Source organism: Cibotium barometz, chromosome 23 (genome assembly GCF_041138505.1).
Source record: "Cibotium barometz isolate CiBa-2024 chromosome 23, ASM4113850v1, whole genome shotgun sequence".
Taxonomy (NCBI): Eukaryota; Viridiplantae; Streptophyta; class Polypodiopsida; order Cyatheales; family Cibotiaceae; genus Cibotium; species Cibotium barometz.
In genome coordinates, this window is record NC_141068.1 from 16,146,224 (window position 1) to 16,214,700 (window position 68,477).

Below are 68,477 nucleotides of genomic sequence, written 5' to 3' on the forward strand. Positions count from 1 at the left end.
ATGACCTGCCCTTCCCTGTTTTTAAGAGGGACTTTATCCTTTAGAGGTTTGGCCGTGTCAACCTCTATGAGCATCTGATAAGCCCATTGAGGGTTAACCACCTGAAAGGGCTTTTGCCCTAGCACTTTACCAACTCAACATCCAATCCTTTTGGCCCAGAGAGAGAACTTAGCCGGCATGTCTGTTAACTCAACCCAAACTGGGATTTTAGTTGGTTTAGGGCCCTTAGGGTCAAAGCTTTCAAACCATCTGAAGAAAGACAAAGGTGTATTCCTAATAATCCATTGACCACTATTGATTACAGTGGTGGCACTTTCAGGATCCTTAAAATGAAACATGTAATATGTATTAGGTAGATGTTGGACTGAAGCAACTCTTATACCCCTGTGTTCCCAGTTATTCTTGATCCAGTACTTAAGAGCGTCCAACAGGGGGTCTAGCCCCATGACAGAGGGCGATCAGCGAGTGAGAGGACAAGTGATCCTGCCATGCAGCAAGTTCATCATCATCACAGATGACAGCACCTTCATCATCAACATCGCCAACACCGACCCTTTCTTCAAAGGCAGGGTTTTGAGAGAGATTAACCATTGGGTTAACATCTAACCTGAGGGGGGCTGAAGAGGGAACATGACCTGATATAGTGTGACCAGCTTTCGGATGACGAACAGCCTCCGCGAAGGAAATAGGTTAACCAAGCTGAACCGGACCGGGTTGAGCATGAGTAAATCTGCCTTGATGTGGCTCCTGAGCAGGACCATCTTCAACTTCTCGGAATTCCACTCGGAGCTTCTGATGTCGAAGCAGAGGAGAGGGCAAATGACCAGTTTCTTGTGAAGAATGGAAACCTCCATGACCCAGTAGGGGCTTGATGCAGAACCAAAGATGAGGGGCCTGCTCCCTCTCTGAGGGCAAGGGGTGCAGGGTTAGAGCCGAGCAGCACGATGTCTTGAAGCGACATCTTAGGGTAGAGCTCCCCCCTCACGGGGGGAGGGCCTTACCAGGCGGCGAGCTCCAGCGAGCAGAGCAAGATGGGGGAGACGATGAGAGAAAGGGGCGGGCGGTGCATGCAGACAGGCAGACGTGCATGGACGACACCTGGGCATGTAGACTCTTAGTCTAGCGGAGCACAACCTACCCTTTTCTACTCATCAACTTAAGAGCGGCATTCTAGTGTATTTGTGTTGGCCAGAATTAAGAAAATTGGCATTCTAGTGTATTTGTGCCACCCAAAATTAAGAAAACCGGCCTTCTAGTGTATTCGTACCTGCCAAAATTCAAAAGATCGAGTCAGATTTTACCGGATAGATTTAAGAGTTGTCCTTAATTTAATTGATTGAAAAATGTGCTATTTTCGAGCCAATAAATACCAATTTAATTGATTGAAAAATGTGCTATTTTCGAGCCAATAAATACCCTTATCACTATATACACATTTAAATTTAAAAAACCATCGTACACGTGTGACGTGCAACCTCGCACTCACGTATGCTTAAAGATTCCGTGTACACTTGGCGTGCATTTTCATGACGCCGCCATCCCCAGCTTCACGGATGACGGACGCTTGCCTGTAAATTTCGTAAACCGCTGAGCGAACGCCAGGTGTGAGTTTCACGTGAGCGCCCCATCACTCTCCTGAGTAGTCTCCTCTGCTGAACTGACACGGTTCTTTGTTGCTTTGCGTTTTTTAAGAGATTAGGGCTGATTGAATTGAACGTTGCTCCCCCATTGAAACCCTCGTCTTTCCCGCTCTCTTACCGCCGAACAGCAATGTAACACTCCAATGGCGGCACCGCATGGTGCTTGGTGGCGACGCGAGGCCCAGCTCCAGGAGCCGCATTCGATTTGATTTATAGGTCGACCCATCACTAGCATTGAACATTTGCTTTTGTCTGATAAATGCAAATGTTTGCAGGATGTATGGAACAACTATTTTCTGTATCTTGATCGATGTTTGTTGTTTTGTTTTGACAGGGCAAAAGGGGCGAGCCATAGCCATGTGATGGGGGGGGGGGGGCACGATGGGGAGAGCTCTCTTCTTTCCAACTGTGGGGGGCTGGCGATGGAAAGTGGCTGCCGACTCCCGCATCCTCCCGCTATCATCAGCTGCTACTCCTCTCTTGGACTGAAGGGAGCTCTGCCACTCCCAGGTCCTTCCCAGTTCCCTCCCCTCTTGCACCACCGCTGCTGTCCGTTCTTGTATCAAAATTAAGCGATCCTTCTGCTCGGCGCCAGTATTCATGCGTTGCGGGTACGTCTATCTCAGTGCACATTGGTATTCCTGTCTGTTTTCCTTGATGCGAGTTTGCATAATTAGTTTGCTAATTAATTGTGTAAAATAATAAAAGTATGGCGGAATGTTTTTTTATAGTACATGACGAATGACCATTATACGATGTGGTCAGGTTAACATACACGTACACCGCTTTCCCCTAAATAGCTCTCCTCCAAGTTCCGTGGTTACTATGCGTGTTTACAGTAGGAGACTCGGCGATTCGAAGCCTTCGATTTCATGTCCATACGAGTAACTTCTATTTTCATAAAGAACCCTCTCTTCTTCAAATCAAGTTTGCAAGAGCTTCACCCTCATTCTTGAGATCCTGGGTTCAAATCCCCTTGAGTACACTTAAGGACACCTTTCTCGATGTTCTTGCGGTGACAGTTGTGTGCAATGCCAACCCATCAAGCTCAAGCTATGGATCAGGGACAGTGGCTGTTGGAGTCAACCCACTACATGTGGTGCCCAATTTTGTCTGTATATGGTGTTCCTCCTTTCGGCCGATCTACTTACTTGTCGGGTTCATCTTGAGGCTTATTCACTGTCTTAAAATGTGCCCAATATTTGGGAGAATAGTATCTCCGTGTGGTACTCCGGTGTGTGTATGGTTAGTACTAGTGTGAGTATGAAATGAGGTGTCACACTAGGGATGTGTGTGTAGCTAGGTGATATTCCCATGTGTGACTAGGTAAGGGAGTGGATGAAGGAAGCACTCATCTACAAATGGAAAAAAAAACACCTTTGAGAGTCAAAAAGCTAAAAAATAAGGGAGGGAGTAAAAAAGATTAGCAAACAAGAGCCTTGAGACCACAAGAATTGGTAATAATCTTGTTGGACCATATTAATTGAATCCTGGAACAGATGAAGAACCTTTGGTGGTCATAGTAAACAAACTTCTACTTAAAGGATGTGAGAAGAAAATTGAAAAATTATTTTGAGAATACAAGGAAATCTTTTAAGACATTGAAAGAGGGTAGGTCCGAAAGTGTGTCAACATGTAATGAAATGTATCCATGATGTGCAATACATGTGCATGCTCATTCCCAAGGCTGATCCTTGAAGGGCAATAGATAAAGAATAGTTTTAGGAACTTGTGTAGCGAGCATGGGCATGGAAGAGTTGGTGGTGGAACCAATTCCTATTGCTAGCATATCAAAAGCTTATCAAAAAGCATCAGCAGTTTGGAAATATTTTTGTGGCTTAGGATCTGGTCAGCACTAGGTCGGCCAGTCCATAAATGTTTCCAAGTGCTATTTATATCAATCACATGGCTCCTTGTTGGGTATTCCATCCCTAGTGGATCGAGTCATTAGACTCGGTGCATAGATTAGGCGTTTTCCCCCTTTTGAGGGGGGGCAGCTAAAGGCTTGCCAAGACATGTACACCTTGTTTGTACTATATGAATATTTTGAAACTCACCTATCTCTTCTTACGTTTTGCATATCAGGTTGTTTTAGGATGGTGTTTAGGGCTGAAAGAAGACTCCCTGAGCTTTCTCTTGTAACATTGGTGTTAAAGCATTAGGCGCAAGGATAAACACTACTTCATTCCCAGATGAAGGTGCATAGTCCAAGGACAATAACACAAGACATTGAAGAAGTTCCTAGGAGGTTGGTTGGTGGTGTTACATAAGACCTACGGGGAATGGCAGTCCTATGTGTTGGATGTCACTTAAGGCATACGAGAAAAAGCTTTCAAGCAATGTTTCAAGGGAGGATGATCGAGTGAGAGTACCAGACTTAATACTCGTGAAAAGAAGACCAAAAAAAAATGTTTAGGGAAAGGGCGTAAAGGGCTAGGAGACAAGATGAAACAAACGCATAGATCTTCATTAGATTTAAAGTGAATTAGAAGATCGGATAGAGTTTTGAATGAGAAGGTTGCCAAGAAGGGAAGGATGACAGGTTTGGGATTCCATGAAGAGACAATGGGATAGTGATAGTCATCCAAGAATAGAAGTTTGAATCTCTTCATCAAGTTTAGAAGAGGGGGATGTCACGTGTAAGACATGTGTATGCTCATTCCCAAGGATGATCGTTGAAGAGAAAACAATAAAGAACATTTTTAGAAGTAGATTCAAGAGCTTGTCCCAGCTAGCATGCGCATGGAAGACTTCATGGTGAGACCATTATCTGCTGGTCAGCATATGAGAAGCTTATCACAAAGCGTCGATAGTTTGGGAATATATTTTGTGGATCTAGTCGACAGTAAGTTGGTCAGTTCGCAAATGTTTCCAAGTGTTATTTATAGCAATCACATTGCTCTTTTTTGGACATTCTTTTCCTAGTGGATTGAGTCATTAGATTAGGTGTTTCTCACCTTTTTAGGGGTAGCCAAAGGCTTATGTTTTTTACCTTTTGAGGGGTAGCCAAAGGCTTGCCAAGACATGTATACCTTTTTGTATTATATGAATATATTGAAACTTACCTATCTCTCTTCATCTCTCTTGCTTGTGTTTTGCATCAAGTTGTTTTAGGATTGTGTTTAAAAGAATAGAGCTAAGTTTCACATGAATATTGAAACTTTTGTATTATATGAATATATTGAAACTTAGCTATCTCTCTCTATCTCTCTTCCACATGTGAGAAAAAATGAAACATTGCTTAAGAACACAAGGAAATCTTTTAATAGACTTAAAGGGGGTAGGTCCAAAAGTGTGTCAACATGAAATGAAATGCTAGACCCATAAGAATGCAAAGATATATGATGAAAGATACAGGAAATATTTCATTATACTTAAATAGGATAGGTCCAAAAGTGTATCAACATGAAATGAAATGGTGGATCCATAAGAATGTAGAGAAATAGGATGAATTCCTAACTACACCAAAAATATGTCAACATAGAATATCTCTAAAACAAAATGTTAGACCCATAAGAATGTAGAGACTTAAATACACTTCAAGGAGGTAGGTTCAAAAGTGTGTCAACACGAAATGAAATGTTACTGAAGAATGCAGAGATATAGGATGAAAGATACAAGAAATATTCAATATACTTAAAGAGAATAGGTCCAAAAGTGTGTCAACAAGAAATTAAATGGTAGATCCATAAGAATGTAGAGATATAGGATGAATTCGTAACTACACCAAAAATATGTCAACATAGAATACTTCTTAAAAAAAATGTTGGACCCATAAGAATGAAGAGACTTAAATAGACTTAAAGGAGGTAGGTCCAAAAGTGTGTCAACATGAAATGAAATGCTAGACCCATAAGAATGTAGAGATAGAGGATGAAAGATACAAGAAATATTTCAATATACTTAAGAATGATAGGTCCAAAAGTGTTTCAATATGAAATGAAATAGTAGATCCATAAGAACGTAGAGATATAGGATGAATTTCTAACTACACCAAAAATATGTTAACATAGAATACTCCTAAAACAAAATGTTAGACCCATAAGAATGCAAAGCTATAGGATGAAACCCTAACTTTACCAAAGATGAGAGTGATAATCTATTGAAAGTAGGGTTCATTTTAAAAGTGGCATTGGCTATTCTCTTCATAGTGATCATACAAAAGAAAAAGTGAGAGTTTGTGTTGAATATAGGAAGATCAATGTCGTGATCATCAATGTTTATTTCCCTGTATATTCTATAGATACCATGATAAAAGAGGTAGTGGGGCAAAAAATGTATAGCTTTATAGATGGGCATAGGTTTGAGAGGAACTCAGTACGAAGGGCAGTCTGACTAGCATGACTACATTGTATTATTGTGTTTTGAAGTCAGATAATGGTGTGAGGTTCATATTGGTTGTACATTAAGGAACTAAAGCACGAAAGAACTACGTCACATGTGGTGCAAAAATTATAGACATAACTGTCATGATAGTATCATCTTGATGGAGAAACACTTCTAGACATCGCTAATAATGTTTTGTTAGGAGAAGATGCATTGACTCATTTGTCTCTATCGTCTAAATCTTTGAAGAAACATTATAAAGATAAAGGATCATTGAATGAAACATTTGAGAAATGTAATATCCTTGAGTTTAATTTAAAGTGACTCAAGATTTTATAGTATGTGTTATTCTTTTTAATGTGATTCATAATCCAATACTTTAGGATACATTAATGAGTTTAGCGAAAGTTATTTTTATAGAGTTAGGAAAAAGTTATTTTTTAAGAGCTTGATTATAATATAATATGCACTCATTATTTGAAAAAACTAAAAAATTCAACAAAAGCTACCTTGAAATGCATTTTCTTTTATTTTGTGTCTATCATTGTAATCGATGGATGGGAAAAAAAGTCATTAATAAATATAATATGTAGCTATCGTAGAGTTTCTACCTTTCTTAAAGTAGGATGCGTGGATCAAAGAATTTGACATCAATAGTTAGATATAATACATCAAATTATAAGGATGCAGATCTTGCTATACAATTTGCATATTTGAAAATTACATGGGTTCCTTATGTTGCACATACTTTAAACTTTTTATTAAAAGACATTGAAAGATGTGTTTTGTACAACCGATGTTGATAGATACAAATAATATTGTGAATTTCATTAGAGAGCATCAATTCACACATACTTTATTTCATACATTCTTAGAGAAATGCTTGAAAATAATCAATGCGACAAGATTTGTCATGGTATATTATGTATTAGAGAGATTGGTAATTGTTTGAACTACCTTATAAGAGGAATCGGTACTATGAGTGGACATAAGAATATGAAATCAATAGCTAGATATAATGTATCAAATTATAAGAGTGTAGGTTTTACTATACAGTCTAAATATCTAGAAATTACATGGGTTTCCTAGCTTGTGTTGTACATACTTTCCTTCTCCACATGCAAGGAAAAGAAATGAACGTTATTGTACCTTTTTTCTTTTTCTTTTTTTTTAAAATTCTCTTGGTCAAGTGAAAACAAGAAAAGTTTCTTTTTAATGATATTTTTTTTAAAAGAAAAGCGTAGCAAAAAAAAAAGTAAAATCCGTCTCCCTACAACGCAGCTTAGATGCTCTTTTTTTTTATTTTTTTCTTTTTCTCCTTTAATCAAGTGAAAGTGGGAAACGCTCCTTTTTAATGGTGCCTTTTTTTTTGGTAAAGAAAAGTTTAAATAAAAAAAATATGTGATATGAAGATTTTTTTTCCTGCAACGTTGCTGGTATCCCTGCGATGCAGTCAGGATAGATTATTTCTCTCTTTTTTTTTTTTGTATGAGGGAGCGTGTGGCTTCTCTTCCTTCTCCTTCACAACCTCAGCTTTTGAACTGTAGCTGCGATTAGCGATGCTTCGTTTCTTTCTGCTCGCAGCACAAAGGTCGCCACTCGAAATGGTCTCATCTCCTCTCTTTAAGTGTGTGTGAGGGTAGCAAAGTTTCGTTGCAGGTATGCGTTGCATGGCGATTCGATTCTATGTTGCATGGGCAGCGTTTTGTTTCCAAGCTACGTGGCGATTTTCAGCCATTAAGGTTTCAAATCTTTAGATGGTAAATGGACCAAGCTCGGTGTCCCACGCCATGGCCGCTCGTGAAAGCTTGCATTGCGTGCACAATTCACCTCCCATGTCAAGACCAAGTGAGTGTCGAGCGGGATGCATGAATGACGGAAACACTATGTGCTAAAAAAAATGCAAGAGAAAGTCTTTGGATGCATTACATATGTGCATGTGTCAGATGAGCTCAGAACTAAGCTGGATTCAAAAGTTAAAAAATGTGTTTATTGGGTATTCCCTTGAGCAAAAGGGATACAGGTGTTATAATCCTGCTACACGTGAGTTGAGGATAAGTAGGGATGTTTTTGATGAGATGAGTAGCTGATATGTTGCTGAAAAAGAAGCTATTAGGGTTGATGTGAGTAGAAATGTGATTGCACAGAATACAAGTCAGCAATCACAGTCTTTGAGTGGACCAACAAAGTTCTCATTCAGTGATTCAATTGATAGACCATGGAGTGACAAGGTGCGTCATAATACCAGTCGTGCAAATGTGATTAGTATATCATATAAAGGCAAAGAGAAAGTGGTTGAGTTCCTTAGTATGTCTGATATTTTTATAGGGTATTCTCATGTTGATGGAGAGTCTAGTGGCTCAGAGATGAGCCTTGATGAGGATCTTGGGATACGAGCTATAAGAATACCTGGTGTAAAGAAGGCTATGGAATCCATTGCAAAGCTACAAAGATCTGGAAAAGTGAAGAATCTTGTGCAGAAGTTTACCTATGATGGTTATATGGCACATCACTATGCATACATGGCAAAAGATGTACAGATTGTAGAGCCCACATGCATTGATGAGGTTGTTGGAAATGTGTGTTGGGAGAAAGCTATGGATGAGGAGATGGATGTACTAAATAGAAATGAGACTTGAGATTTAGTGCAATTTTTTGAAGGCAAGAAAGCCATTGGATGCACGTGGGTGTACAAAGTAAAACATAGCAGTGATGGAAGCATAAGCAAGAACAAGGGTAGATTGGTAGCCAAAGGATATGCGCAAACATATGACATTGATTATGAGGAAACTTTTAACCCAATTGCCAAGATGATAAAGTGAGACTTGTGATAGCAGTGGTTGTATCAAAGCAATGGTCTTTACATCAGATGGATATAAAGAATGCATTCTTGTATGGGAATTTGCAGGAAGAGAGGTGTATATGTTGCAGTCACTTGGTTATGAGGATGTGAGTCACCCTGATCATGTTTGTAGGTTGAAGAAAGCCTTGTATGGCTTAAAACAAGTACCAAGAGCATGGTCGGACAAGATTTTTGAATAGCTTGTCACTATTGACTTTCATGTAGTCAATGCAAATTTCTCGTTGTATGTGAGACACGGTGATGGAGGGGTTGTGCTTGTTGTCATCTATGTAGATGACCTGATCATTACGGGAGACCATGATGCAGATATCTTTGATGTAAAGATCTTGCTTAGATAAAAATTTGAGATGAAGGATCTGGGGGAGTTAAGATATTTCTTGGGCATTGAGGTGTTTAGGTCACCACATGGTATTGGATTATTGCAGAGACAGTATGGCTTGGACATGTTGTCCAAGTATGGTATGATAGGCTGTAAGCCTATCTCAGTGTCATTGGATCATAATGGCAAGTTGAGTGCAGATTCAGGAGAGATTTTGGAGGATCTTACTATGTATATGCGCATAGTAGGAAGCTTGATCTACATGACGATTACCAGGCTAGATTTGAGCAATGCTCTTGGGTTGATGAGTCAGTTTATGTAGGTTCCTCGGAGGTCGCATTTGGATGCATTGAGATGCATTTGCATTGTGGACTATTTTATGAAATTGGAACAGAGATATGTGTACATGGGTACACATATGCTGATTGGGTTGGTAGTATCTCAGATAGAAGATCTACTAGTGGCTTGATGTTTTCTTTGGGGAGTGTTACTGTGACTTGGAGCAGCAAGAAGCAGCCTATGGTTGCTCTGTCCAGTACTACAGAGGTCGAGTACAGAGGTGCTGCTATGGCAGTATTTGAGATAGCTTGGTTGAGAAAGCTACTTGCAGATTTGGGTCTATCAGTGGATAGACAAGTTGTCATTTTCTGTGACAACATTAGCAGTAGACAGTTGACCATGAATCCAGTTTTTCATGCTTGCATGAAGCATATAGAGGTCCACTATCATTTTGTCAGAGAGAAGGTTTTGGCAGGACACGTTGACCTTGTTTATGTCAGCACACAGGATCAGGTCGCTAACATCTTCACCAAAGCATTGGGTACAAAGAAGCTTCGCAGATTCAGGGCTTCGCTTGGTGTACATGAGATGGAGTTGAGCTCGAGGTGGAGTGTTGAGATATCGAGCTCATGGCGGTGGACATTGATGACCCGCTTGGGGGATAGGCCCTACACTTACACCACTGGCATGGTTGGTGAGATCATGGATGATATGCGGCTAGTGGGATGACAGGTTTTGTGATAGCCATTCTAGAGACTGGCATAGTTATAGCACCAGCTCATTTAGGTGGGTTCACACTATAGAGAACCCTAGTATATATTTGGTTGAGTACCTTTTTGTATTGTGTGTACTCTTATCTTTGTATATGGTGTGTTGAGTGTTATGTGAAGAAGAAGATTTTCAACCTCTCATCTTGTGTGTTCTCTTTTAGAATTGTGTGATTGTGTGTGTGCTTGTAAGAGCTTAAGCTCTCTTTTCCTCTGCATCTTTTCATAATCGAGATGTCACCATGAAGTTGCATCCTTGATTGACTTTTTTGATTGATACACAATGTACTAAAAAAGATAGAGGCAGTGTAGATAAGGATAAGTGGGAAGTAACATCAAATTCATATGAGATGAAAGAAGTTGATAACTTGGTGTCCATGCTAGTTGAAGAAAAATTTATACCATGATGTACTCAATTTTTATATTTATATTTTTATTGAGTAATTGTTATTGACCACTTCATTGGTTAACATGGTTTTGTCTACCCATCTTCTTATTGTATGCTGCTTTGTCATCTTATTTGCTCTAACGAGCACCTATCTTTGTAAGACGACACTGGACTTTACAAAGCAGCCTTACTTACTATGAGCTTAATGCCAAATAGAGTAGTCACTAACTTTTTGTAATTATCTTCTTTTTACTAGAGCTAGTGGCTTGAGACTATTTTTAAGTTTTGTCCTACCTAGTGTGGAAGCTAGTTAAGAGCTATGGAGGGTGGTACTCTAGGTTAATGAGAGAGAGAGAGAGAGAGAGAGAGAGAGAGAGATGCGAGCGGTAAAAAGAAAGATATATTAATATCTTCAAAAGGCCAAATTGACATATGAGAAGCGAGCTGTAGAAAGAAAGAAATATATATTTTAACATCTTCAAAAGGCCAAACTGACTTATGAGACCAAAAAAACTACATCAAGTCTATGTGATACAATGTATGAGTTACATGAAAAATGGAAATGTTGGGAACTAAAAATGAAAAGCTAAATTTGGTACTAGAATTGAGAGTGTATATCTCTCTACCCTCGGGCCTCATCTTAATATATCTCTCATCGAGAGCTATTGCATGGTGCTTAGGGTGGTAGAATTGACTTGGCGAGAGAAGGTCCAGATGTGCTTGAAGTATTAGGGTCACGGGTGAGGGCATCGTGATTTGCAAATCCTAATGGATTTGTCTAATTTCACTCCTCGATTAGGCTTGAATTGCTTTTACGTGAAGTTAGGGTGATAGTGTGGGGGCTATTATAAAAGTCTCTATATGGGATCTAGATGGAAGGGGGATGGCTCTAAAAGTTTTAGCTTGGAAGAAGTTTGTGAGTTTTCTTTTTCTCGATCCCCTCATTGTTTGTTGCTTGCTTATGGTAGAGAGAGAGAGAGAGAGAATGTAACAATACTTTGATAAATTACACAACTCATAATGATGTTATTGTATTACTTTAAATTAGGTGCATGCTTTTATAGGTTTAGAACCTTATCTTTTGACTCACATATAAGCACATGACACGTGCCATACACTTATCTTATCCACTTATAAGGATGTTCATACCTAAGCAGGTGTTCACACACACATACACAAATAAGGTTACATAGTAGCCCTACAATCACATAATGCAACTGAGGTAGAAAGGCCATCACTTTAGTCACTCCCTAACTCCTAAGTGGGACAATGGAAATACGAAGCCTTTTATAAAACAAGGAACACAGAACGAACATTTATTATCGATCTTTTTTGGAGAACATGCTCAACACAGAGGACCCATAAATGCACACATATAAACATAAATATTTAGGGAAAAAAGATAAATCTCCTAAGATGGGAGATGCTTCTCACATAACGGTTGCAACGTGTGCTCTTGAGTCTTCTATCGATGTTGGTGAATCCTTTGGCAAGAATACTCCAAAAAGTAATGTCGATATAGTCCATGGGAACAATTGCTTCGGGCATTTAGTCCATGACTGTAGGTTTCGAGTCCTCAATTTTGATTTAAAAGTATAAATTGGAAAATTTGTGGGTTACAAAAAGCTTCGAATTCTCAGGAAAAATTATGGATTATATAAAAGTCTCAATTTTAACAAGAAATTCAGGAGTTAACTTGATGTTTATTATTGAATTTTTTAAGAAGCCCTAAAATTGAAGGGTGTTTGCAACTTTCTTTTTGCAAAATGCGTAAATTTTAGAGTACAAGCAGCTTGAAATAGCCAAATTTGGAAGAAACAAAAACTTCGAAATCAATTTTTGTAGGATTGTTTATTTGAAGATTTTCACCTTCTTGAAGAAAAGCCCCAAATCAATTTTTTTAAAGAACAATGTTGGTACTACTTTGTTGCATTAGCAACTGATAGACTAAGCTGTTGATGTTGCTTATGTTTTGTACTTAGTTGTTGGCAACGAGACTAGGTTGTAGAGGTGGTGATACTTTAGGTAGCGTAGTAGGTGGATGGTGGAGAAAACGGGAAGGCAAGTCGATGATGTAGCCTTAGTAAGCTAAGGTATATATAAAAAAAAGAGGGGAAAATCTAGTGCCTCCATGTTGCCAATAGGTAAAATTCGTTAGGCACAACTCTATAGGCTGTAGATGACGATGCAAAAAAGGCGCGAGCAAACAGCGGGACTATAGGACATTGATGCCCATTAGTAGGTGTACTGAATATGAAAAAACGTAGTTCTAATACCAATTAAGAGCTATGGAGGGTGGTACTCCATCACGACTTGAGAGAGAGAGAGAGAGAGAGAGAGAGAGAGAGAGAGAGAGAGAGAAACAATATTCTAGGGAGATGATATTGCATAACTGAAAATGATATTATTATATTACTTCAAATCAAGTACATGCTTTTGTAGGTTATGACTTTATCTTTTGGCTTTCACATATATCACACACATATAAGCGCATCGCACATGGCATACACTTATCTAAGTATAAGGGGTGTTTTCACCTAAGCAAGTTCACACGCACTTATACATGAATAAGGTACAAAGGGTGGACATACTAGCCCTATTTTGGGGCAGTACACACATAGACACAATGGGTACATAGGTGGATACATATACATAGGTATATATACGTGAAGGATATACGCACACAAGGCTTCCAATACCGAACACTAGTCACTTGTATATGAGTTATTTTTAGCATTGGGTAATACACATTCATTGCCTTATAATAGAATACTTGTGATCTCTTCTCTTCCATTTACTCTTGCTTATATGTATTCTACTATATCTTACTTCCTTTATGGATGCGTTTTACATAGTTTTTGATTGTAGGTTTCCCTCTTCCAGTAGCTTCTTCCTTATCCACCTTTTTGTGAGAGAGAACCAATACAAAGAGGGCCATCTCTGTCTTGTGCCATCAAGGGAGGGTAATCCTTACCTTCACTCCCTAAGAAAACAAATATTTTGTTGTGACATCAGAGCGAGGATATGATGAACGAGCTAGTGCGCCCATATCTAAGAGTTGCATTGTGGCTCAAAGGGCAAGATCGAATGATGCATGATTTGACGAGAGGTAAGCACTCAACTTGAACATATTTGGCACCATTTCTGGCAAGGACTAGTCTAGGGCTTATAGATCCTTCTTCGATCGATTCCTTGATATTGAGGGATCACCCAATATTGGCCAGTGTTTATTAGGAGGTCACACGTTGAAAGGCATATGAGAGACGTGAGTCTAGAATCCCAAGAAAAAAGACAAGTCAACACACGTGATCTTGGAGGTGTGAGTTGGCCTAGAGTCATGAGCCATGAGACTATATGCATGAGCTATAAGTGCGGAGGCATGAATCAAATATGCGAGTCAGCACGCGACGTGAGTCAACACAAGCGAGCTTGAAGTCATGAGTGGAGAAATGGCTCGTGAGCCTAGAAACATGAGACATGATATTGGAGGCATGAGTCGTGAGTTTAGAGGCATGAGTTGTCAATAGATGTTGGACGTAGTGCGAATTTTCAATTAGCAAGGTGTAGCATCACGACCATAGCATGACACGATTTTAAGGAAGACGAGGAACGATAAAACATAGCAGATGCTTAGACCAATCTTTGTAGAGGTGGTGATGTACGAGCACAGAGAGGAAGGTTAAGTGCAAGCACTCATAGGTAACCCCATATATATATATATATATATATATATATATATATATATATATATATATATATATATATATATATATATATATATATATATATATATATGTATGTTTTATTTGTCAAACCTCAAACGTAAGGGGACGTTCATATTGAGAGCAAGGAAAAAATGAGCATAAGTGCATCAACAATGATCTTTCTTTTTTTTTTTTTCATTTAGATGAGTGATTCATTCCCTCACTCCCTTATGTAGTTACAAACGGGCATTTCACTCGGCTAGACAAACACCCCTTAGTGCAACACCTCATTTAGCCTCACACTAATACTAACCACGCACACATCCAAGTACCACAAGGGAGTACCACCCTTCCAATTATTAGCCACAGTTAAGACAGGGACAAGCATCAGGATGAACATAATAAGTTTATAGCTCAGTTGAAAGGAGGGAACACCATGCACAGTCAAAACTGAGCACACCACGCATCGTGGGTTGAGATGACTGAATAGCAATAGTCCTTTATTCAAAGCTTGAGCTTGATGGGATTTCATCGCACACCACTATCGTCATAGGAACATTGAGAAGAATTGGTGGAAAAATACAAGAACGCTTGAGCATATACATTGGGGTGTTTGGAGAGCGAGACCAACCTACCCACTTGCCTCTGAACACACCCCAAGATTAAGGTGTCTTCAAATTCACTCAATGGGATTTGAGTCTAGGATCTCATGAATGAGATTCCTAAAGCTCAAACCACTTGAGCCACATCTCTTGGAAAACAATGATTCTCTTCAACATCAACATTCGTATAAAAGCCTTGAAACAAACATGTGATCAAGGGGAGAGTTAGTCCAAACTGCTTTTTGTAAAAATCATTGTAAAAGCGGCCATCATGAGCATGTAAAATATCTTAAATGTATGACAAGTGAAAATGGGCACATTATCAAAACACATCATCATCGACAAGTTCTTCTGTAATGAGGAGACTCTCATTTAACAATAAAAACACTATCAACAAGACTCTTCACAAAAGCATTAACCATAAGTGGAAACAATGATGAGGTCCTCATCAACAACAATATCAAGAAGAGAAAGCCAAACTATGGACACTCCAATGAGCTAGGACGTCATCGACAAGAAGAACAAGTAAGTGGAGTACAAGTAATAGCAACCAAAGAGGGTACCACGATATTGATATCGACATCAAAGAAATGAAGAGCAAGTCACAAAGACAACAAGGTCTTTTACAACAAGCATGTGCAAGTAGCAAGGCACCACACAACTATCCTAACCTACCAACAAAAATCTATGTTGTAAAGGCTACCAAATGAGTAGGATATGTCTAAATCCAAATGAAAATTTAAATGTAAAAAAAAAAAGCCAAAGCATGTTGTAAACAGTTGACCACTTGATAGTACCCAAAAAGGCATCGAGGGAGAGTGAAATCCTAAACCAAACCTTACCACCTGAGAGTAACAAATCAACCAAAGCATGTTGTAAACACTTGACCACTTGAGTAGGTAGAAAGGCACCTAGGGGAGTGAAATCCAAAACCAAACCCTACCACTTGAGAGTAGAAAATCAAGCACCCAAAGGGGGTATTGGAGTTTTAAACCTCGCATCTAACCACCTTGTAGTAGTCCAAGAATATGACACCGAGGGGGGTTGTTTAGATTATTGGTACCATTGAGTACAAAGGAAGGTAGGGAAGAGTGAGTAGAAAAGACATCCACCTAGCATGCTACCACATGGAAAGCAAGAATGAATCCCACATGAGAAAGCAAAGCCAAGTGGTACTCATCTTATATAAAAGGGAGTCATTTTAAGTAATGAATCAATGAAGCACATCTGAAGTTTCTTTATGAGTATAAGTCTCAATCTTTTAACCTAATTAATTTAATCTCATTTTAAATTAGTACACACACACACACACACACATACACACTTTGATGAGTTTTTTCATTTTTGCCCATCTTAGATTAGTCACGTTAAAATAGTTAAAGTTAGTGTTATCACATTAAATTAGTTTAGATCATTCATCTTGTTAGTAGGAGAGCTCAATTTGTGTTTTTAACAAATCATCTAAACAATAATAATAAAAATGAGTGTAAATCTTAGTTTCTCATTTGATGTGTGAAGCAATGTAAGATAGTAGCTTCTTGGTTGATGCTATCCTTGTTGCTATAAGTTTGTGAGTCAGAGAGGAGCATTCCCATGGATCCACTTGCAAAGTTTCATCTCCATCCAACACGAGATGGGTGAAATGTCCTATCCAAACCTACTCTTTTTTGCACAAGGGATCCCTTGGGTACTATGCAAATAAGAACTGATGGCAACACATTGTCACATCCATTGGGTTCATTGGGGATGAAACTTTATGAGTGGGGGGAGGGAGGACAATCCCATGAATCACTTGCAAAGTTTGACTCTCATCGGATATTGTATGGATGTGATGTCCTATCCAAACCCACTCTTTTTTGTATAGGAGATCACTATGCAAAAAGAGCATATGGGAACACACTGTCACATCCATCCAGCGTCTCATGGGGGGTACAACTTTGCGAGTGGGGGAGAGTAGTTCCATGGACTCACTTGCAAAGTTTCATCTCGTCGGACATTGGATGGGTATTAATTTATACTCAAACTTGCTCTTTTTTTCATAGGGGATCCATTGGGTACTATGCGAAAAAGAGCATATAGCAACACACTGTCACACCCATCCGGCTTCCAATGGGGGTGACTTTTCAAGTGGAGTAAAACTTTGAGAGTGGAGGGAGAGTAGTCCCATGGATCCACTTGCAAAGTTTTATCTCCACCATTGGACATTGGATAGGTGTGATGTTCTACCCAAAATCACTCTTTTTTTTACATAGGGGATTCCTTGAACGCTATGCAAAATGGCAACACACTTACATCCATCTAGACAGTGTTTGATGGAGATGAAACTTTTCTAGAGGAGGGACCCACTTGGAAAAGTTTCTCTCATCGGATTCCGGATGGGTGTGATGTCCTATCGAGACTTGCTCTTTTTTGCATAAGGGATCATGTAGCAACACACTGTCATGTCTATCTGACTTTCAATGGGGGTGAAATTTTACAAGTGGCAAGGGAAAAATCCCATGAATCCACTTGCACAGTTTCACTCCCATTGGACGTCGAATGGGTGTGACAATGTATTGTCACTAGCTCTTTCTTGCATAGAGTCAAGGGGTCTCCTATGCAAAAAGAATGGGTTTGGGTAAGATGTCATACCCATCCACCGTGAGATGGGGGTGAAACTTTGCAAGTGGGTCCATGGGGTTAATGTTCCCCACTCAAAGTTTCATTTCCATCTGACGTTGGATGGGTGTGATGGTATGTTGCCACCCACTCTTTTTTGCATAGTGTCCAAGAGATCTCTTATGTAGAAAAAGCGGGTTTGTGTAGGACATCACATCTATTCGGGATTTGATGGGGGTGAAACTTTGCAAGTGGGTCATCGGGATATCTCCCACTCACAAAGTTTCATCCCCATCAGATGTCGGATGGGTGTGATTGTGTGTTTCCATCCACTCTTTTTTGCATATGTGAAAAAGAGTGGGTTTGGGTACAACATCACATCCATTTGGACTTCGATGGGAGGGGGGGTGTAACTTTGCAAGTGGGTGCATGGGGCTTCACTCTTCCCACTAGCAAAGTTTCATGTCCATCCGATGCTGGATGGTTGTGAGGTGTGTTGCCATTGCATAGTGCCCAAGGAGTCCCTTATGTAAAAGAGAGTAGGCTTGGATAGAACATCACATCCATCTAGCATCCATTGATAGGGATGAAACTTTACAAGTGGATCCATAGAGTTTCTCTCCTTCCACTTGCAAAGTTTCATCCCCATCGAATGCTAGATGGGTGTGATGGTGTGTTGTCACCTGTTCTTTTTTGTCTAATGTCCAAGGGTTCCTTATGTAAAAAAGAGCCAGTTTAAAGACAAAAACCATGGCACCTTACATATACAAAATTTTATAAAGTGCAAAATGAAAAAATGATAGTCCAATATATAAAACCAAATGTTAGATACAACTAGTGGATGTTATATATAAAAACATGGGTTCACAGATACGACTCGCATATACAATTGGTTGATACCAAAACATGATGGTATATACATCTATATGATGGGATATTCTCCTTGGTGCTTGTATAACCTTCTCTACAATATCCTTTGAGTGAGATGCTCCTCTGCAATAGCTGAGAAATCACCACATATAGTAGTAGCCGCATCGCTAAGCCTATGGTCCATCGTAGTGTCTCTATGTTTATGCATTACCTTCCATAAGTAGAGGTCAGCATACACCCATGAAACAAAACGACCATGTGTAGTTTGCGTCACTGATCTCAGATGCATCTCGAGTCCCCGTTCGACCAAGCTCTCTACTCTTATTAGGGTGCATAAAGCTAGCTATCTAGCTTGCAAAATAACACTACAACAGAATGAGGGTTTAGCAGCAAAAATAGTAGTGCTTTTATAACTATAAGGGTATAAAGATGTCGGGTCCATTTCGCTACTAAAAATGTTGCTATTTTTGCTGCAATGGTGGGTTCATTGCTCAGCAAAACGAAAATAGTAGTGTTTTTTTGTTGGGCAGCGATATAGCACTGTACAACAACAATATATCGTCGCTATATTTGCTATTGAGCAGTGAATGCACTGCATAGTAAAAAAAGATAGGGCAGATTGGGGAGTCTTCAAAGGACATCCGAGATAGTCCGAGGTCTTTTCTTTCTAATATGTAGACATAATAAAAGTAACACAACTTCGTGTTCTACTTATTGCCATGGACAAGTGTAATGTAAAACTTAACAAATACAAAAAAAGAAAAATTGTAATTCATGGTTTTAGGAATGTCGAAATTCAATTACAATACTTGGTGAAGTTACATAAATGTATGATTCCAAAAAACTCATATACAAGATAAAGCGTATTGAAAATCTATGGAGCTAGGGGCTACATTGAGGGAGTCTACATCTCATGCATTGCCATTATTATTGTTCCTTGTAGCTTCATCTCCTTTGCTTCTCACATTTTCATTGCTTCTTGATTGGACATTTGCACCATCGTTTCTAGTTACATGATCCTAAAACACAATAAAACTAACATAAGTGAAAATCAGTTTTGCAAAAATAAAGAGGTTTAGGGTTTATGAATGTAAGTACTTGCCATGTTTGCCAAGTATGTCTTCCAGTAATAATAATATATCCTTCGTCTTGTACCCTTTCAAATAGAGGTTCTAAACCTCGTTGTAATATATCCTTCGTCTTGTATATACTTAAAAATATTGTTAGCATATCAACTTCTCCTTTACGTGTAACATTGCGCTAATATATACTTACGAATATTGTTGGGATATCGACTTCTCCTTCACGTGTAACATTGCACCGCAAGTTAATAAGGCTACGTCATGCTTAGGTTGTTACCGACATGCATTGGAAGCTACTGGCATGGCCTTGGAATCTACCGACATGCATATGAAGCTACTAGCATGCCTTGGTAGCTACCGGCATGCATAGTATGTAGGAAACTATTGGCATGCATTGGAAGGTACCGGTATGCCTTAGTACCTAGTGGCATGCATTGGAAGCTACCGACATGCCTTGGAAGCTATCGACATATCTGGGTTGCTATCGCATGCATTCGAAGCTACCGGTATGCATTGGTAGCTACCTCGGTGTAGATGAGGTCATTTCTGCAAGTTCGGTAATTAGTATATCTCCATCAGCAGCTGGTCGGTGGGAGCAAGAAGTGTGGGATATGTTTGTGGTTTACAGGCATGCATTGGAAGTTATCGACATGCATTGGATGCTACCAGCATAAAGCTTATGCATATGACCTAATGCATAAGTCTCATGCATGAGATTAAGGCATATGGCCATCTCTTGAGAGAAGCATAGCTCTCTAAAAGCTTTCCATAGAGTATGGAAAAAATAACAAACTCTAATCTTAAAATCCTAAACTTACAAACTCTATAACATGTAAAAGCATAAGAGAAAAAAGATACAAGAAAAAGATCTCTTATCTTGTGAGGCTTGCATGTGTTGAGAACTTGTAAAATCAAACCAAAATAAGAAAAAAAAGTATTAATAACAAATCCTAAAACTTACAAATCCTATAAACATGTAAAAGCATGAAAGAAGAAACATACAAGAAAGAGATGTTTTGTGAGGCTTGTATGTGTTGGAAAGCTACAAAATTAAACCAAGTCAAGAAAAAAATAGTATATAATAAAGTTTGGTCTACTTTCTCATGTATTTCTCCGTTGCGTGTAAAATTTTTGCTCGGGTTGTATATTAATTAAGCCTCTACTTCAATCCCTTGTAATCATTCTATGTTTTTGATGAATACAAGAAAATATTATTTTTTCTTGTTTTGTTTAGTGAAATAAAAATTTCTAGAGAGATAAATCAATATTGAGATATTTTGGATAAATAAATTCTATAGATATCAAAAAAATGTTTCTCTGAAACAAAAAATCAAAATAGATTTTTCAAGGTACAATTGGGATTAATTAAAAATGGTTTAGAAGATCTTATCTTAAGGGTCAAGATTTTTTTAAAATTTTGGATTAAGGTTCTTATGGATCAATAAGATTAATTCAAGTGTTGGGACAAAATAAATTCAAAGAATAAAAAAAATCCAAAAATGAGTAAATATCCACATAAGATGAAGAGTTGACTAAGTACTAGGTTTATTAGTTAAAAATTATGAAGTATTAATAAAAACATGAAATATTTTGGAGTAATCATTCATTTTTGACACATGGGTAAGGAAAAGGGGTCCTTTCAAAGAAGCGCTTATTTTACATGTGTGGATGAGTTTTAAACTAAAAAACAATAGGATATTTTTATCTCTCCTCTCTCTTAGATCAAACCAAATAAAAAAGGAAGTCAAACTCGTCCAAAACTTGTTCAAATTTAGTCAAACTGAAGCTGAAAAATTCTAGAACTCAGTTGGACTCAGTTAATGGTCTCTCTCACCTATAAATAGACTCTCATTCCTTTGTATTCTCATTTGTGAACTAAACTATGTCTGTATTACTCTAAGTTAAGCTTATTTTCTATTATCCTCTAAAAATCCTCTACAAATTGAAGTGATTGGAGCTTCTCTCTCTTTTCAATCTTCCTTGGAGACTTCAACAACATACCAAACCAATTGATTGGGTGGGAGCCTCTACTGTGATCAAAGAATCAAGTAATTTAGGAGGTAAAGTGTGAATTATTGTCTTCTTTTTCTTAAAGCTCTAAATGTTTTTCTTCTCAACTCTTCTCAAGCTTGAGAAGCATTAATTTGAATGGCTTTTTAATACTATTGAAGTTCTTTAATGTATTGTAATGAAGAAACACATAGATTTTTATTTATGCTTAATTTATAATGGTTTTTAAGCATTTATGACCTATTCTCAATTCGAATGAAGCTTCTCATGAAGCATTTCTCTAATCTAAAAGTAATTTCTATGCTTGTCTAATAGGAGGTTAAAAAAATAATGATCTTTTAATATTTTTATGCTATTTAATTTATGATAAAATTAAGAATCAATCTATAATTGGATAATGATCCAATTAGTGGTTATTCTAATTACATGAATAATACTAAAATTTATTCTTTTAAATTTATTGAGAATTATCTGTGATAGCAACGGAGCTATGGTAAAATTTTTGAAAAATAAACACATAAATCATTTTCATTTATATTATGAAAAGAGGACTTCTTACCATATTCTAAGATTAATCATCATAGATTAATTGAATGATTCTCATTATAATCGTAAAAATTTATTTTTTATGTTTATGCATAAATAGTTAATTACGAAAAAGAGAAATTTCTAGTAATCCATTTTTATGTTAAAAGAGTAATCTCCATGACAATGGAAATCCATGTATTCCAATGAAGTAAGAGAAAAATTGTGATGCTAAAATAATGCATATTTGATTTAAAAATTAAAGAAAGATTTTAGTTAAATTTATCTGTTTTCATAGATAAATTTTAATTGATGAAAGAGGAATTCTCACTATATTTAAATTCAAATATTTAAATGAGAAAAGTGTAATTCTTAGTGTAAAAGAATTAATGAAGTTTTTTATCTAAATCTTAAGAGAAAATTTAGTTAAATTTATCTTTTTGTATAGATAAGTTTAAATGATGAAAGAGAAATTTTCACCATATTGGAATTTAAGTTTTTAAATGAGAAAAGTGAAATTTTTAGCTTAATGAAATTAATGGATATTTTTATGTAATTTTTAAGAAAGATTTTAAGCAGATTTAATTTATGATAAAAGAGCAATTCTTATGATTATTGGATTGCACTCATTGAAATGAGAAAAAAAAGATTTCAAGTTTATTTAAAAAAAAAGGTATTGATATTTTAGTTAAAAGAAGAATTTTTATGATATTTAAGAAAAGATAGATTTGGATTAAATTTTAGCATCAAAAATGATTTCTCACCATAATTTTATCTAATAAATTAAGGCTGAGAAATTATGTGGCATAAAGAATATCTTTGGATATTTTAATTGATAAAATCACCAAATGTATATTTATCCAAAACTAGATGTTTATCTGAAGGGAATCCTTGTAGTCTGTAGAACTAAACCGAATGAATTTGGTTAGACTACGAGAGGGACGGACAATAAACCTACTTGTCCATCTCTTGATCTGAATCAAGTAAAGACTTCGTCACCAATTTCAGTTCTAATCACACAAAGAATAGACTATCAAAACTAATCAAGTTTTTTCCTGTGACCAAACTCACCAAGAATCTAGTTGGACAAATGGACAAAATGATGGGTAGATTATCCTCATGAGAGATCAAGGATCCTCATTATGAAACTGGGAATTATGGAAAAAGGATTTTCGGAACCGATCTCAAATTGGAATTTTACTTGCATTGGAATCTCTATTTTTTCATTCAAAGGATTGTTTTACGTCAGAATGTTGGAGGAAGCATTTGGCTTATGTTCTTCTAAGATGAGGTTCGTTGGAACAGCTGGCGGGGGGGTCGTCAAGGGACTTTGCTCGTGGCAAAGCTTGCTGAGGTCTTGACCAGTCTCGGTACGGTTAAAATGGTGCGCTTCCGGTACGATGGGCGAGGACCGACGAAGCGGTCCTTGAGTGAAGTACTAGGACACCTAAGGAGGATCCTAGAGGATTCTAACCAGGCGATACAGAGGCTCGCGGTTGCTGGGACACCCATGCGTACCTTGAGGAAGATTTTGGATAGACAAAAAGGAAAGATTTTTTAGAATCAAATTTTGATATTGGATCTCGTTGGTTAGCCAGCTCGTCTTCAACGGAGAGTTTAGAGGATACATTTTTGTAATACAATGGACTCGAAATTTTAGAAAATGATGATCAGAAATATTATGATTTCTATTGAAGGATTGTTTTTAAAGCCAGTCGAATCTGTTATAAATGGCAATTTCATATTGGGTGTGTACGTGGTATGCCTACCTTGATTTCTGCATGAATCACTGGCTAGGGGGCTTGGGAACTCTTTTGCTTGGTACCTGGGTAAAAACCCAACGAAATCTTTATAAAGGAATCCCACCAATTCAGTGGTCGAGTGGTTAGCTAATCCATTGGAGGATTCTTGAGAAACAACTAGATACGATTAGTTACGTTATTTAGTTATAAATCCTGAGAAGACCTTGTTCTGCGGGAAGGGATCATCGGCTGTGCCTCATAAATGAGAAAAAAAGCGGTGATTTCATGGACCAAGTGCAAGTCTCTTTTTGATCTGACCATGTGACTTCAGGTTTGGTCAGATTAGTTTATCTAGTTAAGACTTGACTTGTTAGAGTAATTTTTCCGTTAGAAGATTTTTCCCAATTGGCGGAATCGCCCATGCTTTTCGGGTGAGGGGAGTCTTCTAGGCCTGGTCTCAGAGGGGCCGCCTGGGCTAGCCTCTCGTTCGGGACATCTGCGGCGGCGGGCGAGGCCTCGAGTGTGTGGACCCCGCCCCGCGCGGGAGGTCGACGCCGCTTCCTCTGTCAGCAAGAGCCCCGAAGCAGGCAGGGGAACTCACAGTGCGGTCGTAGGAGATCTGTCTGTCCAGATCAACCTCACTAACCAACACTCTTTGGCTCTCTAGCTTCTAGTGATCTTCTTGTATCTCCAAAGTGAGCTGAGACAACTGTCAAAATAGTTTCATCTAGCTTTGCATCCTGAAAACACAAAGTGATAAATATTAAGAGAATTATAAGAAATATTACTTGAACAAGGGAAATTAATTAAAAAAATGCACTTAAATGGCTAGAGGGTGCAGGGGAAGGCGATATTATCTCAAGTCTCTCCATGGTCTCACCTGAAGTAGAAGCCTGCAAGTAACGATGTAGCGTCCTACACAAACAAGATAAAATATTGGTGGAAACCCCTCCAACATAGAAATACACATCATAATTGAATTACTTTAGAAGGGTTTGGGAGAATATCATTATAGTGGTTGGCTTCGAGAAGGGAGCCACTACGTGTTGAATGGAATCTGTGGTGGCAGGATGAAACTGGTGACCTATTTGTACACCAAGCTCATGCACTGTGGTGAAAGGGATCATCTCCAAACCATGTGGTGTGCGAAGTGCAAGGGGGAGATGCCTAGCCTACTCCTTGGGTCTCTTGTGTTGATCCTGATGCTGGCCTACATCATGGCCAATGATCATGGTAGTCTACCTCGAGTTCCAAGTTCCAAGGAAAAACATAGGAGCTAATCTTTGCCAATTGGCTATTTTTTGGGGGTTTTTTGCAAAAACATTCGCTCGGTATCTTTAAATGTTCGTCCAAATTTTGGTTGTTTTGAAGGGTTTTAGAAAATATTCATGCAATTTTGGATATTTTTTGAAAACATTTATCCCATTTTCTATGATTTTAGATTTATATATGAGGAATAATCGCCAATCCACTTACACTTATATATTCATGGAGGCATCTTATTTTTTACCCTAGGACTCTCAACATGAACTCAATGTATATATTTTGTGCAAAGTAGATAGGAATCTCAGGATGATGGGACATGGCACCATAGTATGCCACATATCACGGTAGAATGGGGATTGCCATAGCTTCATGGGTGCACCAAGTTGCCTTAAGCGGCCCTGTAATTGCGACTTGCCCATCCTCACGAATGAATAGTTGTAACGTCGTCTCTTTGATAGCAAGTAGGCTGGAAACCTCTCGATGAGATAATCTGCGACGTACATGTCCATTGCGACATACGCGTCCATTGTGTTGTATCTCTAATCATGATGTCAAAGACTATATTATTGAAGGAACGCATGTCTCAAGCATGCTCTCCAATGATGCAACAAGATACATGGTCGAGGGATGGGGATCTCTCTATCCGTGAAGCTGACTGCAAGAAGCCTCTAAGAGTACGATCATCTCAGGGATAGTCTCTAGCATGATAAACCTGCGGAGTGCCACGTATCTGAAAGGTCATCTCTCTCTCTTTATCTCTCTTAATCTCTCTCTCTCTCTCTCTCTCTCAAATTTTTTGTATCATTCTCTCTCCATCATTCATTCTCTCTCCTCTCTCTCTCTCTCTTAATCTCTCTTGCGCACATTATCTATCCGACTCCCTCTTCCACTCTCTCTTCTTCCTCATTTATTCTCCTCTCTCTCTCTCTCTCTCTCTCTCTCTCTCTCTCTCTCTATAATTCTCTATCTGACTTATTTTCTCTATCATTATCTCTCTCTCCACGTGATGTAGCTGGGGGAGACCTCTCTGTCATACTCATTATCCCTATGCTTTATATTTTGGAGAGTGATATAATATATATTGGGGATTGATTCTCTTCTCATGTTGCATGTTTCCTGGTATTCCATGGAAAATTTCGTATCACTCAAGCGAGATAGCTTTGTTTTGTTTCTATTTTCTCCTTCATTCACCTGATGAGATATACCATGGACATTATTGTATCACTTTGGTCTCATAGGCTCATTGGGTCTTTATTACACGCTTAATATTTTCTTATTCTCTCTCCTCTCCCATTCTCTTTCTCTCTCTCTCTCTCTCTCTCTCTCTCTCTCTCTCCTCTTTGCTCCTCTCATTTTTCATGTTTCTTTGTATTCCATGATGGGATTTCATGGGCAATTTTGTATCACCCAAGTGAGATAGATGTGTCTTTCTTCTATTTTATTTTTTGTTTGATGACGAGATATGCCATGGACATTATGGTATCACTTTGGTCTCATAGGCCCATTGAGTCTTTAGTACACAATTAATATTCTTTATCTCTCAATCTCTGTCTCTCTCTCTCCTCTCTCCTCTCATGTTTCATGCTTTTTGGTATTCCATGATGTGATTCCATGGATAGTTTTATATCACCCAAGTGAGATAGCTTAATATTCTTTCTCTCTCTCTCTCTCTCTCTCTCTCTCTCTCTCATGTTCCATGCTTCTTGGTTTCCATGATGTGATTCCATGGACAGTTTTATATCACCCAAGTGAGAGAGCTTTTTTTTTTGTTTCTATTTTTTTCCCATTTAACGATGAGATATGCCATGGAAATTATTGCATCACTTTGGTCTCATAAGCTCATTGGGTCTTTAGTACATGCTTAATATTCTTTCTTTATTTCTCTCTTTCTTTCTCTCTTTCTTTTTACTTCTTTCTCTCTCTGAATATCTCCGGTCTTTAGTACACGCTATCTCTTTATTTTTTTCTCTCATTCTCTCTCTCTCTCTCTCTCTCTCTCTCTCTCTCTCTCTCATTCCCTCTGTCTCTCTCTCAATATTTCTCATACACACTCTCTGTTTGTGATCTTTAAGTGATCAAAGGCAAGAGGGGAACTTGGGCAACGGTAGTGCTTGATTGCTCGGGGCGAGAGTAGCTATCTAGCTCAAGGCCATGGTTGCTTGATAGCTGAGGAGAGATCAGTGTGATCGAGATAGGGAAGGAAAGTGCAGAGAAAAAATGTGAGGAAGAAGAAAACAATTGGGGTTTTTAGGACCCAATTATCTTGGGCAAGAAACATGGTGACCAAAAACATCATCTTTATTTTAGTATCTCATTCGACATAATATTAGAATATATTTTTCTCTTGAGATATGTTTCTATTTAATTATTTGTATAGTGTTTTTTTGTTTTTCATTTTTTGAGATTTTTTAATAAAATGCCGTATCTTGTTTGAGATATATTAAATTCATTTTTAGTATCTCGCTCGAGATAAATAAAATTTATTTTTGTATCTTGTCCAAGATGTATTATATTCATTTTTTGTACCTCGCCCGAGATATATTATATTCATTTTTCATATCTCGCATGAGATGTATTATTTCATTTAATTATCTTGGCCAGGATAGATTTATTCTTATTGCCTTGGCATGGCATCATGATCGGGCATACTGGTTAGCATCTCCACATCTCACCCAAGATATGGTGAGATGCTAACTAGATTGATCAATCATAGTGCCATGTATCTCATCCGCGATATGTCATGGAAATTCTTACCCAACGTACGTGGTTGATATGTAGGCGTACAAATGTGGCAATGTGTGATTGGTTGTGTGTAACTAGCTCAAGATATGCCATCACATGGATTTCGAAAGGTTGAAAATGTGTCACTTTTGTCCAAGCTACTTTAAAATAGCTACCTTATCATGCTATCAGCCTAGGAGTGGTTTTATCTTTGTCAAAGTAATACTTGATCCTGATGGTTGGTGTCCACAGAGTTTCAGAGACATATTCAAGAGTGGCCATCAAGGTTGGAGATTTGAAATTACAAGCCTATTCCTTAGATGGAGGGGATGGATTTAAAGGAATAGAGGCTCTATTTAGAGAGTGTTGTTTGATGGAGAAGGCACACCTTTATCAAGAGAGACTTGTGGTATAGAAGAAGCTAGTAACGTTTTTTGCACAACATTGAAAAGATAATTAAGTGTCGGATCCTCTTTATCACAAAAAATATTTTACTATCATCTCCATGTTGTGGACTTTCGAGGTGATTTTATTACTAGTAAATCATCGTCTAGCTTGGGCAGTAACAATCCTATATTTACATTTGAGAATAAAATATGCTTCCAACAAAGTATACTCAAGAACAAAGAACTTTCAATTCTTGGGGTAATTTATATTTATACCCCAAATATGGTATACTCATGTCCTTTTGTGAAGGAAATCCACTCACGATATAAACTTGTAGTATAACTTGTCCTAACAAATCCCACATATCAAAGGTCATGAGGTTGTGTTTATGTCATAGGTATAGGTGATCTTGAACTATTGTGGTTTTTTTGAGCAATTCAAATCCCAACATTTAGTCTTGGAAGATTTAGGTTGGATCCATATAGTGGGTGTTTCAACTTTTGTGAGATCTTCTTGTGAAAAATAATTGAAAAAATGTCTTTAAGAGTTTATATGATGGATTGATTAATTCCATAATATGCATCAATCATCGAGATTCCACCAAGGATGATTTCATCCAAGTGTTTCTAGAGTAGTCATATAGAACCATAGTTCCACTCACTCTAAGTATGGTTTGTTGGAGATGGCCCAAGAATTCAATAGGTTCCTCTCTTGCATCTAGCACAACATAGTATCTTCAAATGATTATTTGTTGGCCAAAAAAGTTTACCAAGACATGATATTGTGACCCCAATGTCAAGGACAGCTAACACTCATTTTCTTATAACATTTTGGAACGTTTAGCCATTTCTTTTGAGGTATTTTAGGAGGGGAGAGAGATTATTGGAGTTTCATGTCCATTTTCAAGGATTTGGTCCATTGTCTTAAGTTCTTTTTCATGGCTCTAAACATTATCAAAATTTCCTAATGTGTGTACAATGGTACTATAGTTCCATTGACCTTCCATATTGAGATCCCTTACTTGGAGGCTTGTGAATGGTAATTAACCTTGGGCATTAGAACGACCTTCTATATATAGTATTTAACCTTGGGAATTAGAATGACCTTCTATATATAGTATTTTAGGTCTTGGTATATTTTAAGATCAGAATGTAGGTGTGTAAAGAAGAAAGCTACATCATCATCTTCACAAGATAAGATTACTTCTCCCAATGTGGATTTGTAATGATGTGTAGCAACACCTTTAGTAATAGATTTTCTATACCTTGCAATGATATGTGGCAATGACATAGTCTTGGACCCATAGAAATCTTTTTTCTCAATCTCAAATGATGACCAGCTTGTTGTATCATCCGTAAATTTTTCCTCTTTCTCATATTTCAAAGGATTAGTTATGGTTCTCATGTTTTAAAGGATTAAATATGGTTTCTCATGTTTCAAAGGATTTGGTATGGTTTCTCACGTTTCAAAGGATTAGTTACGATTTCTCATGTTTCAAAGGATTAGTTACAGTAGATAGTAACTTTGCCTCTTGAAAGGGAAATATTTCCTCTTTGATGACTGGCTTGTTATATCATTTGTAGATTCTGTGTCTATCTCCTTCTCACAATTCAAAGGATTAGTTAGGTTAGTGTTGAAAGGGAAATCGATTTTCTTCTTCTTTTTATGTTTGGGTTGTTTTTATGGATTCAACAATATGTGGTTCAATTTCAACAAGTGACATTATGTTTTTCAATTTCAACAAGTGATCTAGTCAAAAGTTAAACAATCGTAACCATGCTCTCGTAATCTCTCTTGAGCTACCTTATCATGTTCCAGCTCGTGTGTTGTTACAACAAGAATGTGGTTCTCAAGTTCAACCAATTTTAACAAGTGATCTAGTCAAAAGTTTAACAATTCAAACCATGCTCTTCCGAGCTCTCTTGAGCTAGCATATTGTGTTCCTCATGTGTTGTTATCTTGTAAGAATGTGGTTCTCAACCTACACTGATGGATTGGGGTTAAGTTTTTTGATTAATTAATTTTTATGGACAGTAAGGGAGGTGTTGCTTCCATTGGTTTTAGATGAATCTTTCTTTCACAATTATGCTCCATCATATTATCATTTAAATGGATTGATTCTTTCCAACATTGATAAAAAGAATCTACTATGATACCATGTTGCACAAAGCATTTCTCTTTGGTCCCATGAGGAAACATCGTTTGTCATTGAGTCCTTGCATCACAAGTTCATGGTTTTCATGTGCAAGATGTAATGCCTTACAATTTGTTGAGGTTTTCACTCTATCATGTAGAGTTTGGTTTTGTTACATTCCACCTAGGGCCTTTCCTGGAGAATTTAGGGGTGAAGGTTATCTTAAGAGTTTTAAAATTTACCTTAATTATAAGTGTCAAAGTGATGAACCATTGACGCACCTTTTCCACTAAGCATAGATTTAATGTATGGAGGCAATTCGAATTTTGTTGAATTTTCTAAAGCTTCATATCACTGCAACAATTGCATGAAGAATTGAAGAGGATCGATGGATCTACCATCATATTTTTCCATGAGTTAGATCTCTCAATTGCCATGGTTCCAGATGACTCACTTGGATCATGTGTAGCTCCACTTGAGTTTGGAGCATCGTTCTTTGCTTGCCCAAGCCCCTTCACTAGAAAATTCAATATTACTAAAGTTTGGATAGCTAAGGGTTGCAAGTATTGTTAAGTGTTGAGTTCTATTATCTGTAGGAGATTATGACTTGTTGCGGTTGGAAAAGGACTAGTCACTCATCACTCTCGGGGGAATAGGAGTCACCATGGGTATGAACCTTGGTGGCAAAATTGGAGACATGCGATAAGTGAAATGCATGATAGATCTGATTGGGAGTTATGCTTAAATCATGGACTTCATGGTGATTGGTTTTTTTGGGTCAAGATCATTGTGCCCAATAGTTGTGTTCACCCCAATCCCAAAATTGAAAATTAATCATCGTGTGTTTAGGACCTTAGAGAATAAGGATTGTTGCATGGCCACCTGCAACAAGTGAACTGATGTTATCAGTTGTGAAGTGAAGGTGGAACTATTGCATGGATAGCTAGAGTCGGGGGTAGTTGACGAAATCGAGGAGAAGATGCATGGAATTGTGTTGTGATAGTTGGGTAAGAGAGAGCACATTGTTGCGAACAGCATAGGGAAGTAAATTGAGAAGAAGAGCGATAGGAGCATTGGGTACTAGCATAGTTGTGAAAGTGCTTCAGAGAGCCAAGGGGTTTTTGTGTCGGAGCTTTGTGGAAGCTGTTGGTGTATGGTGATTTTGAGAAGACGACACGGGACTTGATTGGGAAAGCTTGGGTCTAGCTAGAGAAGAGGAGGCGATAGAAGATCTTGTAGGAGGTTGGTACCCTGGGATCTTTGTGAGTAGCATCTATGTTAGAACTTAGACCCTAGCCCAAGGCTTTGCTCAATTTATATTTTATGTGTTTGAGAGAGAAGGTTTGCTAGAGTAGGTGCATATTTTTTTTGTTGCTGGTTCTTGTGGAATTCGAAGAAGAAATTTGAAGAGCTTCGTTGGAATCATCTTGTGGAGGATTCCGTTGTTTACTTGTTGGTTTCTCTCTTTTTTGTTGATACCCCACGTCTCAGGGTTGTTGAGACAGGCTCTTTATCATCTATATCCAAGAGGGTTTTTTATGTTTTTTTTATTGATATTGGGTATGCATACCCAATGCAAGAACATGTAAATGCTAAAATCCCATGACTCAATCAAAATGTCATCCATCACATCATCTATATAGCTTGGGGGTTTTGCTAGCAAGATATCCCTACAATCACTAGCATAAGGATTAGCCACCCTAGCAGGTAGTGAAATATCCTTCCTAGCTTGATGCTGCAAGAACTTCTTGTGTATTCTTCTTTGTGAGAATCTTATTCATCATGTGTAGTCTCATTTTCAACAGTGTATATGTCTAATGTCTCTTGTTGTAGTTGGTTGTACAAAAACAACATTCTGATCCATGATGTGCAAATGTCCTCCCCGACTCAAAAGACCAAGTACACAATCACTTGTGTTATCCATAGGAACACCCTTATTTCCTTGCAATCTTACCAAACGCACATAATTGTCATCACCTACAAGGCTATGCATTACCACCATGCAAAGCTTCTAAGTTTTCCCAAATACTAGTATAGACCTCCAAATCAACATAAAATTGTGTGAAGTCATGTTACTAGTGCATAACATGGCCAAATCATCCAACATCTCGTCCACCTCAACTAACCCAGAGTCTTGAAAGTCAACTCCATAAGAGCATATTGTTGTTGCATAGACTCCTATTTGCTTTTTCTATCCACATAAGATCCTTGCTTGTCCTATTCACATATTGTTTTGCATAGAATCCTCTTTTCTTGTCTTATCCACATAAGATCCTTGTAAAACTTTGTCTTGAGCACATAAAATAGTCAAAAACATCACCCAAAACATCAATAAAAACTCTTGATTTTTTAAAATTTTTACTAATCCACTATTTTTTTAATTAATAGAGTCGAGAGATAAAAAAGTAAGTGGGGATAAACTCTCAAGGCACCCCCTCAAAGTGGGCATGGGAAGAGGAGGTAAAACGTTTCTATCAAAAGAGTAGAGGGACATGGGAAGAGAAGGGAATAAATTTTTTGTAAAAAGAGTAGATGTGCTTGTATTTAGATGTTAAACAAAGTAAGGAAAAAAGTCTTGCACAAAGTATTCACAAGAGGTGACCATTTTTAGAAACTCCAAGCTTGTTCGAGAACACAAATGGGATGGGTGACTTCTCGAGAGAGATAGTTTCGAACATTTTGTGTATACATATAGTTTTTTGGAGTAGCATTGCTATTTTTTTGATGCTATTTTCACTGCTCAGCGGCACTGCCAAAAAACATTAGCATCGCTATTTGCGTCGCTCAGCGGCACTGATAAAAACATCAGCGTCACTATTTTTGCTACTCATCAGCAGCGGTGACAAAAAAATCAGTGTCGCTATTTTTGCAAACGTTGGTAAAAAAATATTCAAGACGCTATTTTTGGCACTCAACGACGGTGGGCAGATTGGGGCAGATTGGGCCATTAAATTTAATTAAATATATTTAGGATAGTTCTAATTTGTACAAACAGACACATCGACATATGAAAATACATTTGAATCAAAATTTGGGACAGATTCGGGCATTAAATTTAATTAAATATATTGAGGATAGTTCTAATTTGTACAAACAGACACATCGATATATGAAAATACATTTGAAACATAGTAACTCCTGAAATCTTAATTATATTAAATCCCAAATGTCATAAAAGGTGAGCTACATCCAAAATGCTATAAGAGGCAAGCTACATTTATTTTATTTTTAAACAAAACCTTCATATAAATCCATTCTAAGGTCTCATTTTTTATATTTAGACCTTCAAGCCAAAATTTTTACTTCAAGACTCTAATACACCAACACCGCATACACAATGGTTTAAATCCATGGCTTGTCATGCCCATCAACCTGGCATACTATGATAGAATTTTCAACTAGACATGCATACTTGAAATAAAACATCAAGCAATAGCTAGGCTGGTTGTTGTTCACCATAAAATAAATGTAGGTATACCATGTGAATTCAAATGAAGGGTTTTTAAATTTAAAATTTTAAGGTAAATTTACATATATACATTTACAGAAGGGGTGTTTTTAATCAATTTTTTTAAAAATCCACAAGTCCATAAAGAAAAAAGAGACATTTTATTCATGAAAAATTTGCAAGTAAGAGGTTTTTTTAATACCCCTTGAATGCATGTGATACATAGGGTTTCTAAGTAGTGCACCCCCCGAGTTGTTGTTACCATCACATTGATACATACATACACACATAGGCTCCCACAATTAACAAAGACTTCGTCTACTATTCCTTGAATCACAACATCCCATATGACCTCATTACCAATAACTCATATTGACCCTCATATTTACTCACTATATCCATCGAGCATAATCATTAAACATATCAATTCAAAGTTCCTAAATTAGTCCTAAAAGAAAGCATTCCTATAAGGTTGAGCTCATAGATTTCCCTGAATAACCATGAAGACAAAGAAACCTCAAGGTTGGCTACACAGAATATCACACATGCACAAGACTCTACCTTGTGGCCTTTCCTGAGCTATGGTTGCATCCATGTTATACAATGCTACCTCTCCCGACTATGTGGAGTAGGACCTTCTCCCAAATTAAAAACTCTACCACCACTTTGTGATGCATGTATATAAGCCTAGTTGGGTGTTGTGAGGCTTATATACACTATGGTCATGCTCCCAAGGGTGTTGTAATATATATAGAGAGAGACATGCACCATAAATCAACTAAATAAAAAGTAATATAGATAAAAAATATCTATATAAAAATAGATAAGTCCATTGCGGGGAACAATTTAACTAGGATCATCCCATATACGAGAGAAACCTATCTCTATTCTCTATTAACTCATCCCCCCTATTACGAGAAGATGTCTTTCCTTTTCCTTTATCGAATCCCTCTTCCTCATGGACACCCCACTTTTATGCATATGTGACTCTTCTTCCCTCTCATGAAAGGGTTGGCTCAACTAGTCTGCATGTGTTAATTACCATCAATTTACAATCATCTTACATCTCTACCTACCATGCATCACTTATATTCAGTCTCATAAGCCTTACAAACATTTAATTGTATCTCTACCGTAGACCTCGAGAGAGGTGGTTCTTATGCAACCCTCTCCAACTCTTGTCGTAGCTCTACTATATTCACTTCGATTCATGAGCTATCGAACGCATCACATGCATGCAAATATGGGGCTCTTAGGAAATGATGATGCGTAGGCAAGCAAGATATTTATATGGAAATATTCTCTCAAGTGAAGTGCAAATGTCTAGCCAATCTAATGTAGGTCGTATAGGGAGATGCCCAGAAAGCAAGCACACGTGCTTACGAATGCACACGATTTGAATAGTTTGAGATGAACTATCTCTCACTCTTTATTCTACATATGTATACATGAAAACACGAAACTTGGGTACTCTTGCATGCATGCGTTTTGGTGTTCCTAAGTAAGGCCTAGGTGTGGCCAAGTATTCTAGTTTTGTTTCTCCACTATGCCCTGACACTTTTACAAATACTTTTGTAAAATCCATGCTATAACTGCCTCTAACCCCTCTTTTTGTTATAGTGTGTATTGCTAATTATACTTCAAAATGATTTTTTACTAGAAAAGGCCACTATCTCTCAATGCATTTCCTAGTAGAATGTGTATCGAAAGCATATTATGTATTGAAACTAAGCATTGACGGGGTAATCTTTGGTAAGTATGATTCATGTATACTTTTATGGAATCATAACCTCATTCAATGCTTGAAAATTTTCTCAAAAAGTTGTGGCATTTTTCCCAACCTCCATAGGCAAAAGTTCTTATCATAAATGTGTCTTTAACTTCATCCAAATGGCATAGAAAGAGTGTATTCATACCATCTCCATACCAACTTGTTTGGTTGTAGTAAAACTTGTCCTAAAAATCACCTCCATGTGTATGTTCTTACGAAGCTTGTTTGAAAAGTAAGTTTCACCTTTGAAGATGTTGTCTCCTTGCAAACTTGTCCCGACATTGAACACAATGTGTAGCCTTTTTGTGCTCTCAGGTGTTTGCACGTTGATGGAAGATGCAGAGGAGGCTTGAGCCCCAAACTCTTGGCTTTCACACAAGCTCTCGGGGGATGAGGGATGAAGAGAGAGACAAAGTTGCAGAAAACCTACACTACCTAGCACCCTCATGACTGAAATGAACTAAGGAATAAGAAACCACAAAAAATCTTAATCCAAGCATTATATACATCCCTTGACATAAGTTCCCTCTCTCCAACACCATAAACAATCCGAAGGATAAGGTTAAGGGCTCACTCACACATAAAGTTCTCTCACCATTCCACACACAAGGAACCCAAGAAAGTACGGTTACACTCTCCCCATATTCCTCCAAGTGAGATGCAAACCCTCAAGGGCACAATCATCCCTCTTGGAAAACAACCTTACCTTTTCACTAGCTACATGGTAAGAATAAGAGACAAGAGATCTTTCACCCTTGGAACACACACTCTCTCTCACACAAGAACTAACAAGAGGGCAATGGGAACAAGAGGAGACTTTTCACAAGAGCAAGCTCACACTCTCATTCAAGGACAAGACACAAGAGTGGATTCCAACTCTAGGGTAGAGGGGAATGAGCTCTTCCTCACCTATGCTCTTATTATATAGCAAAAACAAGGCTATCCATATGCTACATGGAAAGCATAGGAGAATCACACAAAACAACCAATGAGGTGTGGACAAGCCCATCATCCCCATTACCTAAAGAAAATACCTTAGGCTATGTGCAGCCAGTAAATAATATAATGTGTTCAATGTGGAGCACACTAAATAAATCATACAATGTGTACAATGTGCATGTACACCTAGAGTGGTTAGCCTAGGTGTTAACCACCCCAATGTGTAGTGCTAAATAAATCATACATTGTGTACAATGTGCATTTACACCTAGAGTGGTCAATGAGACTCAATGTCATCCTAGGTGTTAACCACCCTAGGGGTTAACAACCATAAAGAGAAAATGAATGAAATAATATTTGAATATCTGTAATATGTTGTGACAATCATGTGTCTTGGGGCTAAATAATTTCACCTCTCCTTTCTTTTTGGTCTTTGTGAAGGCACCGTCTTCCAATGAATGCATTACTCTCATTGGTGTACCAAAAGAGGCAATCACGCTTGGTTAATGTCCATGGTGGCTTTGGTATGACCATGTTGTCACCCTCATCTATAATTGGCCATGTAGTTTGAAGGTGAACAACCTTATATAAGTCATCCCTTGCACCCTTGATATCTCTTTTACCAATTAAATGGTTCCAAATATTTATCCACATAAAGATGTGTATGGGCTCTAAAAAGACATGATTGATCTTCAACACACCAATATGGAAGTCCAAAGAAGATTGTATGTCTTGATATCCCATCCGGTGGTGGATTTAGGCTACTTCTCCATGCCTCAAACCAATCTCTACTTCTCATCACTCACAAATGGTGGAACATCATGTGGTACACGTTGCAGGGATGTGAAGCGTGAAGAAATTGATAATGTTTGTCATACACCACCCTCTTTAGTGTAGAGGGTCTTTGTCAAACAAGTGATGGTTCACAAATCAGACATTGATGATATCCATCGATTGTAAAACCTATTATAAAATTAACATGATTGAGAGATAGGGTAAGACTCTCATATGTCTATTTATTAGGGTAAGTTTAAAGTTAGAAAGTTCACGTTTGTACCTAACCACTCTGAGAACCCCAGATAGTCATGCATCAACCAAAGAAAAAAAGGGAACCTCCTTGATGGCCTATTGATAGGGTGACTCTCATATGTCTATTTATTAGGTAAGTTTAAAGTTAGAAAGTTCATGTTTGTACCTAACCACTCTGAGAACCCCAGATAGTCATGCATCAACCAAAGAAAAAAAGGGAACCTCCTTGATGGCCTACTGATATGCCTCTCCCTCATTATATCAATAGTAGCTTCTATTTGTTCTCAATCATTGCATTTTGGATTGTGGCCATTGCATCCCTTAATTTTTCCCCATTAAATTGATAATCTTGTATGATCTTGAGAGGATAACTAACAAGAACTCTCATTGTGGATCCATGTGAAGAGAGGGTAGAGAAGAGAGAGGTGAGGCAGGTGCTAGAAGGTGAGAAAGAGACGAGCTCATCTGCATAGAGTGGTGAAGGAGTTGGATATTAAACTCCCTAGTCCCCACTCCCCACAAAAAGATTTGGGGGAAATGGAGCTCGCATCTGATGTTAGGACTTACTTTAGCTAGCTTAGTGACATTTAATGTCACTCTAAACATTACTTATAAGTGATGTTAAATGTAAACAATTATTTTCCCTGCTAAAATTAGCTCATGCTTTCTTAAACTTGGCTTGGAGCTCCCAAGTGACGTTTATAATGTTGTGAGGTTTATCCCTCGCTTTGCTTGCAATTTATTTTCTATGGATGATGAAAGATTTAGCTATGCTTTTATAAGGAAGGAGAGGAATTGATGTATGCTTCTAAATGTGCATTCATATAATGTGCATTCATATCCACCAGAAATTGCACTATCCTTAGCTACATCATGGGGAATGTGATAGCTGCCGGTGTTGCTCACATATTACATTCATGTGTGCTTTGAGAGAACCCTACCAACTCTTTTTGGCCCTCCTCCCCCATACCTCTATCCTCTTCTTTAAGGCTTATTTTTCATTTTCTATATAGAATATATATATATATACATATACTCCCTTTGAAAAGCCATATTTTTGGTGAGCATTGCATCCATAGGTCCCTTATCCATCACTTTTAGAGGCAATCATCATATGTAACAAGATTGGGATCTTAGCCAAAATTCCTAAGAATATCCATATAATTTCTTTTATTGTTGTTTTTGTAAACTTAGCCAAAAAGAAAGGTGATATGCATGACCTACCATTTTCTACTTATCAACTTTAAAGCTGATTGAAAAATATGCTTTTTTCGAGCACATAGCCACATACAAGTACCGTCAATAAATACCCTTATCACTATATACACATAAATTAAATTTTAATAACCATCCTACATGTGTGACGAAACTCATGTATGCTTAAAGATTCCGTGTACACTTGCCGTGACCAGTGTCAGAAATAAAACCGATTATAATTTTGCCTAGCTTTGAATTTAAAGAATCAAAATTTTAAAGTTTTAGTTATAAAACCGATTAATCTATGCATTTTTTCAATAAAAACCGATTGGCCTTTAAGGTCATCCTTTTTTTCACTGGTTAGAAAAAAAGTTTATTTCTGACACTAGCCGCGAGCATTCCATTTTCACGACGCCGCCAGTCCCAGCTTCACGGATGCCCATAAATTTCGTAAACCGCAAAGCGAACGCCAGGTGTGAGTTTCACGTGAGCGGGGCGCCCCCTTGCGGGACCCGGGTCTTTGGACTCCTTGCTTCTGAGTCGCAACCATGGTCCATCATCTCTTCTGCTGAACTGACACGGTTATTTGTTGCTTTGCGTTTTATAAGAGATTAGGGCTGATTGAGTTGAACGTTGGCCCCCATCGAAACCCTTGTCTTCGCCGCTCTATTACCGCCGAACAGCAATGTCTTTCTCGAGTTTATCACTCCAATGGCGGCACCTCATCGTGCTTGGTGGCGACGCGAGCCTCAGCTCTAGGAGCCGCATTCGATTTGATTTATAGGTCGACCTATCACTAGCATTGAACATTTGCATTTGTTTGATAAATGCAAATGTTTGCAGGATGTATGGAACAACTATTTTCTGTATTTGATCGATGTTTGTTGTTTTGTTTTGACAGGACAAAAGGGGCGAGCCATAGCCATGTGAGGGGGGGCACGGCACGATGGGGAGAGCTCTCTTCTTTCCAACTCTGGGGGGCTGGCGATGGAAAGTGGCTGCCGTCTCCCGCATCCTCCTAGGAGCACGGAAAGCGATGACGGCGAATATAGAGCTTGTCACATGCTTTGTTCAGGCCGGCGCTATTATCAGCTGCTACTCCTCTCTGAGACTGAAGGGAGCTCTGCCTCTCCCAGGTCCTTCCCTCTTCCCTCCCCTCTTGCACCGCCGATGCTGTCCGTTCTTGTATCAAAAGTAAGCGATCCTTCTGCTCGGCGCCAGTATTCATGCGTTGGGGGTACTACTATCTCAGTGCACATTGGTATTCCTGTCTGTTGTCCTTGATGCGAATTTGCATAATTAGTTTGCTAATTAATTGTGTAAGATAATAAAAGTATGGCGGAATGTTTTTTTTATTTTTAGTATATGACGAATGACCATTATACGATGTAGTCAGGTTAACATACACGTACACCGCTTTCCTCTAAATAGCTGTCCTGTTTACAGTAGGAGACTCGGCGATTCGAAGCCTTCGATTTCATGTCCATCCGAGTAGCTTCTATTTTAAATTTAAATAGAGAACCCTCTCTTCTTCAAAACAACTTTTTTAGTTAAAACAGCGGAATATATTAAAAAAAGGTAAGGTTACAAGTTCCCATGAGGAAGGTCCATGGGTAGACACCGCAAACTTTTAAACCTTGCAGGTAAAGGGAATAACTCTAAACCTTCTATGACGTTTGAAACAGAACTGAAACAGTAGACCAAAACAGAAATTGATGAGTTGATTGGAGAAACAAGACTTTATGAACATCCTGATGAACTCGGCTGCGGCCAACAAGGCCCAGATGAAGTTAGACTGGCTTTTATTCAGTGAGGGGGGCTGATCAAACATCATGAACAGTCGACTGAGCCCGGGAGGGATTAAGGAACCCCTAGGAAGCTTTCCGATGCCTGGATGTAGAAATCAAAGTGTTGAAGCCTTCTTTGACATTCATGGGCCAGACCTTGAAGCATGCTTTCCTTTCTTTTGCAATGCGTGGATCCGTGAAACTTCCTCCATTTTCTCCATGGTAGGTCCTGCCAACGATCAACCTCCATAGGAACACCTCTAGGCTGCAGCTGATGTATTAGCTTGAGTGTACTATCCAGAAAGAGATAAAAGTGATGATTAGTTTTAATTTCTAAAAGAGCTTCATTCCGTTGATTCCAAACATGCCATAAAAGAAGAATTCTGACGGACTGCCACGTAAAGGGGTCAAGAGTGTGACATTCTCCAAGGAGGACTTCTTTCCAACTGAGAGGGGTGTTCCTAATTTTCATAAAAGCTTTGTTCAGAACACTTAAGAATTGACTCGTGTCTGGGCAGGAGAAGAAAAGATGGGGGACAATTTCAAGCTTGGATTTGCAGCGGGCACAAAGACCATTTCCATGATCTATCTTCATAGCCTTGTCAAGGGTCCAGGTTGCTTTATCAATGACCAGCCAGGCCAAAATGGCATGTTTCCTTTCTTGAGCAAAGGCCCAGATTAACTTGAAGCGGAAGGCCCATTGATGCTTGTTCCAGGACAAGGACCATCTATTGTTAAGTTTGAGAACAAGGTTGCCTGCATGAAAACCATTAGGCAGCTTGCCAAGGTTGCTAGAACACCCCCACAAAATAGCTTTAGAAAAGTTTTTGCAGTCACAAATCAGCCCCGAGGGAATGGAAACCTTGAGAGAATTACACCTCTGCATTACAAGCTCAATTCCACCCTGAGGCAAGATGAATTTGTTACTGATTTGTTCCCTGTTTAACATTTCGGATGAGTCACATAAGTCACCCCCATTTATCTAAGCAACAAACCTTAAAAGCAACTTTGCTGATCCTCTTCCTGTCAAGGGACCCCCCCATAGATAATTACCCATGATAGAGTTAAGGGATTGGAGTTGGGTCTCTGAGGGCCTCTTACAGGCCAGGAAGTAAACGACGGAGGGGATGATGAAGTGATTGAGGACAAAGGCTCGGGAGGCAACCCCGGTGTTAATGTGGCTCCATTTCTTGACGTGAATCTTTAGTTTATTAAGCACATAGTCCCACCTTTGTTTAGCAGAGATGTTAAAGCCCATGGGGATACCAAGCAACCTGAAAACAACACCCTCGGGGATAATCTTACAGCCAGCGTCAAGGATCGAAGGAGGGGGCACTCCTTCGAACACTCTGAAGCTGGTCTTGGAGTGGTTTATTTGAGAGCCACTGGCCAGGCAGAAGGTTTCAAGGCAGGACATGAAGTGGGCTGCAGTCTGCACTTCATTCCGAAGAAGCACATTAGTGTCATCAGCAAAAAGTTGAAGGCATAAAGGGTCAGACCTGTTGGGAACCTCAATACCCTTGATATTGTTGCTGGCTAGTTCCTTGTTAACCAACCAACCCAGGGCATCCGCAACAATAGCAAAAAGGAGGGGGGAGAGGGGATAGCCTTGCTTGATAGATTTCCTAAGAGGAAAGGCTTCAAGTTTGGACATACTTAATGAACTTCCTGTTGAGGCCAATATCTTGAAGGGATTGGAAGAGGAAGGACCAATCAATTCTATCATAGGCTTTATCAAAGTCTATTTTGAGAAAGATGTAGTTCTGCCCAGAGTTTTCAGCATGCTCCATGCCCTCCCAAAGGCTAATGATAGCATCAAGAATATACCTACCCCTAATGAATCCCTTTTGTTCTTTGAGGATCCATTCATCCATATAGGGGTTGATTCTACTAGTGAGGATATGAGCAAAAACTTTGTAGAGGGAAGATAGACATGTTATGGGTCTCCAGTTTCCAAGATCTTCTTTCTCATCTTTTTTGTGGATCAGTTTGATGACCCCCATATTGGTCCTTTCAGCCAAACCTCCTTTCTTCATGGCTTCCCTTCAGATGTTTAGGATGTGAGGGGTCAGCTCATCTTTAAAAGCAAGAAAGAATTCATTAAGTATCCCATCTTCACCTGGAGATTTCCTCTTTTTGAGATGAGAGATAGCCTCCTTGACCTCTTTTTCAGAGAAGGGGGCGTCAAGCTTGAGAGCTAAAGCGGGGCTTACAACCTTTTTCCTAATGAGAGCAATCTTGGCCCCAGCAGCAGTAACTTCCTGAGAGGGAGGCTGGGCTGTGGAGAACAAGTTAGAAAAGTGATCCTTGATGACCTGCAAGTTTTTCCACATCATCGGCAGCTGAATAACCATTGGGCTTCTTGACCATAGGAATAAGATCCCTAACTTTTTTCCTTTTGAGAGGAGAGCAAACATCTTAGGGTGAGGTGTGTCAATTTTCCCAGCCCACACCTCTCTGTACCACAATCTTGTGGCCTTAGCTGCCAACAACTCTTCAAGTCTGAGTTGATTCTTAAGCTCGATCAAAGATTGATCTAAAATCCCTTTTTTAGAAAGATATATGTCCTGGATCTGGTTCCTGATCTGGACTCTTCGATTCAGCCGAATCGTAAAAACTTTAAGCTTATGCTCCTTGCAGATAGAATGAACCTTATTGACAAGACATTCCCATCCCTTGGAGGGGGAGGAGAAATGACTGAAAGCCTCAGTGATTTATGGAGACTTTAATCATTTGTTGGATACACGGGAGACGGAAGAGGGAGGGGTCAAGATGAGGCCAACCAGCCCTACCTTTGGCCTGGCCTAAAGAGCTTACAAATCAGAGGGAGGTGATCAGAGATGGTCAGGGAGGAATCAGTGGTACAATTGATCTTTAAGCACATATCAATCAGACTACCCGAGGCATAAAGTCTGTCCAATCTAGTAGCTCTGTGATAGGAACCTTTTTGATTATTAGACCAGGAGAATCCAGTTTTCATAGAAAGGTCCGAGAGATCCTTATCGACCTTAAGCAAATCCCATTGAACCTTTTCATGACCACTGATGGTTCTACCCAGAAACCTATTTCTGTCCCCCTGGGATTCAACCATGTTAAAATCACCAACAAGCAAAATGGGACCCACAATCTTAATGATAGACTGCCAGGTAGACGCTCTCAAGTTGGCCAAGCACGGGGCATAAACAGAAACCAAAGTGAAGTTGAAAGGGTTGCCCAGTCTCACCGCAGTCCAACAGTGATTAACATCAGACCAAGCATCTAAAATAGCATGATCCCACTTCATGTGAATGCCAATAGCTACCCCACCTCTCCCAGAGTGGTGGTTGGTAAAAAACCACCGAGCATTTTTGGAGATTCTTTGGAGGTTCATATGCAGCTGAGGATCCCCGATTTTTAGCTCTTGTAAACTAAGAAGGTCAAAATCAAAGGCTAAGTCCTTTAACCAACTATTGATGGCTACAGTCCTTTCCGGGTTCGTGAGCCCCTTACAGTTGAAGGAGAGCAATTTACTAGACATCATTTTTTAATGGTTTTGGCAGGTTTACCCGCGGACACGGAGGTTCTTAGGGCTTCTTGATTTTTATCCTTTTTCCTCTTCATTTTTGAACCCAAGAGAAGGGGAGAGAAGTCACCCTCCTCGTTATGTTTCATAGGTGAGAGGGACGTCCTCTTCATCATGGCAGCATCTTCTTCATCAAGTTGGGCTTTGAAAGCTTCATCCATACATTGAGTTTTGTCAATGAAATCCTCATCTGATTCCATAGGGGAATCAAGATCTTGGCTGAAAATCACTCGGTCCTTGTTAGGGACCCTTCTCGGGGAGGGTTGATCAGCACCTATAAGGGCTGAGGTCGGGGCCTCTTTGACCTGAAACTGAATGTTTAGACCATCTTGCACCTCTGCTAGGAGGGGGGCAAATCTGTTGGCTGGGATATGCCAATTAGCTTTGTTGTTTTTAAACTTGGACACATGTTTTTTTTGGGGCAGAACAAAGGTCTCATCTTTGGCCAGGGTTTTATCACTAACGACAAGATGTTGGAGCTCAGGGCAGTCCCTGATCAAATGCCCTTGCTTATTACAGTTAAAACAAGCGTTCGGAAGGTTCTTATAGGTCAGGGTTTGCTCATAAATAAATAATATGGCTCTCTCTATTTTTCAAGGGAACTTTCTCTTTAAGGGATTTGGCGGTGTCTACTTCAATTAGCATTTGATGCACCCATTGGGGATTGACGACTTGAAAAGGTTTTTGACCTAGAACTTTTCCTACAGAACCCCCAATCCTCTTGGCCCATATGGAATACTTAGTGGGCATATCAGTCAATTCCACCTAGACAGGGATTTTGGTGGGTTTGGGGCCTTTGGGATCAAAGGAGTCATACCATCTGAAAAAAACGATAGGGGGTGTTTCTAATTATCCACTGGCCGCTGTTGATAACAGAAGAAGCACTTACAGGATCCTCAAAGTGGAACATATAGTAAGAATTTGGAAGATGCTGAACAGAAGCTACCTTAATCCCTTTCTGTTCCCAGTTAGATTTAATCCAGAATTTCAAAGTATCAACCGGGGGTCTCGTCCCATGACAAAGACCTATCAAAGCATGGGAAGACAGGTGGTCCTGCCATGCCGCCAACTCCTCATCATCACATATTACAGCACCATCTGAATCAACATCAAACTCACGAGTTTTTTCTTCAAATGTCGGGTTCTGCGACAGATTAATCAGAGGATTAAACCTGGGGGGGGACGATGATTGACCATGACCTGAGAGCGACCATGCGGCTGTAGGGAGCCGGACAGCATCAGCGAAAGATGCCGGGTGACCGTTGATAGCAGGGCCAAGATGCCCCTGAGTGGTGACATCGCGATGCGACCCAAGAGCTCCTTCAGAATCACGACGGCCTCCAGAACCGATTTGCTGATGGAGGGGCGGAGCAGGCGACTTGTTAGTGGAGAGTGAGCCACCGAGGAGCCTCGTAGGCACTTGATGGAGGACCAGGGACGAAGGGCCAGCACCTTTGCGGGTGGCGTGCGAGGACGATGTCCTGAAGAGACATCACAGCACAGAGTTCCCCCCTCTCGGGGGGAGAGGGTAAAGCGAAGAACGGCTCAGTAGGAAAACCAGAGATGGTAAACAGAGTAGGGGAGATGGAAGCTTCAGCATGCAGAGGGGGGGTGCATGAACGACACCTGTTCTCAAACGGCTCTTACGCGTCGCTCATGCGCTCGCTTCAAAACAACTTTGCAAGAGCTCCACCCTCATTCTTGAGATCCTGGGTTCAAATCCCCTTGAGTATACTTGAGGACACCTTTTGCAAAGACAGTTCTGTGCAATGCCAGCTCAAGCTATGGATCAGGGACAGTGGCTATTGGAGTATCTTAACCATAGTTACCAGGGGACGGGGACGGCTAAAGGTAGGGAACGGGGACGGGGGGTGGGGACGGCACTCAAAATTGTTAATTTTAGAGGAGTAAAGAATCAAGATTAATCAATCAATAACAACAAGCTTTCTAACTCCAAAAGTTATGAATCATGATACACATTACATTTAAAATTAAATTACGCTACGAGGTGCAAGAGTCAAGAGTCAAGACTTGCAAAGTCGGAAAAGAAAGACTTTAAAGTTGATAACATTAAATAGATATACTCAAAAGATGTTGGGGCCTAGACGATACAAAATATAAGTCACTCGCTCTCATACTCTGCGCTCCCAATAAGAGAGGTGCTAGCCTCATGATCATGAGTGCGTGAAGTGTGGATGGGGGTTGTGTCATTCGATGAAGGCTCATGATGAGAACCATCTGTCCCACCCTCCTGTGCAATAGTTGTAGCTGCCTCCTCTTGTTCCATCTCCCACTGTGTAAAAGTATCGGCATTGCATCTTTCACTCTTGCCTAGCATGCGCAAGTTTGCGCTAATGAAGACAAGATCATTAGCTCTTTCCACTCCAAGCCGATTTCTTTTCTTTGATGAAATGTGACTGTAGGAGGACCATAATTGCTCTAGGCAAGAAGAGCTAACGGACTGGCTCAAGATCCGGATCGCCAACTGTTGTAGCTTTGGTCCATCTGATCCGAAGTCCTCCCACCATAATGCTGCACCAACCTTGAATCTGTCCTGCTGCGCATCTGCACATCCATATGAGCCTTGAAATGCCCTGTAATTAGAGAGCTGGTCTCTAATTTTGCGCTTGATTTTTGCATCCGGCGTGAGGCGATCCAAGATGAGTCTCCAACCGTTGCTCACCTCTTTATCACCCTCCTGTCCTTTTCCCTGAAATTCTGGGTCCACCATAAAAGCAGCTGCATGTAAAGGAGAGGAATATGAGCTCCATCTCGTCACACAAAGCGAGCGGATCTCCTCATATCTATCTACGTCTGGCTCAAGCTTCTCAAGACTCTCTATCATCTGGTCCATGGCTTCATATACTTTGCCGATGCATGGCTGCATAGCATCAACAATCCTGAGCAAGTGGACAATGGGATGCACCATGGCGTCAGTGCGCTTGAGGTCCTCCCAGAAATCAGCATCGTCGACCTTTTTCTTGCATGAAATCCCTACCTGTGTACGTGCAAAAGATGAGGAGCAAAACTCACACTGATGAATAGTTGCTGCACGGCACCCTGACAATCCTTCAAGCGATGCAACATAAGAAAGTTGTATGCAAAGCGAGTGTCCGAGTACTTGAGAAGGACCTTTGTGGACCTCTTCCCAAACTCGGATCGAAGGTATGTGATTGTTGATGAAGGTCACAATTGCACATGCATCATCAATCACCGATTCAATCCATGACAATTTCCCAATATCTTTCAAACGATTATTGAGACAATGTGCCATGCAAAAAGAGACGGTGATTTGAGGATACATACTCTCAAGAATAGCTCCCGCTGCCCTATTTGTCGCCTCACCATCCGTGACGAAACCGATCACACATTCGGGGCCGATAATCTCGACAGCACTACTCTACTTAGCAGCAAGTACATCCACACTCTTTCCCATCCCTGAAGCATCATGTGAGGAGACAAAGTACATCTCCCCCCGTGAGTATGCCACAAGGCCATGGATAGACCTTTTTCACGTGTCACTCCATCCGTCTGCAATCAAAGAGACTACATTGCGAGCCCATTGTCTCTTTGTGTTTGCCGCCGCTTGCTCAACAAGGGGTTTCTCCTTGTCAAGCATAGTGGTCCGCAAGGTTTCGGAGGATGGAGGTGTGTAGTGAGGACCGTACTCGCCAATCTTCTTCACCATCGTTTTGAAGTAGTCGGACCTATTTATCATTTCAAAAAAAAAGAGGGTAAGTAATTAGAATGGCAAAATGGTGACCCGTGAATCGTGACTCGTGAGACATGATGATGAAATCATGTGAGTGAAATATGTACCGTGCCACACGAAAAGCAATGTGGTCATGAAAAAAGAAGCGGGCCACCGCGGCATCAACCTCCTCCTTATTTTTGGGATCCCAACTCCCCTCAAGAGTACTTTGCCGACGAGAGAGAGAGGGTGGACTAGGTTGCGGCATTGAGAAGGCGGCTTGTGTGAAGCCACGAGTAGTGCCACGAGGAGGACGTGGTAGAGGGGTACATGAAGATGCACCACCACCCGATGTAGAACCTAATGTTTGGGTTGGAGTGACATAAGTGTTGGGATCCACTCCACGCATCCTTTGGCTTGCATTCAAAGCTTGATGGGCGGCAAGCTTTGCAAGAAGCTCCTTTCTTATCTCCAGTGTGACCCGCTCACAAAATTTCACCTCATGTGCAACAAATGGGCCCTCACCCTATTGGCCCCACCCACACGCTTATATGGGCAAAGCTTGCATGTCCATGGACATGCACCCCCTGCATGAGTAGGAGGCTCGAAGTTGACCTCATCCCACCATGACCACCCATCCGTTCTACTCCTACCGCCCGCACGAGATGAGGATGCCATGAATAGTTAGTAACTTAGTAGTAGTCTAGTAGAAGAGGGTGGAGAGAGCTTAGAGGGTAGAGTAGGAGAAGACGTAGAGGGAAGATTGAAGTAGTCTAGTAGAAGAGGGTGGAGAGAGCTTAGAGGGTAGAGTAGGAGAAGAGGTAGAGGGAAGATTGAAGTAGTCTAGTAGAAGAGGGTGGAGAGAGCTTAGAGGGTAGAGTAGGAGAAGAGGTAGAGGGTGGAGAGGAAGGTGGTGGAGTAGGAGAGGGTGGAGAGGAAGGTGGTGGAGTAGGAGAGGGAGATAGTGGAGAGGAAAGCTTGAGTAGGAGAGGGAGATGGTGGAGAGCCTAGAGGTACATCATGGAAGGCTTGAGCAATGAGTAGAAGAGGAGTAGCATAAGCCCATTATAAAGCATATGGCAGCTCTCTCTCTCTCTCTCCGTCCTTCTCTCTCTCTCTCTCAAACTCTCAAACGGCCGGCCGCCAACGGCTAGTAGCCGTTGCCCGAAAAAAAACGGCTAGAGTTTTGTAGCCGTTGCGCCGTTAGACGTCCCCCCGTCCCCGGCTGACAACGTCCCGCCGTCCCCCCCCGCCGATGGAGATGTCCATCCCCTTGTCACGTCCCGCCTCCGTCCCGCGCCTGCAGTTAATCGGGACGGTGTTCCCACGTCCCACGTGGGCGTGCCGTCGTCCCCCTGTCACTATGATCTTAACCCATGACAAGTGGTGCCCAGTTTCGTCTGTGTATGGTGTTCCCTCCTTTCAGTGGATCTATTAACTTGTCGGGTTCGTCTTGAGGCTTATTCACTCTCTTAAAATGTGGCTAATATTTGGGAGAATAGTATCTCCTTGTGGTACTCGGGTGTGTGTATCGTTAGTACTAGTGTGAATATGAAATGAGGTGTCACAGTAGAGATGTGTGTGTAGCTAGGTGAAACTCCCATCATGTGTGACTAGGTAAGGAAATGGGGGAAGGACCCATTCATCCAAAATGGAAAAAAAACGCCTTCGAGAGTCAAAAGTCTAAAAAATAAGGGAGAGAGTAAAAAGGATTAGCAAACAAGAGCCTTGAGACCACAAGAATTGGCATTCATTCTGTAGAACCATGTTAACTGAATCTTGGAATAGATGAAGAACCTTTGGTGGTCATAGTAAACAAACATCTACTTAAAGGATGTGAAGAAAATTGATAAATTGTTTTGAGAATACAAGGAAATCGTTCAATACACTAAAAGGGGGTAGGTCCAAAAGTGTAATGAAATGTATCATGTGAAGGTCATGTGCATGCTCATTCCCAAGGCTTATCCTTGAAGGGCAATAGATAAAGAATAGTTTTAGAACCAGATTTAGGAACTTGTGCAATTAGCATGGGCATGGAAAACTTTGAGATGGGACTAGTTCCTGTTGGCTAGTATAAACGAAGCTTATCGAAAAGCGTCGATAGTTTGGAAATATTTTTGTGTCTAAGGATCTGGTCGGCCAGTCCATAAATGTCACTTAAGGCATACGAGAAAGGGCTTTCAAGTAATGGTTCCAAGGGAGGATGATCCTTCAAGCGGTGGAGTGAGTGTCAATCTCAATACTCATAGAAAGAAGACCAAAGAAAGTGTTTAGGAAAAGGGCATGAAGGGCTAGCAGACAAGATGGAACAAATGCATAGATCTTCATCAAATTTGGAGTGAATTAGAAGATCAGAAAATTTTTTCAATGAGAAGGTTTCGAGGAAGGGAAGGATGGCAGGTTTGGGATTCCATGAAGAGACAATGGGATGGTGATATTCAACTAAGAATAGAAGTTCGAATCTCTTCATTAAGTTTCGCAGAGGGGGATGCCATGTGCAAGACATGTGTATGCTCATTCCCAGGGATGATCCTTGAAGGGAAACAGATAAAGAACATTTTTAGGACTAGATTTAGGAGCTTGTCCAGCTAGCATGGGCATGGAAGACTCATGATGAGAGCAGTATGTGTTAGAGCATATATTTTGTGGATCTAGTCGATAGCAGGTTGGTCAGTCCGCAAATGTTTCCAAGTGTTATTTATAGCAATCACATGGCTCGTTTTTGGGTATTCAGACCCTAGTGGATTGAGTCATTATACTAGGTATAGATTAGATGGATTGAGTCATTAGACTAGGTATAGATTAGGTGTTTTTGACCTTTTGAGGGGAAGCAAAGGCTTGTGTTTTTCACCTTTTGAGGGGTAGCCAAAGGAGGCTTGCCAAGACATGTATACCTTTTTGTACTATATGAATATATTGAAACAACGTAGCTATCTCTCTCCATCTCTCTTGCTTGTGTTTTGCATCAACGTGTTCTAGGATTGTGTTTAGGGCTAAAAGAAGACTCCTAGAGCTTCCACATGTGAAAAATTTAAACATTGTTTTGAGAATACAAGAAAATCTTTTCATAGACTTAAAGGGGTTAGGTCCAAAAGTGTGTCAACATGAAATGAAATGCTAGACCCATAAGAATGCAAGCATGTGGCATTCCTTTTAATGTGATTCATAATCCAATACTTTAGGATACATTAATGAGTTTAGCAAAAGTTGTTTTAGCAAAAGTTGTTTTTATAGAGCCTAATTATAATGTAACATGCACTCATTATCTGGATGAACTAAATCATTCAACAAAATCTACCTTGAAATGCATTGTCTTTTATTTTTTGCCTACCATTGTAATTGATGGATGGGAAAAAAAAGTCATTAATAAATATAAGTAGCTATTGTAGAGGTTCTATATTTCTTAAAGCAAGATGCATGGACCAAAGAGTTTGACATCAATAGTTGGATATAATACATTGAATTATAAGGATGCACATCTTGCTATACAATTTGCATATCTAGAAATTACATGGGTTCCTTGTGTTGCACATATTTTAAACTTGTCATTGTTTTGTACAATTGATGTCGATAGATGCGAATAATATTGTTAATTTTGTTAGAGAGCATCAATTCACACATACTTTGTTTCGTACATGCTTAGAGAAATGCTTGCAAATATTATATGCGACAAGATTTGCCATGGTATATTATGTATAAGAGAGATTGGTAGTTGTTTGAACTTCCTTATAAGAGGAATTGCTATTGTGGGTGCTGTAAGAATATGACATCAATAGTTAGATATAATGTATGAAATTATAAGGGTGTAGGTCTTGCTATACGATCTAAATATCTAGAAATTATATGGGTTCCCTAGCTTGTGTTGTAGATACTTTAAACTTATTGTTGAAACACATTGGAAAGATGTCTTTTGTACAACCCATGTGAATAGATACAAATAATATTTTAAATTTCAATAGAGTATCAATTCACACATATGTTGTTCCATACATGCTCATATAAATTCTTGAAATATTCTATGCAACAAGATTTTCACCAGGGCATATTATATTTAGAGAGATTGGTTGTAGTTTGAACTACCTTATGGGTGGCAAAGAACCCAAAGCATGTTTTCATTGCCCCAAGGTGTGTAAATTTTGAATCATTTAATAATATTTTGGCACAATGTTGACAAGATAGTTGTTGTTATGAAGCCACTTGTTTTATTGCTACGAATTGTAGATACAAAAGTTTGTTATAGGGGAAGTGTATTAGTTGATGTTAAAGGACATTCATGAGGTCAAAGAATATGACATTCTTTTTTGGAGAGCACCAATAGATTACCTCACAAGCTAATACTCTATGGATTCAGATATGCTTACTCCTTTTCATGGGAAAGTTTTTAGATTCATGGTCAATCTGAAAACAATGAGGTTAGTGCAAATTTCAAGGTTGTTTGCAGCTAGTTATTGCCAAGAAATGAGGGGAAAGAGGATTTCATATGTATGTGAAGTTTGCTAATAGAAATGGTGCAATTGGAGATCCATAGAATTTGGATGCCATTGAAAGAGTAATAGTATCAATGTGGTGGAAGGAGTATGGAAGCATGACCTTTTAATTTTAGCACATTGCAACATTGGTCTTATCTGTACAGCAACCTCACATTGGGCAGTTGTGAGAGTGAAAGAAATTGGTTTACATTTGATTTAATTCAAACAAAGTAGTGCAATAGATTCAAAGCTTCATGTGTTGCAGACTTTATCTATGTTTTTAAGAGAATGTTTCATATGCATCATACCATTGCTAATCGAGGTTCCACCATAAAGTTGCATCCTTGATTGACTTTGTTGGTTGACACATGATGTACTACAAAATATAGAGGCAGCGAAGATGAGGATGAGTGGAAAGTAACATCAAATTCATATGATACGAAAGACGTTGATAACTTGGTGCCTATGTTAGTTGAAGAAATATTTATACCATGATGTACTTAATATTTATATTTATATTTTTATTGAGTTATGAATAGAGATAATAAATAAATGATACCTTTGTTGACCACTTCATTGGTTAACATGGTTTTTTTTGCCCATCTTCCTATCGTAAGTTGCTTTATGTGCTTAAACGAGCACCTATCTTTGTAAGAGGACACTGACTTTACAAAGCAGCCTTGCTATGAGCTTAATGCAAAATATAGTACCCACTAACATTGTGTAATTACCTTCTTTTTACTAGAGCTAGTGGATTGAGAGTATTTTTAAGTTTTATCTGATCTAGTGTGGAAGCTAGTTAAGAGCTATGGAGGGTGGTACTCTAGCTTGATTGGAGAGAGAGAGAGAGAGAGAGAGAGAGAGAAGCAAGGTGTAGAAAGAAAGAAAGAAATATTAACGTCTTCAAAAGGCCAAACTAACTTATGAGATGCGAGCTATAGAAAGACAGAAAGATATCTTAAGAGCTATGGAGGGTTGTACTCTAGCTCGATTGGAGAGAGAGAGAGAGAGAGAGAGAGAGAGAGAATTGATTTGTAGCAAGAAAGAAAGATGTATTACCGTCTTCAAAAGGCCAAATTGACTTATGAGATGCAAGCAGTAGAAAGAAAGAAAGATATATTAACACCTTCAAAAGGCCAAATTGACTTATGAGACCAAAATAACTACGTCAAGTCCATCTAATACAATGTGTGAGTTACATAAAAAAATGGAAATGCTAGGAATTAAAGATGAAAAGCTAAATTTGGTACTAGAACTGAGAGTGTATAGCTCTCTATCCTCATCCTAATATATCCCTCATCAAGAGCTATTGCATGGTGCTTAGGGTGGTAGGACTAACTGAAGGTCCTCCTATGGTCGCGATGTGTCTCAAGTATTGGGTTCATGGGTGAGGGAATCATTCTTTGAAAATCCCAATGGATTTGTCTAATCACACTCCTGTCGATCAAGATCGAAATTCTTCTCCGTGAAGTTAGAGTGATAGTGTGGGGGTTGTTGTAAAAGTCTGTATAGGATCCAGATGGAGGGAGAATTTCTCTAAAAGTTTCTTCCTAGAAGAAGTTTGTAAGTTCCCTTTGCGTCTAGACAACCTCTCTGTGAGATCCCATTGCTCCCTCCGTGCACCGGATTTGGATTGCTAGTAGTGGAAGCAGCTCCCTCTTGTGTGGGGCAGGGTTTCCCACTCAGGGTCTCGTCCTCGAATGTCCGGACACAAGACTAAGCTAGTGGTCATTCCAAAAACCGAAACCGAGAAAATTTTCCATTCCTGGAAAGTGGGGACGATTCCACCATTTTGAATTTCTTAACGAATTTTTCTAACGAAGTCAAGATTGAACTAACCTTCATCTGAATAAACCAGATAGAAGGGAAACTATAACAAACTTAACTTGAAGGAATCAACGTTTTTTTCCTAATTGAATTAGGCACAGCCGTTGATCTATTCATGAATTAGGCACAGTCGTTGATCTATTCATGAAGAAGTCTTCAGGTTATTATTTAACTATTTGAGTTCTAAGCGTAATCTTATTAATCAATTTTATTATTAAAACTCTACTGATTCCAGTCTAACCTCATCGCTATGCCGGCGAGCATACCCAGTATCGTGGGCTGTGGGCTTCCTCCCCGTAACCCATCGCTGTATCATAATCAACACAATTTGTAAGATTAAAACAATCATAGAATCAATGAATTAAGTAAACAATCAAATAAAGTGGCAAGATACTTACGAACTCTGCCTCCCATGACTCGACGCCGCCAGATCGGAAATGCGAAGATCCAATGGTCTCCATCTGGATCCGTCGTGCCTCCACATGCTGCCTGCTCTTCACGCCACCCTCTGCTCGTTTCTTTGCCTCCTTCCACTCGCGTTTGTGCACAGTGGCAGGTTTCTCGGTAGGATAGCCACCCGCAGCTACATTTAGCCCATCATCGTACGCGAGTTTTTTAAGGTGAGATCTTTTATTACTTAAGATCTCCCTTATTCGCGTCCTTCCCCATACATCCGAGAATGTAGCATGTGGGGAATTGGGGTACCGACTATGTACAGCCTCTATCATCTCCCCAACTAATCGGTTATTTTGATCTTTAAATTTAATAAAACAATTTCTATACAAGTTTGATACTATCCCACGCATGTACTCCATTACCTCTTTCCCTCGCATCCATCACTATCCCGCCCCTATCCGTCACATCATAGCAGATCACTCCCTCCACCTCTCTCATCTCCTCCTCTTCCGAACTGTCTCCTCTAACTCTTCTCTCTCTATCTCCTCTCTCACCGCGTGCCCTACTACCTCCCCCACCAAAGCACCCACCGCATCCTCCACTCCCACTCTTCCTACTGCTGCGGGTAAGGTCACGACTGGGGGATTGTCTACGTGACGGTGGCTGTGAACCCTGACGTGACGGTGGCTCTGAGGGAGTACGTGATGGTGGCTGAGCCCTGACGTGATGGTGCTTGGGAGGATGTGTGTGAGTGTCTGGGACGAGGTATGTCTCCTCGGTGGGCATGGAAGAGGAGAAGCTGCATGCTGTCTCGTCGGACTCGTAGGCATAGACGGCAGTGGAGTGCCCTGGATACTCGCGGTAGGGGTATAGACACCAAGCATGGAAGGAGGGGGATGGGCATACATGTACTCTGTAAGCTCAACTGGACCAGGATGGCGCCCAAAATGATTTAGCATCTCCATCAGCCAATTGCTGTACGTAAATGGATCGGATGAAGAACCTAGAATATCCGTAAAGAATCTGTAAAAATAAAAGTATATACATGATTGCATCAAAGCATAAATGCAAGCTAGGCGCACATATGATTTTCCACTATCAAATTGACATCACTATCTAGAGAATTCACATCTTCAACAACACTCAGAACTATAGAGTTATCCTCCTACAACTCTTCAAAAACTACATCACTATCACCACAACATCCATCTTGTGTATCAAGAAGGATGCATTCATGAAGCATGCTGTGGTAAAAGACATGCAATTTAGAGCTCAAGGAGCTCACAATAGCCATATTTATGGCCACACTTGGAAACCTCAACTTGGAGTTGTGAAGAGGAAAATGAATGGCAACAAGAGCAAGCAAGCTCATAGCAGATTGAACAAAAAGAAGCAAAGAGAAGGAGATGTGCCATGTGATGGGTGTGACAGTAACGCGTGTATACACCCGTCTAGAAACGCATGTATACACCCGTCCAGAAACGCGTGTATATGCACGTGAACAGTCTGTGCAGACAGGATACACGCAGATATACATGCATTTGTACACGGGACCTGCGAAATTTTTTTTTGAAAGCGACCGATCTCCGACAATGTGTCCTTATAAAAGGCCCACTGTCGCCCCTGTCAGAATCGTTCACCAGATGGTAACCAGAGAAGGAGAAGGACGGAGACAAACCCATAAAGGAAAGAGACAAACCCATAAAGGACGGAGACAAACCCATAAAGGAAAGAGACAATAGCATAGAGATGAGTGGGAAAGGGATGACAATAGCCCTGCACCCCACGAAGTTGTGGAAGAGGAAGTGTTTGATGATATGGTGCGGAATCTTTTTAAGGATGATCCCAAAGGTATGGAGAATGATGATATGGAACAAGAGCATCTTTACAAGGCTTCATCGTCGACACCGGTTTTTGAAGGGTGCACATTCTCTATTTTACGTGCTTCACTTGAACTACTCAATATACAAACAGTTTATGGATGGAGCAATGCAAGTTTTGACGCATTATTGAAGTAAGCATTCTAACTTGCAAATTTGAATTAGTGGTTTAAGGTTTAGGATTTAGGACTAATTGATGATATTGGATGCAGGCTATTATCAAACATGCTTCCAAAGGGAAATAGACTACCTACTTCAAGAGACATAACGAGGCGCTATGTGACATCTCTTGGAGGATTGGATTATGATCGTATACATGCATGCGTCAATGATTGCATTCTCTTTCATGGGACGCATAAGGAGGCTCGACATTGTCCCACTTGTGGTGAAGCAAGGTATAGAACAGATGTGAAGAGTTTTGATGTACCTCGTAAAGTCTTGCGACACTTTCCTATAATTCCTCGCATCAAACACATGTTCAAGTGCAAATCCATAGCAAAGCTCATGTCATGGCATTCCTCACGTCGATCGGATGATGGCATGTGGAGAATTCTCGCAGACACTCCTGCTTGGAAGCATATTGAAGATGAGTGGCCCAGCTTTAAAACAGAGCCCAGAAACTTGAGACTTGGCCTAGGTATGGATGGAGTGAATTCATTTGGTTTCAAAAGCACCACATACAGCGTGTGGCTAGTTGTGTTGGTGAATTACAACCTTCTACCATCAATGGCGATCAAGAAGGGACATCTTATGTTATCCCTTCTAATTCCAAGAAAACATAAAGTCAAGCATATGGATGTTTATCTCGAACCGTTGATTGATGAGTTGGAGGAACTATGGAGAGGTGTTGCGGTGGTGGTGGACATTAGCAGGCCTCCCTCCTCTCGACACTTCGACTTAAAAGAAGTGTTGATGTGGACAATGCATGACTTTCCAGGATACAGCGATTGTTCTGGTAAGAATTCTAATTACCTCCCTACTCTAATACTATTGGCTATATTAATTATAAATATTGACTTTATTATTCTAACTTTTATTTATATTTTAACAGGTTTGAAAACATCGGGTAAACATGCATGTCCTGTTTGTGGCCGTTCGTTAGTACATGAGTATGTTGACGGTTTGTATAAGACCATATTCGATAATCATCATCGATTTCTCTCCTCAGATCATCCTAAATATGTTGCTAGTAAGAGTAACATTCCTCCACAAACACTTCGTGCAAAAGATTGGAACCGTATTTGGGAGTCTACAAATATTCTTCCTCGAGATGGCATGAACATGTATAGTAATGTTTTTCAATCTTGTTTTGTGTAGTCTCTAATTGGATTAAAGGTCACATAGAGCAATCCCTTGTGTAGGTACATAGAGCAATCCCTTGTGTAGGTACTCCATTTTTTTCGGCTACCATATTGGACCCATCTTAAGATCAACCATCTTCTTGATCCCATGCACATCTTCAAGAATGTGGGATCTGGTATTTGGGAACATGTTATTGGTAAACAAGACAATGTTAGTGTACGTGAGGACTTGCGGGTCACAGGACGTATGCGTCAAGCTTGGCCACGAGAGGAGGGTGGGCACGTTCGTCTTTCGCTTGCACCATGGATTATATCAAAGAAAGAGGAGAAGCAGGTAAAGCAGGCCATCACCACTTTGCGTACTCCCACTGGATGCATGAGATCATTGAAGAGAGCCTTTACAACCACTAAGAAAAGAGACGTTGAGCAACTATATGGGTTGAAGTCCCACGATTGGCACAAGATGCTCCAAGTAAGTGTTTTTCAAATCTTGTACGTTGAAATTAAATTTTGTAATGCCATAAACCATACATACATGTGCTCTTATGTGCGCAATTCATACTACCTACTAGCATCAATTATTGTGCAAATAAGAGTTTGAAAAAATGTATTTATAAGATGGGCGAGCTTGTGAGGTATGTAAAATCCATGTCAGATCACCCTTCATTATACCTTGCAAAATGAATGTGCATGAGGTATAACGTACTATTTATTTATTTTTCAGATATGTTAGTTCCAAAGCAATTGATCCAGCCACGTTGGATGATGCGCGTGTTATGGCAGTGGAGGTGGTTTGTTTGGTAGAGGAGACTTTTTCGCGAACCATTCTCACAAGTCAACTACATCTCATTGTGCATTTAGTGGACGAAATTGCTTTATGTGGCACTGTGCATGCACGTTGGATGTTCTTCCTAGAGCGCTTCATGAAGACCTTAAAAGACTTTGTGAGGCAAAGTGCAAGGCCTGAAGGAAGCATGGCCGAGGGTTGGTTGATACAAGTCTCTTGTATATATTTCAGAATTTCTTGGTCAGGTGGACAGCTCTTTGCCACGACTATGGAGCAATGAAGAGGACTTGAGGATGACCTCTATTGTGCCTCAAGAAAAAGGACAGAGTAAAGTAATTGACAGAACATTGATTGATGATCTCAATTTCACTTACATCCTTAATAGTGATGTGATGAGCAGATAGGTTACAAGATATGAGGATGCAAAGACAAAAAGGCAAGCAGAAAGAGCTCTCTTTCGGAGGCAACATGGCTCTCGTAAGGCGTACCCTAAGCATCTAGCAACACTTTCAAATGATATCCATGTTGATTGGTTGCATGAGAAAATGGAGAGAGAAGAGAGCGACGAGGGGTTGCATATCACGGCGGAAGAATGGGAGTATGCATGTTAAAGGTACATAGAACTAATGTTTTGCATTAGTTGTAAGTGATTTGCTTTTAATATTTATTCACATTGCTTACACAAATATTGCTTCTATTTTGGTCCAGTGCACTATGTTCAATGCTATATGGTGTGAAGGCAAGCATTTTCGAACACAAAGAATTGATGAAAAGAGGAATACACAAGATTGCGGTGTCATTAGTAGCTTTGAGGGAGCTAATGAAAAAATGAATGATTATTGTGACACAATCCAAGACATATTTAGCGGCTTGACTTTCATCGCTTCTTTGTGTATGTTTTGGATGTCAAATGGCAAATGAACGTGGTGGAAAAAGGGCCTAATGCAACGATAAAACGCCATGCAAGTGGCTATGTAACTATTGACTCTACAAAGTTTTGGCAAACAAAGAAAGATAGGCTCATATTGCACAACAATGTGAGCAGGTATGCATTTTTTTACTAATGTGTTTCATGTACATATATATCTAAGCTCGTGTATCCCTTGACTTTTGATATGCTAATTAATTACTGCAGTATGTGTATTTGAGTAGGTTATCTATCTACCAATTGTGCATGACATTAAATGGTGGTACGTCATCCTTATTGCACCACGTTTCAAAGTGATGTATAATACATTCACTGATATGGAGCATATGGAGAATGTAACAAGCCGCAATGAAGATGATGTCGAACATGCCAATGAAGATGTTGTGATCGATGATCAAGAAATAAGAGATGATTATGATAATGAGGATGAGCGTGTCATTTCTCATGATCATGAGAATGACCCTACCATTGAGGATGATGGTGATGTTGATGAGGATGATCAGGACATCGATACCATTATCAATGGACAGAATATCGATAGTGGAATAAATTTAATCGTAGCTTTACAAATTGATCAAATGGATATTAATGTTGATTGTTTGGCAAGGATGGATCTTATTGAAGATGAGATCGAACCCTAACCAATCCGTCATTGTATCGTTCTAAATTGATGACATTTCTATTGTATGTGTTGTCTTTATACATGCGTTTCATACACGCGATAAATTACAAGCGCGTGTATGGTCGGTCGCGCATGTATTTGAATAGTATCGGGCGCGTGTATTTTGGCATTTAAATTCGCGTGTATATTGGCATCTACCAGCGCGTGTATAAGCGCGTGTATATACACGCAATTATACACGCATCAATACACGCTTTATTAAGAAAAACTAAATTCCTTTACAAAATTAAAAACTATTTTCTTTAAACCATCTCATAGTACATTACAGTATATATCATTACACAATCTCACTACATGCATTTACAACAATGAAATATATTCAGACAAGTACTCACCTACTCATAATTTAAAGCCTTTCTTAACTTTTGCTTTAGAATACAGATACTCACACACTCCTCTTTAAACTTTAATTTATAAAACAATCCATTGACAAACAATCATTGGGTATAGATGTCATAACTCAAAATTTTCATTCAATCCTTGTTTCTCACAAAACAATATCACTCTGGACTCTCCGTTGAGACCAGCAGGTCAACAACGAGATCCAGTAATAACAGATTGCAATAAGTTTCTCGTCATCAGATATATATATCTTCCACGACATGCATGGGTGTCCTCGGTACCGCGAGCCTGTGCATCTCCTAGTCAGAACCTTCCAGGATCCTTCTTAGGTGTCTTGGCACTTCACTCAGGGACCGCTTCGTCGGTCCTCACCCATCATACCGAAAGCACACCATTTTACACCATACCCAAGCTAGTCAAGATCTGGGCAGGTTTTTGTCGCGTGAGCCGTCCTTTGAACACTCTTGGTTAGCTCTTGCAACCGAACTTTCCTTAGAACACACATATACCAAATGCTCCCTCCAGTATTCTGGCGTAAGACAGTCCTTAAAGAAAACAAGGTTTCTAAGCAAGTTTTCAGTTTTGATTTTCCTTTGAATACAATGAGTATATCTTAATTCCGTATCCCAAGACTTCTAGATCACAAGTCTAGATTCCCAAGCAGAATTTCTCGAATTCTGAATTCTTGATCCTCAGATCAAAATTAAAGGTCTCAACTTAGTTTCAAATTCGATGGGTGATTTGAGTGTAGATTACTGAACTGGTCACATCGTCATTTCTTGAAACTAACGAAGGAATTACGTCTTGGTCATAGTCTTGGTCATAGTCTGATTCAGGGTTTAAGTCTGGAAAGGTTCTCCCTGTACTATCTTTCTTGAAGGTAATATTTTAATTATTACTTTACTGAATTCAAAACTAAACACGAAGGAATTACGTCTTAGTCATAGACTGATTCAGGGTTTGAGTCTGGAAAGGTTCTCCCCTGAACTATCTTTCTTGAAGGTAATATTTTAATTACTACTTTACTGAATTCAAAACTAAATACGAATTCCTATGAGGAATAAATTAGTCATTTATCTAAATTTCGACTTCGATAGTTTTTTTTTGAATTTTCTCATTACCATCCTGGAGAATATAAAATGGTATAATTTTTCTTCACTGAGTATTTACTTATTCATTTTTTTAAAATTCATGGGATTTAAAAATAGGATTAAAGTGAACTCTTATTTTGATTAAAAAAATTCTTTTATGCATCATTTTATGCATAAAATCAATATTGGTGAAAGTAACACTTTTGTAATAAATTTTTTTATGCATCATTTTATGCATAAAAATCAATATTAGTGAAAGTAATACTTTTATAATAAAAAAATTTCTTTTATGCATCATTTTATGTCAAAATTTATTTTTATGAAACTAACACTTTTATAATAAAAATATTATTTTATGCATCTATCTATGCATAAAAATCTATTTTGATGAAAGTAATACTTTTATAATAAAAAAATTCTTTTATGCATCTATTTATGCATAAAATCTATTTTGATGAAAGTAACACTTTTATATTAAAAAAATATTCTGTTATGCATCTATTTATGCATAGAATTCATTTTGATGAAAGTAACACTTTTATAATTTAAAAAAAAGTATATTCTTTTATGCATCTATTTATGCATAAAATTTATTTTGATGAAATTAATATTTTTATAATAAAAAAATATTTTTTATACATAAAATCTATTTTGATGAAAGTAACATTTTTATAATTAAAAAAATATATTCTTTTATGCATCTATTTATGCATGAAATCTATTTTGATGAAATTAACACTTTTATAATAATAAAATATTTTTTATGCATCTATTTATGCATAAAATCCATTTTGATGAAAGTAACACTTTTACAAAATAAAATTCTTTTATGCATCTATTTATGCATAAAATTTATTTTGATGAAATTAACACTTTTGTAATTAAAAATAATAATCAATATGCATCTTTCTATACATAGAATTTAATTCTATTGAAAATCACTCTTTTATAATTAAAAAATAATCAATATACATCTTTCTATGCATAGAATTTAATTCTATTAAAAATCACTCTTTTATAATAAAAAAATAATCAATATGCATATTTTTATGCATAGAATTTAATTCTATTAAAAATCACTCTTTTATAATAAAAAATATTCAATATGCATCTTTCTATGCATAGAATTTAATTCTATTAAAAATTACTCTTTTATAATAAAAATAATAATAAATATGCATCTTTATATACATATAACTTAATTCTATTGAAAATTACTCTTTTATAATAAAAATAATCAATATGCATCTTTCTATGCATAGAACTTAATTTTATTGAAAATCGCTCTTTTATAATAAAAATAATCAATATGCATATTTTTATGCATGAATGAAAATGATACTTTTAGAATACACAAACGATGGGGATTACTCTTTTTGATTAATAAAAAATAAAATTTATTTCATAAATTTTTAAAAAATTTCACCATAACCTCCTTTGTATGGTTGATTATTTTTTAATTTTTCTAACCTTAATCTACTTGGGAATTATCTTCAATTATTTTAAAGCATTCTAAACTAATTAATTTTTACTTTTAAGAGAAATAATATGAAAAGTTTAATTTTAACAATTAGATCATTTAACTAGGATAAAGAAGGGCTGATTTTAAGAATGAGAGAGGGGAAAATCCTTTCCAAGAAGGCATAGTATATCTGTTTATCATTTTTAGATAACAAACAATTTAGAAAACCATTAAAAGAATTAAAAAAAGTAAGATTTCTTACTCACATGAAATTCTGGGAGCTTTCCTTTGGCTTGATGGTTTGAGGGATTTACTCTTGTTTGCAACAAGAGTGGCCACCAATTCTTTAGAAGAGGGAATGGTCAAAAACTAGTGAATTATTAAAAAATTCATAGTTCTTGGCTCTTGGGAGGAGTAGAGTAACAGTACATAAAACACTATTAAGCTTCAACAAAGGGGGAGGCTTTTATTTAAAGGAAAAAGTGAGCTTCTAACCAAGCAAACTGATTCTAAAATTTTTCAGATCATTTTGGTCAATTTTTGACCATTTTTAGGTCAGTTTAGCTTACTTTTTGGAACTAGACTTGAATTAGGAGAGAGGAGAGATGAAATATCTCGATTTTGGATAATTTTAAACTCCACCACATGTGAAGTAGGCATCTCCATCAGGGAGAAATTTTCATTGTGAGGTGTCAAAAATCTATTTTTTTAGTAATTCCTTTGGTCCTTAGTCCACTCTTCATCTTATGTGAGTATTTACTCGTTTTTGGGAGGATTTTCTTTATCTCTTCTATTTATCTTCTTCACACATTTGGATGAATCCGATTGGTCCCTCAAAACTTTAATTTAAAATTTTTTAAAAATTTGGATCCCTATATAAAATAAGGTCCTTGATTTCTAATGCACCTATTGAAAATCTTTTTGAACTTCTATTCGGGGGAGCTTATTTTAATAAGAAGAGATATTTTTCATCAAAAAATATTCAAAATCTGAATAACCTCTCTCGAAAATATTTTCTCACTAGGTTAAAACAGTTAGAAACAAGATCTTTTATATTTCTGAAGAGGGATTTGATTACAGTGGAGGAAGATGCTGGACATCTTGAGAGGCTGGGGAGGAATCTTACATTGTCTCCCACTTGAAAAATGCGAGATGTCCTCATCTTGCAAACTGGGGATAATCTCGCAACAGTTCGGCTTCTTTTTTCCAGGCAGCATCTTCAAAAGGATAGAACTTTCATTTGACCAATAATTCTCTCAGAATTCTATTCCTGAGAACCTTTTCTCGAACATCAAGGATTTCTTCAGGTTGGAGTTCCATCTGCCCTTGGGTTGAGGAAGTTAAGATTTCATCATGAAGCACATGATTTGGGCTTTGGACCATACTTTTTAAGAAGACTGACATGAAATACATTATGTACTTTGGGATGAGGAGGCAAAAGAAGCTCGTAGGCTAAGTCATACTTTCTTTGTAATCAGATATGGCCCACAATATCTAGGGGATAACTTCTTGTACTTCCCAAGAGATAGAGAACTTTTGGGGCGTACTCGAATGAGGACCATATCTGCTTCTTTGAATTTTCTGTCTGTCCTCTTCTTATCTACATACTACTTCTATCTATCCTAGGCAGCTTTTATATCTTTGCGAATTGCTTGCATTTGTTGCTCCATTTCGTCAAGCATCTGTCTGGACATCTCGACCCCAATCAATGGGTCGAACCAAGTTAATGGAGTTAAGCAATCTTGTCTATACAGAGCTTTGAAAGGACTCATCCCAATACTTCTGTGTGATAACAAGCATTGTAGGCGAACTCGACTAGGTGTGCAGATAGCTTAACCACTTCTTGGGTTCTTTGCCACAGCATGACCTAAGTATATCTTCGATTACTTGGTTCACCCTTTCAGTTTGACCATCGGTCTCAGGGTGGTAAGCTGTGTTGAGATCCAAGAAAGTTCCTACTGCTTCAAAAAATGCAGTCTAGAATCTTGACGTAAATTTGGGATCTCGATCACTTACTATTCTTCTGGGTAGGCCATGCAATCTGAAGATTTCCTTGAGGAACACTCTGGCCACATCCGCTGTAGTAATGTGTAGGTTTCTTTTACTGGAATCAGATGGACAACTTTGGTTAGTCTATCAACTACCACGAACCTGATTGCACTGAGGGTAATCTAGTAATAAAATCCATACTGATGCATTCCCACTTCATCTGATGGATGTAACTTCCTAGGCATTTTTACTCTCTCGGCTTTGACTTTCTGATAGGTCAGACATTGACATACGTGATTAAGCACATCCTTTTTTGAACCAAGTCAAAAGAAGCTTTTCTTCACAGACATGTAGGTTTTGATGAAACCTGGATGTCCTACAATAAGGCTGTCATGGGCTTCATTCAGAATTTGACCCTTAGGTCTCTCATCATTGGGAATGCATAGCTTGCAATTATAATACATAATTCCATCATCCAAGCTGTACCCTTGAACTCGGTTTAATTCCTGTGGAGTTTTGCTTTCTTGCATAAGTAGGGTAGCAATAGGGCCAAAGAATCTATCCTGCATGGTCTTCTCTCTTGCTTCAATAATCAAAGGAGTTGACACTACAGTAATTACAAGCAGGGAGCCTTTTTTACCGAGGGCATCTGCTACCACATTTTCTTTGCCTGGGCGATACTTGATTTCAAAATCAAATTCCTGCAGGGTCTGCATCCACCTTCTCTGGCGCATGTTGAGATTCTTCTGAGTGAAGATCCACTTTAAGCTCTGATGATCTGTCATCAAAGTGAATCTTTGCGAATGAACCTGGCCATTAGCTGCTCTTCATCCAACTGAGGAGAATATTTGAGGAGAAGGGCAAAAGCTTGATGGTACTCTTCAATTGTCCGGCTATCCTGCTTTAATTCCAAGAATTCATTCATTTTAGTTTCAAGGAAGCCCGGAGGACAAAACCTCTTTCTGAGGTAAGCTTTAAGATCGGTCCAGGTCTGGGTATTCCGGTGGAGACGGTTAGTCTCGGAGTGATTCCTCTAAGCGACCCTAGCCGTTTCCACAATCTTGAACTTGGCGAGAGCCATCTTGCTTCTCTCATTGTAGCCAGTTACATCAAAGTATTCCTCCATTGCTTCAATCCACTTTTTCACTACTTCACCTAACTGTTCCCCTTCACCCTTGAAGGGACCAGGTTGGGATCTGTGAGGGCCTTTTGAACATTCGGATCTAACTCTTCGTCATCGGTTAGAGGATCCGGGTTCCTTGCATGGGCTGCGTAACTCATGATTTTGACAAAACGAGATTTTTGTCAACTTAACTTTAACAACAAATTTATGATTATTTAATTTTTGCGATTTATTCTTTAAACAGATAATTTTTTCATCATACTTCATGAAACAAGATTAACCATATTCACAATCATAAAAACAATTTGGAATTTTTTTGCAAAACATCATTTATTATCAAAAGTTTTCGATATATACATAGAGCATCACGGCTCCCAAAATCATTGTCTCAATCGTAAAGGCATAAAGAAGCAAAATTGCAAATGACACATGCCATGGTACACACGATTCATTATGGAAAGAGGTGCTGTAATTCTATCTCTAGGGATAAAGCAGCTAAGAAGCCTAAAAACTCGGCATGAAGTTCTGAAGTTCCTGGGTTAATGATCAAAGAGTTGCACATGCTGAACAAGTACTAGCCTTATCAAAATCATGGCTAAGGAAATATTTTGCCTGAGCCTCTGATGCTGTGAGATCCCTGTTCCCACCGAGCAACAGATTCGGGGTACTAGCAGCGGAAGTAGCACTTCTCGCGCGGGACAGGGATCCCACATTCGGTGCCTCGTCCACGGATATCCGGACAAGAGACTAATTTGTCGGTTTTTCCAAAACCAGACTCGGAAAAACTTCCCTTACCCAAAAAGCACGGGCGATTCCACCAGGATAACTTTTTACTCTAACGTAGTCAAGACTATTACTGATCAAGCTGATCCGATTGCACCTATAAAGGTACTCGTTCAGATCAAGGAAGAAACTTGCACTTGGATCATTGGAATTAACGCTTTTTTTCCCATTAAGAGGCACAGCCGTTGATTCCTATCCATAGAACAATTACTATCCGAGATTTACTTTATCTATCGTAATAACAAAATTGAGTCTTGATTTACGGATCCATCAGTCCAGCCTAACCCCATCCGATCCCATGGGTTAGCCAACCGCCCAACCATTGTAGTGATAGGATCCAATTTGGAATTTGGTTAGGTTTTATCGCGGGTACCAAGGAAAAGAGTTCCAAGGCCCCCTAGCCGGAAGTTCATGCAAACATAAAATTAGGCACACCACTTACACACCCAATATGAAATTGCCTTTTTCTTAGCATCAGCTAACTTTAAAACAATCCTTTAATGAAACCATAGTACCACTGATCACAGTCTTCCAAATTATCCGGTTGATTCTCAAATTTCCCATCATTCCTTCATCAGAGCATCTATGGCATCATTGGCAACTAGAACGCTCACCATCTGTCCACTCAGGGGCCGTTTCAATAGTTCCTAGCCCATAATACTCGGCAATATAATCACTTATCAAGATGGACTCTCGTTGAAGATCAGCAAGATCAACCAACAGATCCATATAAAGAGCCATGGACTCATCCATTGAAGACCAGCAAGGTCAATCAACCAGATCCATGCCCGGTTTTAGAAAACAACTCTTACTCCTTATTCCAATATCTTTCTCGACGTAGGCGTGGGTATCCTAGGCGACCCAGAGCCCCAGAACCGTATGGTCAGCACCCTCTAGGATCCTTCGCAGGTGACCTAGCGCTTCACTCATAGGCCGCTTCCTTGGTCCCTCATCCATCGTACCAGAAGCTCACCATTTTAATCGAACCGAGGCTGGTCAAGACCTCGGCCGACCTTGCTACGCGAGACGTCCTCCATTGACTCTTCGTCAGCAGTTGCAACTTTAACAGTTCGGTCTTCATGACCTTAATCCTCAAGACGGTCAAAATGCTTCCCCAGCATTCTTGACATAAAACAGCCATTTACAAACAGCATTTACAAACAGTTTACAAATACAGTTTCTATATTAACTCTCATTTTTCCACATTATCCCTCATTAATTCACATTACTTATTCCACATTCCATTTACATACATACACACATACATACATACATACATATATATATATATATATATGTATATATATATAGGTATATGTATATATATATATACATATATATATATACATATACCTATATATATATATATATACATATACATGTATATATGTATATATATATATATATACATGTATATGTATATATATACATATATATATGTATACATGTATATGTATATATATACATATACATGTATATATGTATATATATATATATATACATGTATATGTATATATATACATATATATATGTATACATGTATATGTATATATATACATATACATGTATATATGTATATATATATATATATACATGTATATGTATATATATACATATATATATATGTATATGTATATATATATATACATATATACATGTATATGTATACATATATGTATATATACATATATATATATATATATATATACGTATACATATATGTATACGTATACATATATATATATATATACGTTTACATATATATAGGTA

General features: G+C 38.8%; 2 long non-coding RNA genes across 2 annotated transcripts; both read left to right on the top strand.

The window, feature by feature from the left end:
- Nucleotides 1-1,717: 1,717 nt before the first annotated feature.
- LOC147625668 (uncharacterized) lies at nt 1,718-4,700 on the top strand. The gene is made up of 3 exons (XR_015268801.1): nt 1,718-1,856; nt 1,975-2,251; nt 2,406-4,700. It is a non-coding gene; the product is annotated as an uncharacterized LOC147625668 (long non-coding RNA).
- A 34,440-nt stretch (nt 4,701-39,140) lies between these two features.
- LOC147625669 (uncharacterized) lies at nt 39,141-39,873 on the top strand. Its single transcript, XR_015268802.1, has 2 exons — nt 39,141-39,391; nt 39,509-39,873. It is a non-coding gene; the product is annotated as an uncharacterized LOC147625669 (long non-coding RNA).
- The last annotated feature ends 28,604 nt before the right edge of the window (nt 39,874-68,477 follow it).